Here is a 72,089-nt window from a genome sequence, read left to right on the forward strand (position 1 = left end):
TTAAAAATCCTACAATGTGATTTCCTGGAAAAAAAATGCTCAATTTGTCTGTCATAGTTGACGTGTACCTATGATGAAAATTACAGGCCTCTCTCATCTTTTTAAGTGGGAGAACTTGCACAATTGGTGGCTGACTAAATACTTTTTTTCCCCACTGTACGTACACGTACACACACACACACAGAGAGTAATGAGCAAAGTTATTGATATGTCCAAGCTTCTTCCCAAATTAGCCATTGGTAAACATACATCCTTTATCACTACCATAACAGAAACTCCAGAGGGATGATGCAGAGCAGAACAGTACTGCCCACAATGGCTATGGCCAATTCATAGCATCAGCAATCCAGGGTTTATATATATATATATATATATACACACACATCACTTGTTGGAACTTACTGTACCCAGATGATTTGATTGAGTAATTTGATCCCAGGTAAAGGTAGAGTCATGAACTTCAAAAGTATAAACAACTTTGATGCATGTTGTTTTTCTCTGCTCAGGATTTGTTTACAAAGGTGATGTTTTGGCTCACTATGACTGAAGGCTTGCTGTGCAGACATAACACACATCTCATCTTTGTCTTTTGATCCAAAAGGTTTTCACCAATACGTCTACAGTACATTGCACCTGTGAAAATATCTATTTCAAAAGTAATTTGAGAATGTCAAATCACTGTCAGTTTTGCCTTGGTATTCCTCTCATTCAAATTGTTTTAAAAAATGATGCCACCAATTATATAATATATTCTGCGTGGTGAGTTAAATGATAGAATGAAAATGTCCTTGATTTTGATGTTGACCCATATGTTTTTACAATCGGTAATGGGGGTGGGGGAGTTATGCTTGTTGTGTAGCTGTCGTTAGCAATGGAACATATTTCCTCCTGAAGGTCAGTAAAGATTACCATCATCATCATCATCATCATCATCAGCAACAGCATAAGAGCAGCTATATTGAGCATAGCCTTAGGGCTGCACTCACTCAGAAGCTTTTCTTTGTTTCCAGAAAAAAATACAGTACAAGCACATACACAATCATGACTGAAGCAAAAACCTCCAATATCCCTCTTCTTTGATTTTTCACTTGGAATGACCCTCCCCCTCAGTCCCCCCAAACAAACAAGTGTTACATGGCCTAACTGTTGACAAATAATTGAGGCTATGGATTGTACCTGTAATATTACTGCTTAACTTCGTAACTCCTTCCTCCCCTCAAGGCATACAATATCGACAAGCTGACCTCTGTGTGCATGTCACGGACAGGGCTCCACAACCCACCTGGCAGCACTCTAAAGAAATGATTGGACAAAGCAACAAGTTTTTCGACGGGGCCAATATTTCTCTTAGTATGCTGGTATTCATAATTCTACAATTCAATGGACAAGTACGTACACACTAGCACTATAAATAGTATGCCAAATTCATGACATTAATAATATACATTTACATTTGGATATTGTCGTTTTTAGTTATGTTATGAATGAATGGCATAACATTAATAAAAAAGAAATATTGAAAGGTAAATGTTTATTTTATCATGAATTTGGCATACTAGTTATAGTACGTACACCCATGTGCACACCACAAACACATCAGTACACACTAAAGGCTGTGGCAAGGGGGCTGGTGCTAGAAGGCCAATATGTGACTGTGTGTGGCTCTATCTATTGGCCAAATAGGGAAGCACCTAATTGCCACGACACACCTGGTTCAGCTTGTTATATCTCAGCCAGGTGGCAAGGAGTCAACTTTGGCTGTGTTTAGGCAGGCAGCCTGATATATCTGAGATTTTTTCACTAATAGGTCTTTATTTAATTTTTACTTTACCCCCTTTTTCTGATATCCAATGTTACTTACAAGCCAGAATGTTGAATAAAATTACATTTAAACTTTACCGGTTGTCTGTGCAGTTTGTCCTTCTGCTGCTTGAAATTTTAAACAAAATATCCACAGGACAGTATTGTTTACGTGAGTTTTTAGAGAGCCGGTAGGTATATATGGCGGGCACCGAGGTAAAGTTAGTTTTATATTGGACATTTGGTTCTCTCTCGTCAATAGCTATTGAACCAAGCATGCCATGAAAATTGTATATTCTGAATTCGTAGAGAATGGAGAACATTCCACACTTCTTTTTAAAGACTGAAATCCAATTGTCCAATATCAACTAACTTTACCTCGGTGCCGAACCAAACCATATACCTACCCACTCAATAAAAAGTTTGGTAAAAAAATTTTTCCAGTGGATATTTTGTCTAAAATTTCAAGCAGTAGGACAAACTTCACAAACAACCAGTAGAGTAAGTTTACATGTCATTTTATTCAACAGTCTGGCTTGTAAGGAACCAAGTCTCAGGCTGTATATACACACCAAATCATTGTGTATTACAGCCTGATTAATCAGACTACAGCTAGCCTAGCATGCTGACCAAAAAGGCAGTTTAAAGGCCCAGTGCAGTCAAACGTGATTTCCTTGCGTTTTATATATTTCCACACTGGAGGTTGGAATAATACTGTGAAATTTAAAAAAATGATAATGCCCTTTTAGTGTAAGAGCTGTTTTTGTAAGACTGACTGAAATGTAAGCCTGTTTTGGTGGGGTGGGGTTTGTGTCTGCCAGGTCGGTAAAACTAGTTAATACACCAATAAGAAAGAGTTTTCCCCTCCCCACTCAGACCACTGCCAGTCCTAGCAAAACTCTTGCTTGAGAAATTGCTGTTTGCTAAGAAGCATTTATTTTTAATTGAAAACAAATCGCAGTAAGGTACTTAATTGTTACCAGAAATGATTGGCTATTGAGATAAAAATAGCTGCATTGGACCTTTAATTAAAAACTAGCAGTATTTCAAATTTCTAATTATATCATTAACCCAGCAGCGAACGACACCTTCCATCCCTGGAATGAGGTACGTTTTCAAGCCATATCCCTGGTTCGTCACAGCGGTGCAAATATTACTATTATTACTGGCTGCTTTTCAGCTTGAGAAGGTACTGAACTTCAAGTCGAGTTTTTGAGTTTTGGCGATCTCTGTCGAAACCTGGGGTTTCATGCATTTCAAGCACTAACATTTCATACAAATAAGCCAGGAAACTCAATTGCTTCCTATATTTATTGCAATGATAAGATACAGATATAAAATTAAATTATATTCCCATATTGCAAGAGACAGTCACTCTGATATGGATCCAAATATGGACAACTAAATGAATAAAGACATTTTGACCAGATAGAACATGTATTTTGATGGGGAAAAGCAGCATAGATTAATACTACAATATACAGACTTTGCACGAAGAACACTAAGCACAATGAGATTTTCAAGAAATAGCCTAGTTCTGCCAAAATTCATAATACAGCTACTGGCACCTCGCTCTCCAGAAGACATCAGGAAACAGAAGAGCAATGAAAACAAACATACTTAGAAAAAGACAAAAACCTACAGACGGCAGTGGTTAGTAGTACACGTCCTGTGGAAGAGGTACATGCTGTTGAGAAGAGCTCAGGGAAACACGTCGATGGAGAAACTAGCTGGAGGCCTAAAAATCTGAGGTCAACATGCTCTTAGAATAGGAAAGCAAGACCGAGCTTGTACCCTTTTCACACTACTGAGCCTGAACAGAACTGTACGGCACCTGCCTGGTTCCACATCCAGCATAGTTCCAGGAACCAGCCAGCACTACAGTATGAGTGTCTCGAAAATACTCCTCAGTTCACTACATTGGGTCTATCTGTGTACGGTGTGGGATATCAAAGTCATCAAGTGACTTTTTTCCCCCTTGCTCTCACAAGTTGTGCTCTACCGTTCCACTGTGGGGAGAACTTCCCACCCAGAACATTTTGGGTGGAACAGCTATATAAATATTATGCAAGCCACTGCCAACGAGTTTCTCAACCACTAGTTAATCATTCACTGTTTTTACGTGAAGAAACAAAAGTGATTATGGGGCTTGCAGTAAGTTGCCACATGGACAAACTAGCTACATACATTACTCTTCACACATTCAAAGAAATGACGGTGTAAAATCAATCAATATAAAATAAAACAAAATTAGGTAGCCCATCTGATCATATTATATATCCACACATAACATAATCCACATTTCTGGTGTTTGAAGTCCCCAATAATGAGTACAGTACACTCTTGACAATATGCCTATTGGAGGTCAAAATTATAGTTTAAAAAGGTGTAATAATAAAAAAATACATTATGATGAAAAGATACCAGAAACCTAAAAACTAAAAAAGAGTTCGGTTCAGGTTGAACAAAGTGGGTTCATAATTTCTCAGACGAAGTTTGTATATGTATGTATGTATATGATATATCGATAGTATACATATAAATTATACATTTATCTATTTTATCCTCACTATGAGTAAAAAATGTGACCTTACAAATGGACAGTCTTGGACCACAGCCCACATAATGCAACAATAGAGGAGAATTGGGACCATGCCCCCATTTGGTTTCAAATGGAGTCTCCATGCATTCACAGGGGTCTTCATCGTTGTCTGTTAGCTTGACTAGAATACCAATGAAGGCACCAACAAAAGCTATCATGAAAGGATGGGCATCCGAGTTGAACTGACAACAAGCCTACCATACGTATTATACGATAGCTTGTAATAGTATTAAGGACACGGTCTGCTTTGCATGGCTTGGATAGAAACTGAAGGGAGAATGGGATCAAAGTCTACAAACCAATGCCCTAGCTCCTATACTGCACTGCATTTAAAAGGTTTGGAATTTGACACTACCATTACAAAAATGAATAAATGCACCAAAATCCCTTGCTGACACTTTTGACATGTCTTCTCGTATGAAAACAGAATGCATTGCAACAACAATTCACGTGTTTGGCACTATTTCATTTTGACGTCTCATTCTAAAATGGTGAATACAAACCTCAAACTGTTTTTCCATTCTAGCTTTGCTGTCTGCATGTGTGTGGCCCAAATAAATTAAGTTATTCTAGTAAGGAATATCTTAGATGATCAGTTTTACACTTAAAATAAGTCCCACTGCTCATTATGGATACTACTCTTACGTAATGGAGATGACTCTTGCGAACCTCTGTGGTTTTATGTGTGTGTGTACATTGCTGCACGATGATCATCAACCATACAAACAAACAAGCATTTCTCATTGAAAATAGGAAGTACAGCAAAGAACCACACGGCTGGGGGGAGAAACTACGGCTTCTGGTCCATCCAGATTAGTTATAGTGGCGCAGCCAACGGTTGCTCAATTGTAACGTTTGATGGCTGCCTAGGAGAGATCAGACTCTGGCTTTAGTCCAAAAACAAGAGATGAATCGTGTACAGAGGGCCAGCTGCCGCTGCTAGTACAGGTCCCTTGGCCCAGTTGTGTGACAATGGCCCAAAGGAAATGGTTGGTTTGAGTAGGGAAAACGCGTCTACTGGACATGACCCTGGGCTTAACTTTACCTTGATTGTACCAATCACACATCTTTCATAAGACCACAGTCAGGATTTGACAGACAGGTAGACAAGATGGCAGTACTTCTCCTGGCAAAACAAGGATTCCATAGCTCTATAATTCCCTTATCTGTGGAGATGACAAGAGACTTTGCCTCACGTACAAAAACGAGACATACAAGGGACCATTGTAGCTATAGTGAACATAACATGTAGAGCGGATGTGTCTTTCTGAACTAGGATGATATGGGAGAAAGTCATACCGTAAGTACCGAAAAATTGGGAGAACGTCGGGAGAACTACCGTGACAACTTCCTCAGACAAACACGTCTCTTAAGTTAGTTTGCATTTCTCAGTTTAAATAACATTGGGGATTTCAGAACCACAATAAGGCGTTTTTTTTCTCTTCTCTCTTTTCCATTGTCATAGCCGTTTGCTTCGTTTCACCGGTGTCAATACCAAGACAGACGTGGTACAGTATAGTTAGTGGAAGATCGGAGCAGACAAGATGGGGAGGTGTCTCCTCAGCGAGGTTGAGAGAAGACCTGGAGGAGGTCCTTCGGAGGTGGAGAAGGAGGAGGTGGTAGTGATAATGTTTATGTTTGAACAGACAAGGGCTTTGTCTCACCGTCTCCTTTCTCCTCCACTCCTCTTTCCCGTTCCTCTTCCTCTTCCGTGTGCTGCTCCAGCTCTTCGCGGGTGATCATCTCAAAGTCGTTTCCGTTGCTGTGCTGCGAGCCCTCATCCTCCCGCCGGTCGCTGTCCGTGTCTGAGTGGCGCTCAGTCGCCTCGCCTTCTTCCGTCCCTTTCGGCGCTGTGCCCTCAGCCTCTTCTCCTTCCACCTCTCCTTCACCTTCTGCTTCCTCCTCTTCCTCCCCACCGTCAACCTTCTCCTCGCTGTCTGACTTCTGGGCATTGGCCGCGTCTGCATCGGGGGTCTTGTCCGGGCTCTTCTTGCTGTAGTCCCGTGGGCCCTTGTACTCGTGCGTGTAGAGCGGGCGGAAGGAGTCGATGAAGCCCACGTCGGCAGTCAGGTTGGGCAGGAACCAGAAGTGGTGGCGTCCGCCCGTCACCAGCCAGATGATCAGGAACAGGATGCAGCGAGCTGATGGGAGACAAACAAAAACAAGGTGACATCATCAACTTATGTGCTTTGTTACCAGTTTTGACTAAAGACTAGGGTAAACAAGTGGTAAACATACCAGAGCTGGGTTTCCCAAAAGCATCTTAAGGCTAAGTTCATCCCAAGAACCTTCATAGGTGCTTCATCCCAAGAACCTTCATAGGTGCATCGTTAAATCTCTGAGCTGTTTCCCATCATTGTTACTCAAGTTGCACTAAAACTCTCGTTATTTACCGACTGCCTCAGACCACTCGTACAACAGCTAAGGGAGTCGTTAGATAATTTGCCTACATTCACAGAAGCCCTCCGCTAAACAGAATCAAGATGTTTATCTGTCTTTTTGTGACCGCCGATAACTTTAGAACGATATACAGTACCAGTCAAAACTTTGGACACACCTTCTCATTCCAGGGTTTTTCTTTATTTTTACTATTTTCTACATTGTAGAATAATAGTGAAGACATCAAAACTATGAAATAACATATGGAATCATGTAGTAACCAAAAAAAGTGTTAAACAAATCAAAATTTATTTTAGATTTGAGATTCTTCAAAGTAGCCACCCTTTGCCTTGATGACAGCTTTGCACACTCTTGGCATTCTCTCAACCAGCTTCATGAGGTAGTCACCTGGAATGCATTTCAATTAACAGGTGTGCCTTGTTAAAAGTTAATTTGTGGAATTTCTTTCCTTCTTAATGCATTTGAGCCAATCAGTTGTGTTGTGACAAGGTAGGGGTGGTATACCGAAGATAGCCCTATTTGGTAAAATACCAAGTCTATATTATGGCAAGAACAGCTCAAATAAGCAAAGAGAAACAACAGTCCATCATTATTTTAAGACATGAAGGTAAGTCAATCCGGAACATTTCAAGAACTTTGAAAGTTTCTTCAAGTGCAGTCGCAAAAACCATCAAGCACTATGATGAAACTGGCTCTCATGAGGACCGCCACAGGAAAGGAAGACCCAGAGTTACCTAATCTGCAGAGGATAAGTTCATTAGAGTTACCAGCCTCAGAAATCGGCAATTAACTTCAACTCAGATTGCAGCCAAAATAAATGCTTCACAGAGTTCAAGTAACAGACATCTCAACATCAACTGTTCAGAGGAGACTGTAAAATCAGGCCTTCATGGTCGAATTGCTGCAAAGAAACCACTACTAAAGGACACCAATAATAAGAAGACTTGCTTGGGCCAAGAAACACGAGCAATAGACATTAGACCAGTGGAAATCTGTCCTTTGGTCTGATGAGTCCAAATTTGAGATTTTTGGTTCTAACCGCTGTTTCTTTGTGAGACGCAGAGTAGGTGAACGGATGATCTCTGCATGTGTGGTTCCCACCGTGAAGCATGGAGGTGGTGGTGTGATGGTGCTTTGCTGGTGACACTGTCTGTGATTTATTTAGAATTCAAGGCACACTTAACCAGCATGGCTACCACAGCGATACACCATCCCATCCGGTTTGCGCTTAGTGAGACTATCATTTGTTTTTCCACAGGACAATGACTCAAAACACACCTCCAGGCGGTGTAAGGGCTATTTGACCAAGAAGGAGAGTGATGAGTGCTACATTAGATGACCTGGCCTCCACAATCACCGACTCTCAACCCAATTGAGATGGTTTGGGATGAGTTGGACCGCAGAGTGAAGGAAAAGCAGCCAACAAGTGCTCAGCATACGTGGAAACTCCTTCAAGACTGTTGGAAAAGCATTCCAGGTGGCTACTTTGAAGAATAAAATAAAATATATTTTGATTTGTTTAACACTTTTTTCGTTACTATATGATTCCATGTGTTCTTTCATAGTTGATGTCTTCACTATTATTCAGAGGAGTTTGACTTTAAACCGTTTTTATAGTTTCATTATGTCCAAATTGTGTGTTTAAAAAAGATCCTAATTGAACATTGTGTGAATATTGTATGTATATTACTGTAAATATTGATTGCATTCCTTGTATATGATCATATATTTTGATACATTGAATGTTAATATTGTGAACCTATGTTATAAATTTTTTACCTCCTGTTTCAGGAAGTAATGTCACTGAGTACTGCCCATATATATGACCTTCCACCCCCACCTGGGATATGGCTGCCTGATGATGACCTAGGGGTCGAAATGTTGTTATAAATAGATATCACCTGGGAGCGTGAGCAGCAGTGTGCTGCGTTTTCTTTTCTGTTTTTCATGAATTTGCCTACAACTCCAGCACCGGCGGACAGTACCTGGATGTGTTCTTCAGCTTTTGATCACTATTATTCTACAATGTAGAAAATACTAAAAATAAAGAAAAACCCTTGAATGAGTAAGTGTGTCCAAACTTTTGACTGGTACTGTATATCTATATATATCACGTGTAACGTGCACAATGATGTGCCAAATCTTTATTATAGGGTAAGCATTAGAATAAGCAGCCTCAAAATTAGTAGATAAAAAAAAAACAGTAGATACACTATATGACCAAAAGTATGTGGACACCTGCTTGTCAAACAACTAATTCCAAATTCATGGGCATTAATATGGAGTTGGTCCCCCTTTTGCTGCTATAACAGCCTCCACTCTTCTGGGAAGGCTTTCCACATGTTGGAACATTGCTGCGGGGACTTGCTTCCATTCAGTCACAAGCATTAGTGAGGTCGGGCACTGATGTTGGGCAATTAGGCCTGGCTTGCAGTCAGCGTTCCAAATCATCCCAAAGGTGTTCGATGGGGTTGAGGTCAGGGCCCTGTGCAAGCCAGTCAAGTTCTTCCACACTGATCAACAAACCATTTCTGTGTGGACCTCGCTTTGTGCACGGGGGCATTGTCATGCTGAAACAGGAAAGGGCTTTCCCCAAACTGTTGCCACAAAGTCGGAAGCACAGAATCGTTTAGAATGTCATTGTATGCTATAGTGTTAAGATCTCCCTTCACTGGAACTAAGGGCCCTTGGCACTATGTATTGAGGCAGGTGGCATTCTCCTGGTATCCGCCAAACCCAGATTCGTCCGTCAGACTGCCAGATGGTGAAGCGTGATTCATCCCTCTAGAGAACGCATTTCCACTGCTCCAGAGTCCAATGGTGGCGAGCTTTACACCACTCTAGCCGATGCTTGGCATTGCGTATAGTGATCTTAGGCTTATGTGCGGCTGGGCTGCTCGGCCATGGAAACACATTTCATGAAGCTCCCGACGAACAGTTATTGTGCCGACGTTGCTTCGAGGCATTTTGGAACTCGGTAGTGAGTGTTGCAACGGAGGACAAATTATCTTTACACGCTACAGCACTCGCCGGTCCCTTTCTGTGAGCTTGTGTGGCATTCTATGACGGTGCCACGTTGAAAGTCACTGGGCCCTTCAGTAAGGCCATTCTACTGCCAATGTTTGTCTATGGAGATTGCATGGATGTGTGCTCGATTTTACACCTGTCAGCAACAGGTATGGCTAAAATAGCTGAATCCACTAATTTGAAGGGGTGTCCACATACTTTTGTTTATGTACTGTAAATACAGTGCCTTCAGAAAGTATACACTCTTTGACGTGTTCCACATTGTTGTTACAGTTGTTACAGCCTGAATTTAAAATTGATTAAATAGCGATTTTTTATCATTGGCCTACACACTACCCCATAATGTCAAAGTGAAATTAATAAAACATTTAAAAATGTATGCACTCACTAACTGTAAGTCGCTCTGGATAAGAACGTCTGCTAAATGACTAAAATGTAAATGTAAAGCTGAAATGTCTTGAGTATAAGTATTCATCACCTTTGTTATGGCAAGCCTAAATAACTTTAGGAGTAGAAATATGCTTAACAAAACACATAATAACTTGCATGGACTCCCTGTGTGCAATAACAGGGTTTAACACATTTTTTTAATGACTACCTCATCTCTGTACAATTATCTGTAAGGTCCCTCAGTCGAGCAGAGAATTTCAAACACAGATTCAACCACAAAGACCAGGGAGGTTTTTTAATGCCTCGCAAAGAAGGGCACCTATTGGTAAAAATAAAAAAGCAAACATTGAATGTCCCTTTGAGCATGGTGAAGTTATTAATTACACTTTGGATGGTATATCAATACCCCCAGTCACTACAAAGATACAGGCGTCATCCTAACTCAGTTGCCGAAGAGGAAGGAAACAGGGGATTTCACCATGAGGCCAATGGTGACTTTAAAACAGTTAGAGTGTAATGGCTGTGATAGGAGAAAACTGAGGATGGATCAACAACATTCTAGTTACTCCACAATACTAACCTAATTGACAGTGAAAAGAAGGAAGCCTGTACAGAATACAAATATTCCAAAACATGCATCCTGTTTGCAACAAGGCACTAAAGTAATACTGCAAAAAATGTGGCAAGGCAATTAACTTTTTGTCCTGAATACGAAGTGTTCTGTTTGGGGCAAATCCAATACAACATATTACCAAGCACCACTCTCCATATTTTCAAGCATAGTGGTGGCTGCATCATGTTATGGGTATGCTTGTAATCGTTACGGACTGGGGAGTTTTTCAGGATAAAAAAGAAACGGAATGGAGCCAAGCACAGGCAAAATCCTAGAGAAAAACCTGGTTCAGTCTGCTTTCCACCAGACACTGGGAGACGAATTCACCTTTCAGCAGGACAATAACCTATAACACAAGGCCAAATCTACACTGGAGTTGCTTACCAAGAAGACAGTGAATGTGGCCGAGATACAGTTTTGACTTAAATCTATGGCAAAACCTGAAAATGGTTGTCTAGCAACAACCAATTTGACAGAGCTTGAAGAATTTTGAAAATAATAAAATGGGCAAATATTGTACAATCCAGGTCTGCAAAGCTCTTCGAGACTTACACAGAAAGACTCACAGCTGTAATCGCTGCCAAAGGTGATTCTAACATGTATTGACTCGGGGGTGTGAACACTTATGTAAATAAGGCATTTCATTTTCAATACATTTGCAAAACAATTCTAAAGACATGTTTTCACTTTGCCATTATGGGGTATTGTGTGTAGATGGGTGAGAAATCAATTTGTAACAACAAAATGTGGAATAAGTCAAGGGGTATGAATACTTTCTGAAGGCACTGTAGATAAGCTATAGCCTTACTGCATATGACTGTGTTGAGATTCCAATCACTGCCCTTTTCGTCCGTTTTTAACTAAGAAATTTGGTGAAACAGTTCATCCCCTGAATGACTTAAGGCAGCAGACAATAGACTAGCTGTGATTTACAACCTGATAGCAATATTTATTAGATTACTTAACTATGTATTGGTGAATTTTATTACTCATGCATCGACTGCATCCATTTAATTGTGGCAACAGTGCCTTACTGTACGTAATGGAATGTTGAGTCAAGTAGATATATATATATATATATATATATATATATATATATATATATATTTTTTTACCTCTTGGTTGAGTTTGAAACATTAACTGTGAATGATAATTTAGACCGATATGATTATCTCTCTTTCATTTCTGCAAAGTAGTTAAACCGGTGTCAGTTTCACTAAGTTCCATTGTGCCCAGATCAACTATTAAAAAGGGTAAAGAACAGAACTTCAACTTTTTATTGGAATTTAATTTAAGAGTTGGATAGATGTATTAGCAATATGGTGATTTATTCTACCTAGCATATTAGGAGGACAAGTTGGAAGCACCATATTGATTTAAAACTATCCAATCTCTTCACAAGTGTCTATGGCAGGGATAGGCAACTTTGATGGGGTGGGGGCTCATTGTCTCGCGGGTTTGCTTACGCACATTCATACCCACACATGCAGTCAGAGTCGGCCCTAGCCTTTTGGGGGCCCTAAGCGGAATGGTGTTCAATAAAGGCTGGAACGAAAACCCGCAGACACTCGGCCCTCCGTGGAATGAGTTTGACACATTTGCCTTAGGTAGCCTCCTCACAATGTTACTAATCCTGGCACTCATTCTGAATGCAAGTTGCAGGTGATTTTTTTGTTCAACTGTTGGATATCCTAACTCCGGCTGGATTCCAATAGGAATTGCACATCACTTTGCAAGCCAGCATAATGTGACTTGCAGGTAGGGTTCCAAAATTGGGGTTTCTTTCCCAAAATTCCCAGGTTCTCCAGAAATTCTGTGTGGAAGTTTCCTTGAAAATCTTGGAATTTTGGGAAGGTCACTGGAATTTTGCAACCCTGATGTGGCTTGAGGTATGAACTGGGGTACGTACAATTATGCACTTATAACTAAAAAAGGTACAAAGGATGACCTTACAGGGTACCACAGGTGATAAGTGTTTGTACCCCTTTAGGAACAAATATAATCCTGAAACTCATGGTTTACAGGCCACATCAGGCCTGCAAGTTATGTAGGTGATGTGTAATTCCTATTGGAGTGTGGAGATATCCAACTTTTGTCATTTTTTAAATCACCCGCAACCAGTATTCAGAATGAATGCCAGGGCGGCAGGTAGCTTAGTGGGTAAGAGCGTTGTGCCAGTAACCGAAAGGTCGCTGGTTCTAATCCCCGAGCCGACTAGGTGAAAAATCTGCCGATGTGCCCTTAAGCAAGGCACTTAACCCTAATTGCTCCTGTAAGTCGCTCTGGATAAGAGCGTCTGCTAAATGACTAAAATGTAAAAAATGTAAATGGTTGGGAAGACTAAGCTATGAGACAACCTAAAGCATCTAAACTGGAACAACCATTTCAGTAAAGGGTGCAATAAGTCCAAGTAACATATTGGAATAGTTTCAAAAATGTTTGCAATTTATATTTGAGTGGCATAAAATTAATTAATCAATCAACAAACAGATAATGAAACCATTTTTAAAAACCTACCTGCAATAGAGCTTTCTGGGAAATATGATAATGATGGGTGTGGTTTTGGTTCAAAGTGAAGTATGATAATATGTAAGAAAAAAATAATAATGTATGATAACATATTCGCTTAGGATCTCACTTGGTGACGTCCATAGGACACAATAAATTGATGAATGCAACAACCATGTCTGTGTCACCAACAAGGCAGGTAGCTTAGTGGTTAAGAGCGTTGTGCCAGTAACCGAAAGGTCGCTGGTTCTAATCCCCGAGCCGACTAGGTGAAAAATCTGTCGATGTGCCCTTGAGCAAGGCACTTAACCCTAATTGCTCCTGTAAGTCGCTCTGGATAAGAGCGTCTGCTAAATGTAATAAATAATAAATAATAATAAAATAATAAATAAATACAGTCATGGGTGGTAGCTCTACAATTTACTCGAAAGGCAAGGCACTCTGGTAAATATTTGAATAAGGCTTTACACTAATCAGTGTATTAATTTAACACTCTTCCAGTGTCTATATGGGTCCACATACTCATCACTTTCAATGTTGATTTAACACTTCATTGTTTTTTGTGGGGTAATTGAGTGACTGACATAACAAGAGAAACTGCTGATGCAGACGGCGTGCTTTCTTTCAGCCACTTACCAACAGCTAACAGCAGTATACTGGCCACGAAACAGCCTGCTGCCACGCTCAAATAGTACACACCCACACGCATCTCAGCCGGCCACAGTGGGAAAAGAGTGGCCGCTATCACTGCAATTACTGTAAACACAGAAACAGACACGCCTTAGTACAGCGGAAAATAATCAGTCTTATTCTCTTCTTTACCAAATCAGTTGTAGTTCAGTCATTTGTGTTGAAAATGTCATATTCTAGGTAATTATCACAATGCCACTCACCCAGAATCAGTCCCATGGCAAATGATTTAAAATGGACTGGATCATAGATCCAAACAAACACCTGGAAAGTGGAGTAAATGTCAATTTTACAATTTCACCTTAAATCTTTTTTTATTTGGCTAAATCAGTCAATTGCTGAATTCACAGCGATTCACTGTTTTCCCATATAACATGGTGAAGTCAGTGCAACTCACATTGAACCGTCTGCCATCATATGAAAAAAGGCTAGCCTAGCAAACTGACGCAACAAAGAATTTGGGTCTCGTCATGACACGTCATGGAGGATTTGTCTCGTAAAGTGCACCCTCAGTTATTTTGTGAAATAACCTTTTCTTGGAATTCTCTCAAATGCCACAGGGAAACACGAACACCAAGGTGCTGAATTCATGTACATACGAAAAAGCTCAAACTGTACACTTTCTTTCAAAGCGGATATTACAAATCCCTCTGACTAAAGAGGTACTCATCTACATGTCAACTGAAACATGCTCACTTTTCCAGAAATTCCTGCTTTCATATTTCCCTATCCTAATCTTTGGAGAGTTGGAGCCTGTTTTCCCAGGTTTCCCTGTGTTCCAACTCACCTCATTCCCATCCAGGAAGAGCTGGTCCTCATGAGGCTCCAGTTTAAACTTCTTCTTTGCGTCTTTTTTCTTCTTTGGCATTTCGGGGCTATCGTCCTGAACAAAAAGACACAGCATGATCAGACCCATGGCCTTTATAGAAATATGATTGATCTATGTCTATGACGAGACTGCTTCAGTGGTCTAAGATGTATCAACTACAACATGCTTATGGCCTACATATTCACCCAATTGACTTACACTCCTCTCCTTCTTTGCGTCTGAAGCCTCGGCATCCTTGGAATCCTTCTTCTTCCCCTTCTTCTCCTCCTCCTTGCCGCTGTCGCCCTTAGCCTTTTCTTTCTCTTTCTTGATGTCCTTCTCGGGCTTCTTCTTCATGACTTTCAGAGCGCGGTGGAAGAACTGCTTCTTCAGCAGCCTGAACAAGGAGAGGAGAAACAGTGTGGTAGATAGTTACTCTAGTGTGTAGGGTGGTAGTTAGTCTAGTGCAGTGTTAGGGAAGTCAGTGAAGGGTGGTAGTTAACAGTAAATAGTCTAGTGTATAGGCATACTGTGGTGTAGCGTGGTAGTGATATTAGTTAGTCTAGTGTGGTATGTTGTTGAAGGTAAGTGGGTCCCACCTATTGCAGTAGTCCACCACAGAGTCTCTTGTGGTGAATACAGCCTCCTCTCCCTTCTTGGCCTTGGCCCACTTGGAGTCCAGCAGACAGTCCACTGCCTTGGAGGCTGACATGGGGAAACCGGCAACATGTTCAAAGATACAGACAAGACCAGGAGATACTGTGTGTTGAAACTCAATGGCTATCATACTATGTCAACAGCTGATGTGTGGGGCCAGTTCTCAGAAGGCTCAATCCAGATCAAAATGATCCTTTGTTGTCTCAATTCTGTTTTTAAAGAAACTGTGATGAAATATTCCAAACAATTGTTATGGTCTCATAGCCACTATCTTGGTTGTAGCATGTGATGTGGTATATAGAGCTTTGGTATAGTTTTGTCTTCAAGTCTCATCCAAAAGCAAGGGGGACATAGGCTCACTTAAAACAATTATTTTGTTCTGGGTGAACATTCTGAAATCCTGGCCCCTGAGGATATGATGTGTACAAAAGCTACTCTCCAACAGACACAGAAGCACACACAACAGACATTTAACCCATGACTGTGCAAACAACATTTACTGACACTGTTGAGAGAGCAGCTCTGCTATGGTGCTAACATTGAAAAGGAACAAAAAACGTGATAGGATATCAGTCCTTGCCCGAAACAGGTAACCCTCTTTGAGTCTGGTATTGATCCACATCGTCATTCAAGACAGACCAAATGGCACAGTTCTAAGCAATCTTGTATCTATACCATTTCAAGCCAATCCCATGGCTATTTTCATATACACTGAGTGTACAAAACATTAGGAACACCTTCCTAATATTGAGTTGCACCCCCTTTTGCCCTCAGAACAGCCTCAATTCATTGGGGCATGGACTACAAGGTGTCGAAAGTGTTCCACAGGGATGCTGGCCCATGTTGATGCCAATGCTTGCCACAGTTGCGTCAAGTTGGCTGGATGTCCTTTGGGTGGTGGACCATTTGTGATAAACAGGAGAAACTTTTGAGGGTGAAAAGCCCAGCAGCGGTGCAGTTCTTGACTCTTTGTACTGAGCTAAATTAACTCAACTGATAACTAAACCAACCCGCCCCAACTTAAAACACCCTGAAAAATCTACTATTTTGGATATCATTCTGACAAACGCCCCTTATAAGTATACAGCCAACGGAATCTTTGCTAACAAGATCAGTGACCATTGTCCCATTGCCTGAATTAGAGATACTAAGCTATCTAAATCGTGTCCATGCATTATTACAAAGACTTTTCAATGAGCAACATTTCCTGTATGACCTGGTTGGGAGGGTGTGTCGTCCTCTATCTCCGATTCGGATCAGGCCCTTAAATGTTTTACCTCTCTGTTTAACTCTGTTGCAGATAAGCATGCCCCATATAAGAGATTAAGGGTAAAAGACGGATATAACCCTTGGTTCACGCATGAATGGTCGGAAAGATTTCATGAAAGAAACCTAGCTTGGGCTAAGACTAGATTGACTGATTCTACCTCCTTCAGACATTCGAGAAATGTGTCTTACTCTGGTTAGAAAAGAAAAGTCAACATACTTCTTAAATTCTGGAAAGTAGTAAAATCTTTTTGGGGGAAACCTGCCCCCTCCCCACAGCAGGTTATGACAGCCTCTGGTCCCATAACAGACAAAAATGATATTTGTGGTGCTTTAAATAACAATTTTACCTCAGCTGGCCATCTATTTGAAAGAATGGTTTCTGAAAATATCTCAAGTTCCACTAGAAGGAGTCCTTTATTAATCTCTAAACAGATAGCTGAGACAATGCACTCTATTTCATTTGAACCATTTTATGTCAATGATGTATTAAGTGCCTTGAAATAAATGTATCTAAGAAAAATCCACTGGAGCTGATTCGCTTGACACTTTCTACTGCAGCTTTCTGACCCCCTCACTGTAGAACCTTTGACCCACATTTTTTTATTTAACAATTGCTTCTGGTGATATCCCTAAGATCAGGAAGGGGACACATGTCCACCCCCTTTACAAAAGCCTTTTGACCTAGATAACTACCACCCAATTTCTAAAATATCTTGCAAAAATATTGGAATCCCTTGCAAACTCTCAGTTAAGAACTTTAACTTCAAATTATATTCTTAATGTCTGATTTTAGACCTGGACATAGCACTGTTTCAGTCTTAAATGACATTAAATTGCTTAGATCATAGGAATCACTATGTTGCCATATTTGTAGACCTATCCAATGCCTTCGATACTGTCGACCATCCCCTACTCATTAAAAGGTTGTCTGAAATGGGACTCAACCAGGTGTCTTGCAAGTGGTTTGGGAACTATCTGTCAGACAACACACGATATTACTAAAGGTGTCCCGCAGGGGTCGATTCTACTATTTACTATTTATATACTGCTCAAAAAAACCAAGGGAACACTAAAATAACACATCCTAGATCTGAATGAATGAAATAATCTTATTAAATACTTTTTTCTTTACATAGTTGAATGTGCGGACAACAAAATCACACAAAAATTAATCAATGGAAATCAAATGTATCAACCCATGGAGGTCTGGATTTGGAGTCACCCTCAAAATAAATTAAAGTGGAAAACCACACTACAGGCTGAGCCAACTTTGATGTAATGTCCTTAAAACAAGTCAAAATGAGGCTCAGTAGTGTGTGTGGCCTCCACGTGCCTGTATGACCTCCCTACAACGCCTGGGCATGCTCCTGATGAGGTGGCGGATGGTCTCCTGAGGGATCTCCTCCCAGACCTGGACTAAAGCATCCGCCAACTCCTGGACAGTCTGTGGTGCAATGTGACGTTGGTGGATGGAGCGAGACATGATGTCCCAGATGTGCTCAATTGGATTCAGGTCTGGGGAACGGGCGGGCCAGTCCATAGCATCAATGCCTTCCTCTTGCAGGAACTACTGACACACTCCAGCCACATGAGGTCTAGCATTGTCTTGCATTAGGAGGAGCCCAGGGCCAACCGCACCAGCATATGGTCTCACAAGGGGTCTGAGGATCTCATCTCGGTACCTAATGGCAGTCAGGCTACCTCTGGCGAGCACATGGAGGGCTGTGCGGCCCCCCCAAAGAAATGCACCCACACCATGACTGACCCACCGCCAAACCGGTCATGCTGGAGGATGTTGCAGGCAGCAGAACGTTCTCCACGGCGTCTCCAGACTCTGTCACATGTGCTCAGTGTGAACCTGCTTTCATCTGTGAAGAGCACAGGGCGCCAGTGGCGAATTTGCCAATCTTGGTGTTCTCTGGAAAATGCCAAACGTCCTGCACGGTGTTGGGCTGTAAGCACAACCCCCACCTGTGGACGTCGGGCCCTCATACCACCCTCATGGAGTCTGTTTCTGACCGTTTGAGCAGACACATGCACATTTGTGGCCTGCTGGAGCTCCTCCTGCTCCTCCTTGCACAAAAGCGGAGGTAGCAGTCCTGCTGCTGGGTTGTTGCCCTCCTACGGCCTCCTCCACGTCTCCTGATGTACTGGCCTGTCTCCTGGTAGCGCCTCCATGCTCTGGACACTACGCTGACAGACACAGCAAACCTTCTTGCCACAGCTCGCATTGATGTGCCATCCTGGATGAGCTGCACTACCTGAGCCACTTGTGTGGGTTGTAGACTCCGTCTCATGCTACCACTAGAGTGAAAGCACCGCCAGCATTCAAAAGTGACCAAAACATCAGCCAGGAAGCATAGGAACTGAGAAGTGGTCTGTGGTCACCACCTGCAAAACCAGTCCTTTATTGGGGGTGTCTTGCTAATTGCCTATCATTTCCACCTGTTGTCTATTCCATTTGCACAACAGCATGTGACATTTATTGTCAATCAGTGTTGCTTCCTAAGCGGACAGTTTGATTTCACAGAAGTGTGATTGACTTGGAGTTACATTGTGTTGTTTAAGTGTTCCCTTTATTTTTTTGAGCAGTGTATAAATAATATTGGTCTATCTGCAAAAATGTGTAACATTCATCTGTATGCAGATGACGTGTATGTACGCTATTGCCCCTACGGCTGACCAGGCTATGTTGGAGCTGCAATCTGATTTTGTCGCCTTGCAGAAAGCCCTTGTTGATTTAAAATTGGTACTTAATGCGGGAAAAAATTTAAGTATGCGGTTTTCTAATTCTCTTATAAATATTTTAGATGGCTTATCCATTTATGCATTGGATGGTTCTTTCATCGAGCAGGTTCCGCCTATAAATATCTGGGCTTTTGAATTAACAATAATTTGACGTTTAAAAAAACATGAATGAACTAGTTAAGATGAGATTTAAAAGTAGGCTTCTTTTATAGAAATAGATCATGCCTCTCCCTAAATAGGAGGAACCAGATTGACCAAAATTATGTGGACCCCTGCTCGTCGAACATCTCATTCCAAAATCATGGGCATTAATATGGAGTTGGTCCCCCTTTTGCTGCTATTACAGCCTCCACTCGTCTGGGAAGGCTTTCCACTAGACGTTGGAACATTGCTTCAGGGACTTGCTTCCATTCAGCCATGAGCATTAGTGAGGTTGGGCACTGATGTTTGGCGATTAGGCATGGCTCGCAATCGGCGTTCCAATTCATCCCAAAGGCGTTTGATGGGGTTGAGGTCAGGGCTCTGTGCAGGCCAGTCAAGTTCTTCCACACCGATCGACAAACCATTTCTGTATGGACCTCACTTTGTGCACATTGCAGCTTCTGTGTGGCTGCTCAGCCAAGGAAACCCATTTCATGAAGCTCCCAACGAACAGTTCTTGTGCTGACGTTGCTTCCAGAGGCAGCTTGGAACTCTGTAGTGAGTGTTGCATTGTCATGCTGGAACAGGAAAGGGCCTTACCCAAACGGTTGCCACAAAGTTGGAAGCACAGAATCATCTAGAATGTAATTGTCTGCTGTAGCGTTAAGATTTCCCTTAATTGGAACTAAGGGCCCTAGCCCGAACCATGAAAAACAGCCCCAGACCATTATTCCTCCTCCACCAAACTTTACAGTTAGCACTATGCATTGGGGAAGGTAGCATTCTCCTGGCATCCGCCAAACCCAGATTAGTACGTCGGACTGCCAGATGGTGAAGTGTGATTCATCACTCCAGAGAACGTGTTTCCACTACTCCAGAGTCCAATGGTGGCGAGCTTTACACCACTCCAGCCGACACTCGGCATTGCGCAGGGTGATCTTAGGCTTCTGTGCGGCTGCTCAGCCAAGGAAACCCATTTCATGAAGCTCCCGACGAACAGTTCTTGTGCTAACGTTGCTTCCAGAGGCAGCTTGGAACTCAGTAGTGAGTGTTGCAACCGAGGACAGGCGATTTTTACACGCTATGCTCTAGCTCCGTCACCTTTCACCGCAATGAGGTTCTCATAGGCAGATGTGGTGGATTAGGGACGCATCCAATGCAAAAAAGCAGATCTTTATCTTTAAACTGACAGATTTTTTAACCTCTTAAGGATCGGAACCTTTTTTTTAAATTTCCGCCTAAAATGACATACCCAAATCTAACTGCCTGTAGCTCAGGACCTGAAGCAAGGATATGCATATTCTTGATACCATTTGAAAGGAAACACTTTGAAGTTTGTAGAAATGTGAAATTCATGTAGGACAATATAACACATTAGATCTGGTAAGAGATAATGCAAACAAAAAAACATGTGTTTTCTATTTATTAATTTTTTCATCTTTGAAATGCAAGAGAAAGGCCACAATATAAAAATTGCAGTTTAAGCGCAATTTAGATTTTGGCTACTAGATGGCAGCAGTGTGTGTGCAAAGTTTCAGATTGTTCCAGTGAAGCATTGCAATACGGGACTATTTTCTATCAAGTCTGCCCAAATGTGCCGAATTGGTCAATTGATACATTTTCAAGTACATACAAAACTGATATGATAATACAAAATTTAAGTTTACACACTCCCATGTCATACATGATGGATCATTAGCTTATACACTAACTTTCACACATCTAGATGGCCGGGCTGGGTGGGTGTGGAGCCAGAGACAGCAGGGGTTCAAACTGTAGAACCCAGTTCCTACATTTGAATATAAAAATTGATTTTATCAAACAAAACTAAGCTACATTTTATCTCTGGGACTCTTAGGATGACAAATTAGAGCAAGATTACTGAATGTAAGTACATTATTTACCTTCAGAGGTGAATGTATCAAACCAGTTGCCGTGATAAGTATTTTGTTGTTGTGCACTCTCAAACAATAGCATGATATTTTTTCACTGTAATAGCTACTGTAAATTGGACAGTGCAGTTAGATTAACAAGAATTTAAGCTTTCTGCACATATAAGACATGTCTATGTCCTGGAAAGTTTTCTGTTACTTACAACAGTCATGCTAATCACATTAGCGCACGTTAGCTCAACCATCCCGTATACGGGACACCGATCCCTTAGAGGTTAATGGGGATTTTTATTAGGCTAATTAGATTTCCATGGGGGCGCAGTCATCGACCTTAGGGGGTTAAGTTTAATTTATTTCCTTGTATGCCTTCAGAATGAGGTTCTTATTCTCAATAAACCCATAAACTGAAGGGCTGTTTCGCCTGCACACTGTCGTCCCCATAGTGACAGTACGTACATATCCCAACCAGAAGCCATGGATTACAGGCAAAATCCGCACTGAGCTAAAGGCTAGAACTGGCGCTTTCAAGGAGTGGGACACTAATCCGGACGCTTTTAAGAAGTCCCGCTAAGACATCCAACATTTTCAACCTCTCCCCTGAACCTCTCTGTAATACCTAAATGTTTTAAGCATACCACATAGTCCCTGTTCCCAAGAACGCCAAGGTAACCTTATGGCAAATATTAGTCTATTGTATTCTATACATGCTGGTTTTCGCAGGCTATACCTGAGACACGAAACAGATAGGTGGGAGGGCATACAAGCTGTCGCCAAATTTATTTATGCGCAATTTGTCTAAATGGGTAACGGAAACACTTCAACCACTACTTTTTTATTCAACGCTAGGTTTTCGCGACACTAGGTTTTCAGTTGTGACGGCATTACGTCCAGCTGTTTTTATCGACACAAGATCGTTAAATGGAAACGCACCCTAGCAGGCAATTGTCGCATCTATTTTCTATGCAAACGTTGTAAATGTCGATCAAAAAAAGTTTATGTAAACATATTTACTGACCGATGAAGTAGTCCACCCGATGGCCCATCATGTTGGTGGACTTGGTGGGGCAGTTGAAACGGAGGTACTTGGCCACTGCCTTCTCCTCCTTGGTGGGCTCACTCACCTCCTACACATGCGCGCGCACACACACACACACACACACACAATTGAGGAAGGCACAAAATAAAGTAGGGCTAAATGTTGTGCTTTTTTTATTTATTTTTTACTTCTACAGAGCATAGTAAATCATCGCTACAGACAGACTAGATATCAGACCAGTGAAGCAGCAGATCAGACAGTCAACCCAGGGCAGGGGTGGGCTTTAGTACCTCCCATGGTGAAGTCAAGTTGTAGAAAATTCCCGCTCACTTCGTCACGCGCCACCCAGTACCAGTCACATACATTTCCAGGTTCCTGCAGGGGCGGGACTTCCTCCCCCAGCACACCTTAACTGCACTCACCTGCACCCTAATCAGTTGATTCCTTATTTATATTATCAAAGAGGAAGAGGTGAAGCGAGAGGTTTTACTCATCCCAAAATCTGTCCACGAAAATAACTAAAATAATGGTTGAATTTGGTAAACACATTTTTTTATCGCTAATTTGCTACGTGAGGCTTATTTGATCTAATAGAAGTTTCGCAATGGTTAGGTTGTTACGAATGCAGTGATATAAGTAAACGCACGTGGCATTTCTGCAATTTTTTGGGGAAAAAGGACTTCATATCGGAGTTGTGTCTGTTGTCGTAGAGATGGATATAACCTGTTTTAGCATGGACATTGCTATTTAGGGCATCCACCATTTTAAAGTGTGGGTATTCTTATGAGTTGGGAGCAATCAGCCAATGAAGAAGAAAATGTACTACTTTGAAATGGAGATAGCCTCAATGGCGCTGCCAGTGCTGTCACAGACGCTATAAAGGCACAGATACAAAGATGAGTCAGTGTAAACAGTGTAAACTAAAGATGTGATACCGGGCCAAGCATAATTTAACTACTGAGTAGTATCGTGATCCCACAGGTGATATCCAGCTATTGACACACTTGTTGAATTATGCAACAGAACGTGACAACAGTAATTAATGAGGCAGTCTAGACAGCGCAGGTGAGAGCAGGTAGGCCTACACTGAGGAAGTTTGTGGTTGCAGCCCTGTTCCACCACTTTATGTTAATGTTTTCATATATGCAAATACACCCAGTGTATAACAAACCTAGGCTTGCTTACAGGCGAAATGAAAAGATACGCATCCATTTCGCTCTCGCTGCGAGCCGCTCCAATAATTAAACGAATGTAACAACAGAAACCTGTCTGTACACCCCAGCTCACCATCACAGCTGGAGATACGCAGAAAGAACAGACGGAGAGAAGCTGCCGGGTGGATAATGGCTGGTTAGGGGATGCGGCTGGCTGCTTACAGCCTGCATGAAGCACACATTCTGACATGACATTTCTAACATCACGCTCTGAACTCTTTGATATTCTATTTTTAGAACGCGTAGGAATACATTCTGTGCTCAGTCATTAAATTCAATATGAGAAACATACACCATTATTCATAGGCGGGTGGTAATGTTACATTGCCAACTTAGATGCTAGCTAACATTAATTTTGTGCGTAATAATTTGCGCTATTGAAACATACATGCAACTATAATTAACTTCTTAACAATAAACCGCAGCATTATTTCAAACACAGGATGCTTACCTTGAGTTGCATTCCACATTTCCTAGTCAGGAACAAAGTTTGCTAAGTGGAGTGCATTATGACACAGCCACCATGGAAGGTAACGTTAGCGATCACACAGCGGGAGAATCTCTCTCCTTCTCAAAAACTATTGGATGAGAAAGCGTAGAGGTTCCTCCCCTCTGACCTTCTCCTCCAATGGGTTTTGAGAAGGAGGCGAAAAGAGGAGTATGCAATTGAGATTCTCCCAGGGGATCTACACGATTCACGTGGATGACCTATTTTGAGATCAAAACTGAGAATATCGGTGACGTGACAAGTTTGTATTCCGGTATATTTATTCTCTATTGTTTAATACTAGAAACCATCTACATCCATACCATCTATCATCATCATTTGAAGCATGCAAAAGACCAACAAAGGCTACCCTCCTCTCACCTTGTGTTACCTCCCACCCATCCCTTACCAGGTTCTTTGAGATATTTTTCATGGTGCCGAAACCTGGGATGGTAATGCTAATGGGGGGAGGGTAGCCGGACAACTGGCTTCCCAAGGCGGCCTACCAACCAGCCACCCAGGCCTCAACCCGAACCAAAGCCACCCAGGCCTCAACCCAGGCCAACCAAGCAATCAACCCAGCCCCTACCAGTGGCCAACCCTTCCCCCAGGCCCACTACGTGATTCAGGCTGCCAGTTACCATCACTAGGCTACAGCCTGCCAACCGGCTCAGCCCTACCAGTCCCCGGCCCAGCCCTACCAGTTTCCCCATACAGCAACTGGCTGAGCACTACCAGTATCCGGCCCAGCCAAACAAGGCCCCAATGCATTATCCTGCCCAGCCCTACCAGTCTGCAGCTCAGCCTTACCAGGCCCCGGCTCAGCTACCAGTCCAGTCTTACTAGGCCCCGGTTCAACTACCAGTCCAGTCTTACCAGGCCCCGGCTCAGCTACCAGTCCAGCATTACCAGGCCACGGCTCAGCTACCAGTCCAGCATTACCAGGCCCCGGCTCAGCTACCAGTCCAGCCTTACCAGGCCATGGCTCAGCTACCAGTCCAGTCTTACCAGGCCATGGCTCAGCTACCAGTCCAGCCTTACCAGGCCATGGCTCAGCTACCAGTCCAGTCTTACCAGGCCCCAGCTCACATGAGCCCCATCCTGCCACCAGAAGTGCCACCCCCCTGGAATGTTCCCCCACCAGTGGTCAAAGTTACAGCATTGTTGAGTTAGGTAGGCCTATTTGTAAAAAAATAAATAATAATAATCACATTTGACGTTGAAGAGAGATCTCACTAGACATATTTTGCTAATGTAAATCCACCCTTACCGCCAACACATAGCAGCTCCTGGATGAGCTTCCCCTCCCCAATCGTAACATTAACCATTAGTGGGGGGAAATGTAAAACTGACCCGGGATCAGCTTCTCGGGGCAACCTCTGAGAAGATCTCAAGTCAAAATATACACACACCCCCCCCCCCCCCCATCATCATCATCAGTCAGAAATATGAGATACATGAGATCCCACTAAATGGAAAAACTACCTGAGTTGATCCTACGACTATGAGGAAATGGACTGGGCCCCCTCTTCACCTTGGAAAGACTGGGTTCTGTTTGCAATGGTAGACTAAAATCTGTGTTCTTATTGGACAAGATCAGGTAGTATCTACTCGTTTTTACAACATTGTCTCACTAGTCTCTACTAAACATAACTCAATACAGGAGAACACTTAGTCCCCACTAAGCTGCCCACGTTAAGGCTGGGGCAATATACCGTTCATACCTCACGCGGCCTGCGGGGGTGTGTGTTACACCACTGCTTATAACTATAAATTAAGTATAACTATAAGAAATCTCTAAGATGTGAAATTATATCCAGCTATGCATTTGGTTTGCTAACTTGCTAGCTAAGTGGCTAGACGTCAAGATCAAGCTTCTTGGTTACAGCAGAGACATTCAATCCCTTCCTGGATCAAGATCCCTGTTGCCTAAATTGTTTTGTGCGCCGCCCCCCTATATATATATAGTTATTTTGTATTAATTTTTGTATATATATAGCTCCCCTTGTGTGCATATTCTGTAATACTACATACGGTACATATGGTACAGAAACGGTATGACGATATGAAAATCTGGATACCGCCCAACCCTAGGCCAGGGCCCAGTAATCTGCCTGCTAGCTAGCCAAACAAAAGTCTATCAGACCACATACATAAAGGTCCAAATCTGAACAATCAGGTGAGGATAATCAGGTAGAAGCCACATTAGCCTAGCCATTAGCCCAAACAAAGAAAACCATGTTTCAAAGTTGATAAGTTGATACAAGTGCATCCAGGCATACTTTTGTGGCTGAGTCAATTTATTTCAATAACATTATTTCATATGATTTAATACATGTTATTAAAGCCCCCATGCAGTCTTTGTTCACTGTATGTCTAATAAATCACTGTGTGTTTGTTCAGGCTATGCTCGCCAAAAGTTAACTTCATTCATCATGGTAAAGCAACATTCTAAGCAGTTATTCCTAACAATTATTACCATACCATGAGTGAGAGAGCGCACAAACAGGAGGTAAAGGAATATATAGAATTCTAGCTGTTGCATAATAACAAATTGTCCTGTTCTTTCAGAAGAAAACAGTGCCATAAATGAGATAGAGGGCTGCAATTTTATGACGACATTTTACGACTATCGGCCAAGCTGTCTGTATCAGCTGTTGTTGATGCATGGCAACCTGTTTCATTATTGGACAATGACCACCAGAAGGCCTAATTGTGTGTAATCTTAGCACTACAGTGAGGTGTTTTCATCGTCATCATCAGGTTTGTCGCGTTGTATCAAGTGTGTGGGTATGAGTTTGTCTCAAACAAAATCGATAGGGACTCACACCCAGCAGTAAACGAGTCAAGCCTTGCTGGTAAAAATATTGCAATTTGAGCAATGACCAATACATCTCAAAAGAAATCCTGATACAATCTACGTGTAGTTAAGTTACGTCATCGATTGGAAAATGAGAAAGTGACTTTTTCGTGCAGCCATCAAACATCAATGAATGAGGATGTGCTGGCACATCGGTGACATTTGGCTTGCTAAACAGTATTTATGCATACAAAAACACTCAAACGCGCCTGCACATTTGGTTACAACCGCAACTATGCCTGCTTTATGTTAACTAGCTACTGTCATTGGTGATGGTAGCTAGTAAGCTACCGAGTTTCGCTAAAAGCTGTTAGTACGTAGGCTCGTGTTTTGCGCTAGCGTTCACTGCATGGGGTGTATTCATTAGTCGGTTTCCGTTGCAAAACAGAAGCATACAGAGCAAACGAAACGGGGAGGGACCTACCTGAGTTGGTCCAATAAACTCGTTTTTGTTAGGAGTAAACTGTTCCCGTTCCGTTCAAAACGTTTTGCAACGGAATCCGACTAATACACCCCTGGTTTCTGTGATACCCTGACTCAGTGAAATATTCGTGTTACAGATAAGTCTACATGCAAAATTACTTCCTGCAAAATAAAATATTTCAGAGGCTAGCAAGCTAACGCTAGCTTGCTACCTGCTACTGGCAGCTTTTCGCCAATCAACTGCATCGATTCACCAACAAGATTCCGTTCATATAAAACTAGCCTGTTGCTGAAACTTAGAAATATTGCAGTGTCCAAAATGAGAACAGTTTTCAACTCTGTAATATATCAAAGCAAATATTATCTTCTTCCAGTTAGAATTAAAATTATTTTACCTGGATCCGTTTCTTATGCCTTCTGCGCTCCGCCATGATCCTCCAACACAGCTCGTGTGTTCACGTACGGGTAGTATCGCGAGAGCAAAAATGGATCTTCTTCTTCGTTAGGATTTTACGGCGGACTACATCCAAAGGTTGTATTGCCGCTGCCTACTGTGCAGGATGAAAATAAAAGATCACAAAAGACAACAAATATGTGGATAAAAATACTCATACTGACTACCAGAAAGTCACTCAATATGCTCCTTGCCGCTACTGTTAAAATTAATAATACATGTCTGATCCCTACACAGGCTCAGGAGCCTGGGAGGGTGGCACATCTTCCATTGCATATAACCCTTGCAACTCTTCCGCTGTGAATTCCTGAAGCCCCAGATACTTTCCTGCTGCAGCCACAATGATGTCCAATTTCTTTGACTTCCTTGCTACTTGAGCCGTGAAGTTTCACAGTTGCAAATGAACGCCACAAAATCCACTTTCTTTACATAAAGCATGTCTGGTTCTCTTAGTTGACAAACATTCACCATAGGCTGTGGTGCATCCACAACCATCTCTTCAACACTAGTGTCACTTTCTCTCTCAATTCTTTTGATTGCCTTCGCATAAAAGATCAGATGGACCGCCCTAACTTTAGCCACCTCAACCTCCTTCATCCTTACCGGGCACTCCACGAACTCTGGGTCATGATCCCCACCTCAATTGCAACATGGTCATTCTGTAAAGGATTTGGTCACTCCGATCTTCCGTATACTCCTTCCATCTTCGCACATTCGAAACATGACCAAATCCTTTACAGTTACATTGTAGTGGTTTTGGGACAAAAGCTCTTACTCCATACCTCATATATCCTAGCTTTACATGCGTCTGGAGGTATTCATGATAAAAAACAATAGCAACGACAAACTTTCTTCCATTCCTCCATTCACCATGCGGGTCAGGCGAAGGGCCCTAACCATACCTGGGATTCTCGTCGCAAGGATTTCCTCCTTTATTTCCATCAACACCCCAGAGATGACTCCTTTAACAGGTGTTCGAAGCATGCCACTTCAGATGGCCCTTGTCCGACATACACTTATCATCCCCTTCAGTTTTCAACACTTTCTCCTTTTTAATTCTATTCTTCGATACTACCGTTCTCCATTCCTCTTCTCCAACTCATTTTTACATTTACATTTTAGTCATTTAGCAGATGCTCTTATCCAGAGCGACTTACAGTTAGTGAGTGCATTTTCAACTCCACTCGACTCGCTTCTCGTTTCACTCTCGACATCCACTTCCGCCATGATCCTCCTTGACTGAGCAAAATGGATCAAAACACTACATTCCCAAATAGTTTTTTCAACAACAGACCATTCTTCAAAAAATTTAATCGAATTAACCACCTTGTAATAATAATGTTATCTTATGGTAATTCAGTTTTAATTTAATATATGGCTACTGTTATTTGTTTTAAAATAGCCTTACCACTTTATCTCAAATGGATAAAGAGTTTTCATTCTAATCTAGATAAACTGGAGGCTTAGTGATTCATTTTAGATAATGTGTAGCTATCTAGAAATTATTTATATTATTGATGTTCAGTGTCCATTGCTACCTCAAAATGTAGTAACAACTGTCCCTATAGTGACCAGGAATGTTCCTTATTTTTTGTGTGCAAAAACTGTAATTTGATAGGCTATGTTATGAAATTAAAATCAATCATTCATATTCAATCATAAAAAGTGGTAGGATCACACATATTCATTGGAAATAATTATTTTAATAAAACAAAATGCATTAGCATTTACATAATACTGTTTAGTCTTTCTCAAACAGGTTCTACATTTCATTGGCTGCGTTTAGACAGGCAGCCCAATTCAGATCTTTTTTTCACTAGTTGGTCTTTTGACAAATCAGATCAGAAAAAGATCTAATGTGAAAAGATCTGATGTGATTGGTCAAAAGACCAATTAGTGGAAAAAATATCAGAATTTATCTGCCTGTGTGAACGCCGCCGTCGGAAGTAGAGTCACCACCTGCATCGGCAAAATGGCTGCAACTTGCACAGCGCTGTAGTTGGTAGTGATGTTACGTTTAATACCGGACCTCCGGGGCATGTGTCAAAATCGCTAAGAAGTTTACTTCGAAGCAGTGTGCCGAAGCAGTGTGCTTGTATCACTTTATCAGAAGAACGTGATCAATGACATCCGAAGCTTTGTTTCTTCAAACAACCACCTGATTGGGTTGGTATTGGTTTCAGTAGAAGACAAAAAGGCTACTCTGTGCACGCGCTACAACGTGTGGGACGTCATCTATAATAATTTGGCTGCTCTAAATTATTTTGTCCAGCAGGTGCCACTAGTGTACACTATGTTGATCAAAGCCTTGAGTAATGAACCTATTTTCGACACAATTTGCTGGAAAGCTCAATGCTTCAGGAAGCTTAGTTTCCCCATCACTACTAGTTGGTCTTCACTGCAATGCTGCTCAATGAGCTAAGGAATGTTTGAATGGAAAGAGGGGCAGAGCTCTGAGAGTTATGCTAATTTCACAATCTATATGGGAGGTGTGAATTGCAGGCTGTTACCACTTTCTAAGTGGTCAGGTAGAAGCCACATTAGCCTAGCCATTAGCCCAAACAAAGAAAACCATGTTTCAAAGTTGATACATGTGCATCCAGGTATACTTTTGTGGCCGAGTCAACTTATTTTAATAACATTATTTCATAGATTTAATACATGTTATTAAAGCCCCCATGCAGTCTTTGTTCACTGTACTGTATGTCTAATAAATCACTGTGTGTGTTTATTTAATGATAAATGATATTTTGTATCATTTATTTAGCTGAGCCTCCTTTGGCCCTTGAAATGCTCAGTCTGATCTTGTGGGCTTTAGGAAACAAATGTGAAGATATTTACATACATAGCTCTGATTGGCTGATAGGATGATCTAGAGCCCACCCCCTTAACCATATGAACAGTCATTAGCGTATTATAATCAGATCACATTGTGACATCATGATGTGGGCCAAAAGTTCCATCCCATCTGAACAGGCTGAAATTCCAGGCATTTTTTTCAAACAGCTCTTATACAAAAGGGTCATTATCATAATTTTCACAATTTCAGAGCGTTATTTCGACCTCGCTAGCTAGGTTTCCATCCAATTGGCGACAGATTTTCATGCAAATATTCTAAAATCCACATGAAAACAATATGTGCATTTTCCCACCAGCGATGTGTTTCCATCAAATTGACTTGATGGGGATAAAAGGCTGTGTGTATGATGACGTAGTGTACATAAAAATACCTTTTGCGGTTAAATTCACATGTACCGAATAAAAAATACAAGTTACAAGTTAAATGGGTTTCCATTGCATTTTCAACTATACTGATGGTTTTCTCACATTTTTTTTTGCATTACAGTATATTTAGAGTATGCCCACTCTGGGATTGGCATGTGCCCTCTAGCCGACAGCTCACAGATACAGTGCGGGTATAGCCTACATGATGAGATTATTATGGACAAAAGAGCGAGATTATTTTTATTTGTCAAACGGCAGCCAAGCATTGATGATCATGTCACCAGAACAAGACCCTCGATATTTATTGGAAAGGAGCATCAAGCTCATCATCTTGCACTTTCACCACCCTGTAAAGTTCATCATAATTAATTTAATCTGTATCCTAATAAACTGCATGCTTTCCTGACGAGTCGTAGTGGGAGGACCACACATGTCATTGCGTGACTCCAAGTGTACTTCGATATGATGATTATTATATCCATATTTGCCCATAAAAGCGTTTCCACCTACATTTCTCACATAATTAATTTTACAGACACAAAAAGATCCCACCTTGTCTAGAGTATTTAGTTTTGTCGACATTTGGAAAGTTTACCGACAAATGTTCTGTTTCATCAGGCCTGTCATGACATTATTTATCCGACATGTACTTTACTGGCATAGAAAGGTTGGATGGAAACCTGGTTATAGTGTGGAAATATCATAATCACGTTTTTAACTGCACTGCCCCTTGTGTGCTTTGTAAACTTTATCACATGAAACAAACATTGAATCATTTTGAGACTATAGGAAATAAGTTGACTGCTATGTTAAACAACTGTAGTAATGGTTGCTTTGGTTGTCAACAGCCTTGTGGCTATTGTAGTCTTTTTACTGTAGAAAAACAAGAATCGCTAAAGTTGTCCCAGGTGAGGCAGGCAGCATGCGAAGGAGGGCCAACTGCGCAGGCGCCTTACCAAGTCAGTCTGGAACTCACCCATGGGTTGTATTCCCCTGCTCAGACGTTGCTGATGCATGTCAGATCTTATAACGCCTGGATAGGTATTTTACGTATCAGCTAATCACATCATATGTTATAGCAATCTGGTGCCCGACGGCACAGTCGATGACGTGGCCCGCAACCATTGGTTGATGCATGCAACGTCTGAGCAACCATGGTCTCTTGAATCTGAAACATGGTAAAAAGAAGTACCAAACATTTGAACTAGAACTAAATACTGTACATACAATACAATTCCATCATATCCTTAGCAGTTTAAACACTGTAGGACACACACTAGAAAACTGAACACAATAGCCTGATGGAAATGGTAAGCAGCTTAAAAACAGCTCTTAGGGCTGAAACACTTGCTGAATTCCAAATCGACCCCTACTTCCTACTACCTATGCACTTCTGAAGGTCTGCAAGGATTGGACAGATGCATTCAACACAGCGAAAATTCCACCTAGCCAATCAGAGGGCAGGATGCAGCCATTACTATATCACTTACGTATACCCATCCAATGCTTAAAGATCTACATGAAGTCCTTAGGGGTTTGTGTCTATATGTACAGTATGTGGTAGGAGCTAGGGGTCGACTTGGAACTGAGCCACTGGCCGACGACTCGTATCCCCCTCACTGATGCCTCAGGCAGTTTCACTGCTGGCCGAGGGGGGAGAGGGGTTGTCAGTCTCTGGGAGGGGGTCTGTGGGTTTGCAGCCCTCTGGGTCTCTGGTGCAGGGGCTGTCCATCATCTCCACACTGTCACAGTATACAGGGGAGCTGATCTCTGACGATCTGTCTCCTCCTGCCTTCTCAGGGGTGGCCTGCAGGGCGGCGGCAGCGGAGAGCGGGAGGCTCATCATGTAGAACATGCTACCTAGCCGGCAAGATACCTGGTGAGTGGGAAAGAGAGAGCGATACCATGAGGTATTATAATAAGCAATGTGCTGATTTCATAATTACTCTTTTCCGAAATTGGTTGCGTGCTGGGTCCTGGTAAATATAATCCATTGGAAATTAAATAGATAGCACTCCAAAATCTTTTGGTCTGCTGTCCGAATTTGTGAGGCCAACTGTTTTTGATGGTTTGTATACCTGTGATCGTATCTTGAGTGCCGGGCCCAGCTTCAGTCCCATTGTGTCCAGTAGATGGTGTTCGGTCAGGAGTGGCAACGTCTCCCCGTCTATCATGTGATCCTTGAACGTCTGCAGGGAATAATCAGGTATGATGAGGAGGAGTAGTATAGTAATGTTTATCCATAGAACAATTTCCTTAAAGGCAGACACAGCAGTATGACACAGCAATGCAACTTCCTGTTTACATAAATGATCAACAACAGAATTCAAACCTGCCAAGATGGCCACTATTTGCTCTCTTTCCAAAATTGGAAAGAGCCAATAGTGGCAGTCCTGGCCGATTTGAATTATGTTGCTGATTTACACTGAGTGTACAAAACATTAGGAACACCTTCCTAATATTGAGTTGCCCTCAGAACAGCCTCTATTCGGTGTATGGACTACAAGGTGTTGAAAGCGTTCCACAGGGATGCTGGCCCATGTTGACTCCAATACTTACCACAGTTGTGTCAAGTTGGCTGGATGTCCTTTTGGTGGTGGACCATTCTTGGTACACACAGGAAACTGTTGAGCAGCGTTGCAGTTCTTGACACACTCAAACCGGTGTGCCTGGCACCTACTACCATACCCGTTCAAAGGCACTTAAATATTTTGTCTTGCCCATTCACCCTCTGAATGGCACACATACACAATCCATGTCTCAATTGTCTCTTCAAGGATAAAAAATCCTTCTTTAACCTGTCTCCTCCACTTCATCTACACTGATTTAAGTGGATTTAACAGATGGGATCATAGCTTTCACCTGGATTCAACCGGTCAGTCTATGTCATGGAAAGATCATAATGTTTTGTACACTCAGTGTATATTTGTAAGCACGAAATCACTTGTGTTTGGTCATTATTAGGAAATGACACCAACCTGAGCATATTCAGAGCAGCTGGGTATGTTTTTGATGAAGATGTACACGTCATCCACTGTCCACTTCCTAAGGTCTTCAACAGAGGACATATCTTGTCCATTAAGAAAGAGATTGGGTGGCCCTGATCAAAACAAAAGACAAAATGTGTTAGCACACATATGGCTCACATCTGTCACATCTGTCCTTGTTCAAATAAATGATAGAAATCAAATCAAAGACAGCAGCACAACCCCTGAATATTTTGATCAAAACAAGACTGTAGAAAGTAGACACTCACCAGGAGGGAATATGTAAGGCATACCTGGGATAGGTCCACTGGCGGAGGGATACTGGAACGCAGAGCATTGACTGGACCTGTCTTTGTCGCTGGCGCCACTGTTGCAGTTGGTGACGTCAGGGCAGCCATCTTGACTGTTTATGCAGGCTTTGCGTAGGCCCTGCGCCGCCTCCTTGTAGCTCTTTCTGCCGTCCACCGAGAGCTCTGTGTCCATTATGGTTTGATGTTGTTTGCTGGCTGCTTCCCCTCCCATGTCCATTTTCCCCTCCGCCTCTTTCTCTTCTCCAGAGGCACCCCCGGGACTCTGCTCCACACTCTTGTCTTCCAATTGGCTCTTGGGGCCAGACGCATGGCTCTCTGCGCTCTTGTGATTAGTTGCCCTGCGACCAGCCCTGCGGCCCCTCTCCCTCTGCAGCGTGCTGATTGGTGGATAGGGGCTGGAGGACATCAGGAGTTTGTTGGCCTGCATTTCCTCCAGGGTGGTACGGTGGATGAAGAAGTCGTGGCCTTCTGGGAGGCGCTGGCGCCCTCGGATAGCCATAGTGTTGGACTGGTACATCATGGGCGCATCCATACCCATCAGACCCTTCTGATGGGCGTTCTCCATCTCCTTCTGGTGGAGGATGGCATTAATCTCAATCCTGAAAAACAACCAATACACACCAATCAGACAAAACAATACACACCATCAAGATCAGAATAAACCAGTTAGATATAACAACACACCAATAGGACATAACAATAAACTTTTCTAGGTCACATGGGCTCTGAATATGGGCTCTGTATATATTCAAATCATATTTGTCAACTGTTCTGTAATATAGTGCATAGAACAGACCCTTGGTATCAGGTTGAAGGGGGCCATAAAAGGAAGGCTGGGATTTCCAAAGCCCTGTAGTCCATGACGTGTACTTTAACAAGCCCTGTGACAAGCAGCTGCAGGTCAATGTCAGACAATACCTGGCGATGTTCTGCTTGTGGATGAGTTCTTGTCGCCGGGCAACTGTCTCCATGGGCTCTGAGGGCATGAAACTGTAACCAACTCCAGGGAAGCCCCTGCCAGAAATGCCAGGGTGTGGGGGCATGGGCGGACCCAGGTGACCCCCCATGTGCATCTGCCTGGCCTCGGAAGATACCATCTCCGAGGGTGGAACTAGCTCTCTTTCCATGAAGCGAGGCTCAAACTGGGTGGGCACCCCCTGTAGCCTCTGCTGTCCTTGGGCCAGGATCTGAGGAGCCATGGCTATCTGGTTCCTCATCATCATCTCCTGCCTCTGACATAGCTCTGTAACGCAACACAGTAAACACGATGTTAGATGTGTTACAAGTCTATAGAACTAGGGCCGTACTGACCACTGAGTTTATACTGACTATGTGACCTGACCAAGAAAAGCTCTGGGCCCCAGTAATTACCTAGGTTATGGAAAAGTTCCTGACTCTAAGATAGTAAAGCATAAAAATGTAGAGTGAATTTTCTAGGCAAGGCTAAGGATTTACGAGCTAATACCTAGGGCTTTAACTCAGCAGGCTAACAAAGTCTTGAGGTATACAGATTCAAAACAGGTGGGTCAGCCTTACCTCCAGCAGACATGCCGTTGACCAGGCGATACCAGTGTTTCTCGTCCAGAGCCCCCTGCTCCCCCATCGCTGACATCTTCCTCAGCTGCTCCCTCGGGGTCATGGCCCGACCTTTGACCTGTAGGAAACTGCCTTTCTGTGGAACCGAGATGAGGAGATTAGTGTATAGATTAGTATATAAAACCAGTGTTTCTCAATCTGTGGCCCGTGGACCGGCACCGGTCCCTGGGATGTTGCTGACTGGATCTCGGATTGGTTAGCTGACAGCGATTTAATCTGTTTTCAAGTACTAGTTTTATTCAGTCTGATTACATATCCCTGGTATAGGAAAGATCATATATGCCTGGTACAAAAAAGGTTGAGTGGTGGTGAGCAGATTAGTGTTTGCTGGGAGAGGGCAACCCTCTTTAAATTACTTGTCATTTTCATCTTTCACCACTAGGAGTCACCCACAACCTATAAATTCAAAGGCCCTCTATGACAATGATGATGCTACACAGTTAATACTGTATGCACGAATGTAGCCTCTTCGAGAACCAGGCTTCCCTAATCGGAAAGCCTGGTGAAGTCAAATGCCTTGCTTGGGCAGTGCTCAAAATGTGTGCGAGAGTGCGAGAGGATGGACGGGAAATCGCTGATTAAAACCCCATGAAAATACGTTGATGTATGCCATGTTTGTGGTGACTTTCAATTTCAATACATTGCAGACTGTCGGCCACACTTGCTACACTAAACTTTTACCATAGCCTGTAGGTAGACACTCCATAACGTCTCTTTTCTGTTCAAGCAGAGGAGTAGTAATGCATTCATCAACTCGGAAAACAGTGACGAACATAACACGCAGCACCCCTTCCACGGGCATGTGGGAGGAGAGTTCTTAAAAATGTAACAGCCAATGAAAATGGAGCCACTGGAATCCAGCGGACCATTCTAGACGTTTCGGCTAATACAACGTTCTCCAGACCTCCAAAGGAGGCATGACAACAACGTGATTTGGAGGTATGGCTACGCGAGACTAGCGCTAATGTAACTGAACAGATAGATATCAAACCTGGGTTGTTGGTCTCTACTGAGCAAAGTTATAGACAATGAGGGATGCAGCATAAGTCCACAGGTCTCAGAAAGATTAGGCTACTCATCAGTAATCACATGAGCGTTTGCCTGTTCGACAAACCCCTCCACTACACTATAACTATATAACTATACTGATTAATAGGTTGAGCATGTAAAGACTGCTAGGCATTGCTAAGCATGTGCTCATCAATGGTATTTCAGGGAGAGAGAGACAGATGACATTGAAGTGTTCCTATAGAGATTAAAAAACCTGTTGGCTGAATTTGTCAAAGGTGACAATTAAGTTTTGGCGGAGGGACCAAACCTATATCAAGGAATATTGTCTAGACTCAACATTCACCTCAGAACAGAACTCTACAAACTGAAAATACTGTCTCACATACCTCCGTCTCTCTTCCACAGTCTTTGTAAACAAACAGACCTTGTCATTATATTACAGACGTGCACATACAGGCAGTGCATATCATTGGCAGTCGCTGCAGATTGTCATAACTTAGACACCTCAGATTAGCCTCTTATGAATAAATCCCATTATTAAATATTAGACAGGCAGTGCTTTAATCCAGGGATAATAATCCTGGGCCAGTATGGGCTGTAGATTTACCCAACATTAGAGACATACTGTAGATTACAACACTAACTCCACTGAAAATGAAGGGAAATAGCAGAGGGCACTTAGAAATACATGTGGTCACGGGGAACTGGAATGACTAGGCCTCTCTTACTTTGTGTGTGGTATGTGTGCATGTCTCTATGTCTAGATACATATATAGGGTACCCTCCAACCATACACCCTGAGCTTATTACCCCCTCTCCCCTTCCCTCCTCCCTCTCATCTGCGGCCATAAGATCCAGCCTAACCTTAACCGTTAGCAGCCCTTAGCCCCAGTCAGTCGTGTACCGTATTCCCCCACAGTCCCCTAAAGTTCCCTCAGACCCATCTAATCTGGGCTCCAGTAATCCTCCTGTTAGTCCCACCCAGTCTGCCAGGCCTGAGAACATCTGCTGACCCGCGTGTCTTCCAACCTGGCCTGGGGGCGTTGGCGGGGCCAGCAGGCTCCAACACCTTATCCTTCCCCTCTCTCCCCCACTATCCGATTAGCCTAAATCCTGGCTATACAGCACTTTAAAGGGATGTGTTGAGGTAATCCAGGCGTTTAGGAGTTTTACCCTCAGAAAACCTTGCCTGTAAGCACACTGGACAAAACACCCTGAGTGATAAGCCTAATACCCTCCATCAGCCCCTTGAGATGTCCTGAAAACACCTTAGGGGATAGATCTGGTGGAGGGAAAACGGTTATGGGGGAAATATCTGGCACACGCATGCATAGTCACCCTGGTCCCTGCCACCAATGGCACTCTACACACAACCTTTTATCTTTCCTCTACTACACTCTGCAAATATACACAGGGACAGATAGAGGTAAGAAGAGAGAACATTTTAAAATATGAGATAAACCATACTGGATTACTGTAAAAGATGTGGTTCAAGGTTTATATGTCCTCCTCAAGTAGCCTGCCACTACATTTGCATAAGTCTTTACTTTGTGTACTAGGAGTTTGTGTGTCAAATGTCTCTATACAACCAAATGTGAGTGTGAGAAAATCTGTTGCTTCATAGTATCATTTTGCCTGTGTGAATGTCAGTGTATGTATGTCTATGTGTGTATAAATAAATGAAAACTCACCCAGTTAGTGACCAAACCAATGCTTCAAAACAACAAACAGACTAATGTACATTCAAGCCTATCAATACTATCATTACTGCACTACCAGTCAGAAGAGGAACGGAATACTAGTCTTTGAGGTATAGCTGGAAAAACAACTTGTACTCAGTAATTAATTTTATACAGGAAGAGTAGAGCTTGCATGAACTTGAACCAAAAGGAGTTCAGGGTAAGTCCGAGAGGCCTGGCCCCTATTGCAGCACAGACAGTAAGAATAGCCTAATATCAAAGCAACTACTACTGTACAACCTTTTGATTCAGTAAAATGCCTGTTTAATTGTGTTTCCAATGGCTCAGTGTGTTAGAGCTTGGTGCCAGCGGCAACACCAGGGTTGTGGGTTTGATTCCTGCACAGTAGTAGATTACCCGATAGCTTGAGTCCTAAACGGGTAACTTTAGACTAATGATACAATTAATCATCCTCACTTACTAACTAACTGACAGGGGTGGAAGTAATTAATCATAAATACTCTAATGTAATTGAGTAGCTTTTCCGAGTACTTGTACTTTTTCAGAGTATCTTTCAAAGTCAGTAATTTTACTTAAATATGTTTTGAATTAAGTATTGTACTTCGCTACCATTTTAAAACCATCCACTACAGAGTACAATTTAGTAAGCTATCCATAATTGTAGTCTAGACCACGATACCTCGGAGCCAGAAAAAACTGCTCATTGTTGTATAGTCAGTGACCAATCAAATCAAATTTCACACATCACTCGCAAACAGGCCAATCAAATCAAGCTGTCCACCCAAACTGAACGATGATGGTCGGCAGATTAAAAAAAATAACTTAGTGAGAGAGATGTGTCAGGAAAGAGAGGAATGTTTGTTTTTATCAAAGCGGTGTGTGTGAAAAACAATGGAGACGGAGGAGACTGAAGAGTCAGGCACAGACCCAGGCCTTTTCTCAATTAGATACGCTCAACTCCTGCGTCATCTCTACTCCGTCCTCTCTGGCCTTCTTTTAAAAAAGGTCAAAGGTAATCGAGGAGAGGTGGTGAGGAGAGGGAAAGTTGATGAAAATGCGCATGTATGAAATGAGACTCTCCTTCTCTAATTGCGCGTTTTCAGGCAAATTACGTTTAGAGGATGGAATCTCAAAATAAATGTATAAAGTGATTTTAAAAAATAGCTAGTTGTGCAAGAAATATTAGAGATAAAAAGGATAATTAGCATATTGTTTTTCAATGTTGGCTTTTCTCCTTCCAGAAAACAATAGCTGATTCAAAGGGGGTGTGGCAGATTTCAAAACTCTTCTGCGAAGGACTCAGGTAAGATACACTTGTGCTTCCTCACCAAAAGGAGGCTTTCGAGGAGGGGAGGACCGTCTTCCATGTGATACAAGACACCCTTCCAACTAACCATACACTCATTAAAAACCCATTACCCCATTCCACTACTTTGACCCTATCTGCTCCTGCACCAAGCCAATGGCCTGGGACGATGGGACACCACCACTCAACACACCCTGTAACTCTTCTGAAGTCAAATCTTGTACACCCAAGTACTTCTCTGCAGCTGCCACCACAACATATATATTCTGTGATTTACATTCCATTTATGCAGTACACTTGATAACCATTGCTATGAACGCTATGAAGCCAACTGTACTGAAGCATTTATCACTCGTTGGCCTATCCCTCTGTGCTGACACAGATCTACTACTTACAGGGATCCTCTCAGGATCCCTCACCCTTGACCCATCCTCCTTTACTTTCTTCACTGCATCAGCATATGACACCTTCTGCACTACTCTGATTCTGGCCACCACAACCTGCCTCTCTCACACCGGACACTCCCGATCCCCAGCAACATGGGCACACCTACAGTTGACACACATAACTTTTTCCACCGAAACTACACAATTCTCTGTCCCATGCCCTCCTGCACACTTCCCACATCTTGGAATCTCTCTCCTACACACTGCTGGACATGACCATAAATGTGACACTTGAAACACTGCAGTGGATTGGGCACAAAAGCTCTAACAGGATAACAGATATGTCCTAACATGACTTTATCGGGTAAAGATTCTGATTCAAAACTCAAAAGGACAGACTGTGACACCTCTGTTTCACCACGCCCCCCACTGGGTCTGCGTTGCACCAAACGACGGGCGTCACAAACACCAGGAATCTTCATCTTCAATTGCTCCACCTCCACACTTAACTCAACCCCAGAAATCACTCCTTTTAAGAGCAAAAGAAGAAACAGATCTTGACCCGAGTCCCTCAGGGCAGAAGAAACACAAACAAACATCACAAGTCCACTTCGGGTTACCTTCACCAATTTAACAGTACTCAACATCTTTTCCACCCAACCTGATACCACATATGGATCAGCCAAAAGGCCTGGATCCACTTTCTCCAAGAATCTCTCTCTCAGTTGACCAAACTCATCTTTATCATAACCATGTCCATCGATGCAAGGCTCGGGCTCGAAGCTCCTCACTACAACTTCCACCTCACTTAAATCTCCCTCATTCACTTCCATTTCACCTCCAACGCTCAGTCTGGCGGACATCTCACTCTGTTTGTACTTGGCCCCAGTCTGCTTCGACACACCATCTCCCTTTTAATCTTCATCAAATTCAGATTCAACCTCTGCTTTCCTCATTCTCTTCTTCCTCTTTTTCCTCCTCCTTTCCTCCTCCGAAATCCACCTTTCCGTCCCAACATTCCTCTTCTCCCGTCCTTGCTAGCGGCCCGGTGGCATCCTGGCATCACTCCAGCATGAGAGCATAAGCAGTGGTACAACTCTCGTCTCGACTTCTTGTCAATTGACACACTCAACCACTTATTGGTTTCCAGGTCACGGAGGAAAAAGGATGGAGGAGAGAGGATGGAGGACGTTGCCCAAACGAGAAAATCCTCCAGTGTCTGCGTCTTCTGAAGAAGACGAGGAGGAGAATCCCTGGTAGTGTTGCCAATTTAGCGACTTGTCGTTCTATTTAGCAAGTTTTCAGACCCCTCCACCGACTTTTATTGGTAAAAGCGGCTAGCCACAAATTCAGCTATTTTTCAGGCTGCATTTGGGGAGTTTTGCCACCAAGAGTTTCTACAGTTCTGATAGCATTTAGCGACTTTTCCAACTCAATTCCGCTGCAAACAAGAGTGGGAGAAGCTATCTGTGCAACAGAAGTCACAGCAACGGCGCACACACAGACAGAGAAGCACAAGGGAAGGGGGTGTGTGGTGGGAGAGGGGAGAGGGGGCAAAATCGCTTCGTTGGGGACCGTAGTTATGCCGCAGCAAGGCAAATTGGTGCTGTGACGTCGTCGCGGCAACAACAAAACTTAATTTAGTGACTTCTAGCGACAAATCAAGGAGCCAATAGCTATTCTCACTGAAAAATTGTTGGCAACATTTATCCCTGGCCGCATTTCAGTGACCGGTTCTCCTTCAAGCACAGGAGAGGCGAAAGTGTAATCATGCAATGCAAGCTGCTTAGGGACAGTTTGAAATTAAAGATGAATATCACATAAAAAATACTGTACTGTAAAAAATAAATAACACACCCTCCACCCTCATAGAATTAACTTAAAATAATGTTTACAACCACAAATAACAATAACTGTAGTGACCCTGTGTTTAGAAACGTGGAAATGAACTTTGCCACTTCAGCATGCTTTTGTGGTACAGTCGATGCCACGCAGGGCTATGGGCCAGAAGGTTGATGGTTCGCCGACCAACATGGACGAGCTCACTCTCCTTGCTTGTTTCATTAGGCCTACAGTGCTTTGCAAAAGTATTCATCCCCCTTGGCGTTTTTTCCTATTTTGTTGCATTACAACCTGTAATTTAAATTGATTTTTATTTGGATTTCATGTAATGGACATATACAAAATAGTCCAAATTGGTGAAGTGAAATAAAAATAAATACTTTTTTCAAAACATTCTAAGAAATAAATAACGGAAAAGTGGTGCGTGCATGTCTTCACCCCCTTTGCTATGAAGCCCCTAAATAAGATCTGGTGCAACCAATTACCTTCAGAATTCACATAATTAGTTCAATAAAGTCCACCTGTGTGCAATCTAAGTGTCACATGATCTGTCACATGATCTCAGTATATATACACATGTTCTGAAAGGCCCCAGAGTCTGCAACACCACTAAGCAAGGGGTACCACCAAGCAAGCGGCACCATGAAGACCAAGGAGCTCTCCAAACAGGTCAGGGACAAAGTTGTGGAGAAGTACAGATCAGGGTTGGGTTATAAAAAAATATCAGAAACTTTGAACATCTCACGTAGCACCATTAAATCCATTACTACATGCTACTCAAATTTCCCTGTACCCATCATGAGGTTGCAACAACCTAGCCTATGAATTAAAGTTTACGACGTACTGTAGGTGCACAGGTCGAGAGAATTTTGAGTAATCAAGGTGACAGACAGTGACACATTCAATACCGCCTTGCACTCTTGCCTGTATCTAGCTGATCTAGGGTGAAATCATTAGTCCAACAGTTGTTTACAGACAGATTATTTCACTTATAATTCACTGTATCACAATTCCAGTGGGTCAGAAGGTTACATACACTAAGTTGACTGTGCCTTTAAACAGCTTGGAAAATTCCAGAAAATTATGTCATGGCTTTAGAAGCTTCTGATAGGCTAATTGACATCATTTGAGTCAATTGCAGGTGTACCTGTGGATGTATTTCAAGGCCTACCTTCAATCTCAGTGCCTCTTTGCTTGACATCATGGGAAAATCAAAAGAAATCAGCCAATACCTCAGAAAAAAAATTGTAGACCTCCACAAGTCTGGTTCATCATTGGGAGCAATTTCCAAATGCCTGAAGGTACCACGTTCATCTGTACAAACAATAGTACGCCAGTATAAACACCATGGGACCACGCAGCCGTCATACCGCTCAGGAAGGAGATGCGTTCTGTCTCCTAGAGATGAATGTACTTTGGTGCGAAAAGTGCAAATCAATCCCAGAACAACAGCAAAGGACCTTGTGAAGATGCTGGAGGAAACAGGTACAAAAGTATCTATATCCACAGTAAAACAAGTCCTATATCGATATAACCTGAAAGGCCACTCAGCAAGGAAGAAGCCACTGCTCCAAAACCGCCATTAAAAAACTACGGTTTACAACTGCACATGGGGACAAAGATTGTACTTTTTGGAGAAATGTCCTCTGGTCTGATGAAATGAAACAAAAATAGAACTGTTTGGCCATAATGACCATTGTTATGTTTGGAGGTAAAGGGGGGATGCTTGCAAGCTGAAGAACACCATCCCAATCGTGAAGCACGGGGGTGGAAGCATCATGCTGTGGGGGTGCTTTGCTGCAAGAGGGACTGGTGCACTTCACAAAATAGATGGTATCATGAGGAAGGAAAATTATGTGGATATATTGAAGCAACATCTCAAGACAACAGTCAGGAAGTTAAAGCTTGGTCGCAAATGGGTCTTCCAAATGGACAATGACCCCAAGCATACTTCCAAAGTTGTGGTAAAATGGCTTAAGGACAACAAAGTCAAGGTATTGGAGTGGCCATCACAAAGCCCTGACCTCAATCCTATAGAACATTTGTGGGCAGAACTGAAAAAGCTTGTGCGAGCTAGGAGGCCTACAAACCTGACTCAGTTACACCAGCTCTGTCAGGAGGAATGGGCCAAAATTCACCCAACTTATTGTGGGAAGCTTGTGGAAGGCTACCCGAAACATTTGACCCAAGTTAAACAATTTAAAGGCAATGCTACCAAATACTAATTGAGTGTATGTAAACTTCTGACCCACTGGGAATGTGATGAAAGAAATAAAAGCTGAAATAAATCATTCTCTCTACTATTATTCTGACATTTCACATTCTTAAAATAAAGTGGTGATCCTAACTGACCTAAGACAGGGAATTATTACTAGGATTAAATGTCAGGAATTGTGAAAAACAGAGTTTAAATGTATTTGGCTAAGGTGTATGTAAACTTCAGACTTCAACTGTAGCTGATTCTATGGTACATTCAAAATCAGGCCACTTTACCCAATAACCAGTCACAGTAATGACGTTCAATTCGATGAACACGCCCCTTCTTAAAACCTTAGAAATCTTGAGGTTTCAAACAGTGACATTTTGGAGTCTCCCCAGCCAATCTGGCATGTTTCCACACAACAAGTGGAATTTTGGCCTGCACATTACAAGTGGAAGTCATACTGCATCTAAGCATAGAGCTCTGGGTGCCTGAACTTGCGGCTGCCTGGGCTAATCTCATTACAAGAATGAACTAAGGGAAAATTGATGACGACTTACATGAAGCCTTGCATTTGGTGAGGTCATATCAGACAAGACAGAAGAATTGTCTGAAACATTTGAATCACTCTAAGTGACAAACAAATGCTAGACATACTTTTTCTGAGACTGTAAATACCTTGTAAGAATGTTTGAATGAATCTGAGCCATTTTGATATTAATTAGCTTTAGATTTTAATTCGATTTTAATTTTAATTCAGATTTAACACGTGAGAGTATTGGGCAGGTTTGAGAAATAAAGTTTAAAATATTCAGGAAATTTTTGAAAGTGCCCGAGCTACAGACAGGTGTATAGTTCAAAGCATCATACCTAAATATTTTATAGAAATCAAATAAATGAACTAAACAGGCAAAAAAGTAAAGGGATCGATCAGCGAATTTGACATATTTTAAAATGTATTTGCTTACCTTGAAAGCAGTAGACAAGGAGTGACTGCAATCCACACTTTTTTTTGTTATCCACACTTAGATTAAAGTTAGCATTTTTGGATGTATTTGGATAAATCGCTGAACTATCCTTTCAAGGAAAACATTTTGTGAATACAAAGTTGATGTAAAATGCATTTCACAATGTGTATTTTCTTAAACGCATACAATTTAAAATATGTAGTCGACATAGATAGAAACAATATACTGTATATATATATATATATATATATATATATATATATATATATATATATATGCATTTTACGTACATGTGGTTTTAACATACATTCGTTCAATATCTTACATGAAGGGCGAGATTGTGGATGAGCAAATGGCAGTGAGCGAAATAACCATAATATTTAAAATAGATGGGAAAGCACATTATCCAATGTATGTTTCCAAATACTGCAACTTGCACTTCTATCATGTGCTTCACATACATTGTGCAGTTTACTAAATGCAAATTGTTGAAACTTTTAAAATAAAGCTTTCTGCAAATGATAAGGCAGGTAGCTTAGTGGTTAAGAGTGTTGTACCAGTAACCGAAAGGTCGCTGGTTCTAATCCCCAAGCCGACTAGGTGAAAAATCTTTCGATGTGCCCTTGAGCAAGGCACTTAACCCTAATTGCTCCTGTAAGTCGCTCTGGATAAGAGCGTCTGCTAAATGACCAATTTATTTATAAGGAGTTTTACGGTATTTTCTGCACAGATCTGTGCTCTTTACATGACGAAATGCTTTAACATCTTATTTCAAAGTGTTTAGCTTTTGCAACACATCAGAATGAATGAATGAGAGAGTAGAATAGAGAGAAGGATTTCAGAGTAACAGAGAGAAAGGGGACACAGAGGGAGGTTCAATTGACTTACCTTCAAGTTCCTGCCAATGAGAATAGCTTGTGACTGGCTTGTCCCAATGGAGTAGACAGAACGAGAAGCTAATCTGAATAAAATGTAAATAAAAAGCAGTAGAAAACCTTAAAGCTACACTCTGTCTTCAGGTCAGGAGTTCAAGATTTCTGGTGCTGACTGACTCCTCCGGGCCTTTCTATAGTAGCCTAGCTAGACACCTCTGATAAGTTAAGTGACAACTCAAACTGATCAGCCAATCAGCCACACCCTTGTCCTATGTCAGCAGCTAACGGCTAACTAAAGGCCTTAACCAAAAAACTAACTTTAAATACCGCTTCGCCTCATCTCCATTAGTCTGGCTTTATCTCCCGAATTAAGCCCCCCCCTTTCCTGAAATCGGGGTGATCTTCTCGTCCAACTACGCACCAGCTGGACCAGGTGCTACACAGTAATTACTCCCAGGAGTCCTGCCTTAAGCGTTGGGCGGCTAAACCTCTTTTAACATTTACCTCACTAAGCCCTTGTTAGCACTTTAGGCCGCGGTTAAGACACCTAAATGCTTTACCTCCCTTTTTTCCGATGGCAGAAAAAAGCGAGGCCTTATAAGTAACCACTACCACTCGTGGCCACTAACAGTACAGGGAAGGTTGCCCGTGTGGAGTGTGTTATGTGGGAAGAACAACCATGTTTTTTGTTTTGATGAGGTGTCTGGGTTTGGCACGACTGTTAAGACTCCCTGTAGTTCAATACGGTGACACTGGCCAAACATGCAAGCTGGTCATTTGGTAGGAAATAAAATCCTGCTAAATGTGTGACCGGGATCATCCTCTTAGACTTGTTAATCTGACAGTTTGTGCTCACCACCCGCTTACAGCAGAGGCCCTTGATGCAGTTCCTCTAATTATGTTTTTTTTTTTTTTATGATGGAGGGATAAAGTGGGATTAGTCTACAGCAAGGTGTGCAGTATTGCGGGCCAGGGTGGGAGTGTTTTTGCTAACTAGTGGTGTTATTGCGTCCCTCTCCCTCCCTCTCTCCCTCCCTCTCTCTCTCCCTCTCTCCCTCCCGTCTAGGAGTGAGCATGAGGCTCCCACAGGGCTAAGTAGACTCGGGGTCTTTACGCTGTTGCCATGCTCACACACACAGACAGGCAGGCACACACAAAAGCATATAAATAAGTCATATTCCTCAAGATATGCAAAACACAAATGCACAGAAATGCTGACATTTACCACAAATATACTAGTAGTATTTGAACATTTGTCATGTATTTGACAAACACAAAAAAACTTTTACAGTATGTATTTTACTATATGAAAAAAAAGAGAAGAAAATTGGGTTTGAATCCAAAAATGTAGTTTTGAACATCAGGTCTGTCTGTCTCAATGATGTGTATATCATTGGTCTGTCTGTCTGGGGGGCGGGGTGTTAAACCAGACAGCCATATTGTGAGGGGAATGCTCACTTCATCCCCCAAAAACGAAGAGGAACTCACTAATAAAGGACTTAGGAATTAGGTAAACAGAGTATTAAGACAGTTAGCTAAACTGCTAATTTAAGAATCTCCGTGTGTAAGCCAGGATTTCTGTTCTGCTTGTTTGAACCCTGTATTATGGAGTCACTGTGAGGCAAAGGGGTTAAAAGCGGGTTTTACCTTAAAAACAACAGGACAGGGCTGTCCAAAGGTAAACAATAATCAATTCAAATTTTGCTGTAAATTCTATTTTTTTTTGTTTTACAACAGAATAAAAAAAGCACACACAATCACTTATTTTGAAGCCTAATCCTGGAGTAACAAGCATCCCTGTGGTTTTGGGACACATGACAGTATGTGTCACGCCCTGACTCAGGGGACTCGTATATGTTGAGTCAGGGTGTATATGTTCTATGTTGTGTATTTCTATGTTGGTTTTCTAGTATGTGTATTTCTATGTTGGCCGGTGTGGTTCCCAATCAGAGGCAGCTGTCGCTCGTTGTCTCTGATTGGGGACCATACTTAGGCAGCCTATTGGCACTAGTGGGTTGTGGGATCTTGTTCCGGTTAAGCTGTGCTGTGCTGTGCTGTGCTGTGCTGTGCTGTGCTGTGCTGTGCTGTGCTGTGCTGTGCTGTGCTGTGCTGTGCTGTGCTGTGCTGTGCTGTGCTGTGCTGTGCTGTGCTGTGCTGTGCTGTGCTGCGCTTCACGTTTGTTTGTTGTTTTGTCGGTTGTTTATTCATTTAAATAAACATGTATGCATATCACGCTGCGCCTTGGTCTGACCCATCAATCAACGAACGTGACAGTATGTAACTAGTCATATTACCGTACATAACATATGGCCCCTAATATTACAATAAAATAAATATAAAATAAATGACTGTAATAGAAGAAAAAATGGACCCCAGAAAATGTTTATCTACTTGTGATAAATACATATATAAATAATACTTAAGTGATCATGCCAGAGAAGCCGGTGTTTGGATGATATATTGGCACGGGTGTTGTTAGGCCCGAGACAAAGTCGAGGGCCGGCAAACCGTGCCAATATATCCTCCAAACACCAGCTTCAAGGGCATTATCACTTTTATACAACGGGTTACGTACATATTAAAATAATGATTGACATATTTTCATTAAAAACTATTATTTTATGAATGTATTAATACTATTTCATCCTTCCACAAGATATAGTCCCGACACAAATCTAGGGTTACTACCCAAGCCAGCTGGTCATTCGTTTGGTTGCCAGAGACACGACGCAGTCGTTCAGTCTTTTTGTTCTGTATCTATGGACGCGACCCAGTCGTTCGTTCTCAATGTTTCATTGCCATACTGGCTGGTAACATTCTTATCCCTTGCTTGCTAGCTAGCCAACTACGGCTAATTTTACAGTCACGTCAAAAAGTGCAGCCAGAATAACAGCAAAGTAGCTTCATTTGCATTTGTTTAAGCTGTTTTCTAGTTACATTTATTTGGATACATCCATAACAATGAGCTAATGAGGTGCGATGTTGCCTGGCATAGAAAATGTGCTCACTCGTCAGGATACTGTTGTTCAGAGGAGCTAGCCAACAACACAGCTAACACAATCACTTCAAACTGAAGCTGGAAGACTGCAAACTAGCTGCACTTCATTTAAATTAACCTTTTTTTAATTGACATTTCTTTGTATATTTCCATAAAAATGATGCCAGCTGATTCATGATTTCAACTGGCTGTGAAACGCTGCCTGTCTGTCCGTCTCGTCCTGACTCCCGACACATTCATTACTATGGGACAGCTGGAGATCGAATTTGAATATTGAAACAATGTTTTTGCATGCGTTTACTGTACATCCATAGGGGGGAGTGAGAAGGGTGCAGAGTCTGAATGCCACCCCAGTCATAGTGCCATCTAGTGTTGCACTGACAATCAGTGTTGAAATAAAATATATACTGTACTGAGCATGTGGATTCACAGTAGGACACTCAGAACTAAACACCTCTATTTACTTCTAAGACAACATGGAATGTGTTAGGATTGGATATGGTAACAATATGTTCATACAGTCAGGTCAGACATGATTGCCACCCTTGATAAAGATGAGCAAAAAATACTGTATATAATTAATTAAAATACTGAGCTATATTGTATGCTCCAAAAAAATTGACAATTATATTATTTTATACTAATACAATATCTAACAGAAATATTTTGTAATAAAAATAAACTCAAAAAAGATATGTCAAAATTATTGTCCACCCTTAAAGATTCTAATAAATAAAATCTGCATTAACATTCTACTTTTTAAAGGTAATCTCAGTTTAAGGAACTGTATTGTGGCCTTCCATGGCTTCCTGTTTCACTGGGGTATAAAAAGCTCCATCACCAAAGAGCTCACAAACAAAAAGAGACAAGTGGTTGTTGACCTTCATGAATCAGGCAATGGGTATAAAATATACCACTTACCACTATTAGGGCAACAGTTAAGAAGTTAAAAGAACTGGAAACTTGCCTGGTATTGGACACAAGTGTACAGTGCATTCGGAAAGTATTCAGACCCCTTTACTTTTTCCACATTTTGTTACGTTACAGCCTTATTCTAAAATTGATTAAATAGTTTTTGTCCCTCATCAATCTACACACAATACCCCATAATGACAAGGCAAAAACAGTTTTTTTGAAATATAATATTCAGACCCTTTACTCAGTACTTTGTTGAAGCACCTTTGGCAGCGATTACAGCCTCTAGTCTTCTTGTATATGACGCTACAAGCTTGGCACACCTGTATTTGGGGAGTTTCTCCCATTCTTCTCTGCAGATCCTCTCAAGCTCTGTCAGGTTGGATGAGGAGCATCGCTGCACAGCTATTTTCAGGTCTCTCCAGAGATATTTGATCGGTTTCAAGTCCAGACTCTGGCTGGGACACTCAAGGACATTCAGAGACTTGTCCCGAAGCCACTCCTGCATTGTCTTGGCTGTGTGCTTAGGTTCGTTGTCCTGTTGGAAGTTGAACCTTCGCCCCAGTCTGAGGTCCTGAGCGCTCTGGAGCAGGTGGGTGAATGTAGCAGCACAAGGGGATGTGTGAAACGTACTCCTCAGTCTGAAGTGACCCAACTTGCGCCAGAGAATAGCTAGATGGTAAGATGCTGCTAAGACACTTCAGGAGGGCGTTCCTGGGTCCGAGCCTCAGTATGAGCCACATCAGGAGAAAGTGGTACCTGCTAAGCAAGCAGCATGACGTCCTTTACACGTATCCACGCCAGTGTAGTACAGTCAGCTTGGGTTAGCTCAGTAGTGTGAATAGGGTACTAAGGTAGAGCAGGGGTGCCTTTAGTCCTCAAGGGCTACAGTCTATTCCGGTTTTAGGACATTCCTTTATTTTACCAGGGTCGTGATGGACTGGACGCTGGCAGCTCATCAGTAGAGTTCACTCACCACAGTTCTGATGGGAGAGGTTGTTTTTCAAAGTCAGGAGATGTCATGAGTTAGACCTGTTTGTTTGACCACATTATACAGAACAGTGCTAAAGAAGAACCAAAGGCCATCTCATCCCACTTCGTTTATTTTGACATCATTTGAAGGGGATAATTCCATTTTGGGCAGTTTGAAGCAGTCATCACGACTGCCAATCATGTTATAATCAGTGGAATTAACTTAATGTGATCCTGTGGTTTTGTGTGTGTGTCTTGCCTTTGTGTGTGTGTGTAGGTGTGTGTCTTTGTGCATATGTGTACATATCTTTTCTCTGTGTGTCTTTCTATGAATGTCTTACCTTCATCAAATCAAATCAATCAAATCAAATTTTATTGGTCACATGCGCCGAATACAACAGGTGCAGACATTACAGTGAAATGCTTACTTACAGCCCTTAACCAACAGTGCATTTATTTTAAAAAATAAAACAACAACAAAAAAAGTGTTGAGAAAAAAAGAGCAGAAGTAAAATATAATAACAGTAGGGAGGCTATATATACGTGGGGGGTACCGGTGCAGAGTCAATGTGCGGGGGCACCGGCTAGTTGAGATAGTTGAAGTAATATGTACATGTGGGTAGAGTTAAAGTGACTATGCATAAATAATTAACAGAGTAGCAGCAGCGTAAAAAGGATGGGGTGGGGGGGGACAGTGCAAATAGTCTGGGTAGCCATGATTAGCTGTCCAGGAGTCTTATGGCTTGGGGGTAGAAGCTGTGTGTCTCTGCTCTGTCTATAAAAGTCCTACTCGCCTTACTGGGTCATCTCCACCGACTACGAGGACTCAGCTCTAGTCTACTCCTGCACCGATGTCCTGCGTCTGTTCCACATGGACTTTGCCTGGATCCTTGGGCGCCACCGTCGAAAAAGCCAGGGAGATCTTCACAAGCAGCAACATTGATGTTAGCCGGATGGTCGCTAGCAGGCAGCAGGGCTGTAAAAAGACCCTCTGAGAGATGGAATAGAGTTTGATAGAGTAGATGGGAACTTAATATAATTTTCCCAGAGGGAAATTTGGTTTGCAACAACATAGTATTCAGAAGGGGGGGGGGGGGGGGGGGATAATAAGATGTAAAAATATATATACCATACTTTCCCCTTCATCTATGTAATACGTTAGCTTGATAAACTAGAAATAATACATTAATGGAAAATAATGTACAGTCATATTTTGTGTTAGTTTTGTAATGCTTTTTCTGTCATAAGAAATGTTTATTTTTTTCCAGTTACATTACATTATTTGTTATCATATGACTGGAAATTGGTGTTGTGACCTTATTTAAATGTTTATGTCAAACTGAAAACATGCGTACTGTTATTAGAGTCAATAAAGTACAAGGAAATCAATATCATGTGAGCTTGATTGATCTTGGACAGATGTCTACTGCCACCATGTGGTTTATTGTCAAAAGAGAATGGCTGATAAATGCAGTTTTAAAGGCCCAGTGCTGTCAAAAACCCGATTTTCATGTTTTATACAGTTGTGACCAAATATATTGGCACCCTTGCACTTTTCTTAAATAATTCGCCATTTCTTCTCAAATAAGTGGACATTTAGGAAAGCAAAATGTCTCCACACATTGCTTTTGGGTTTTCAACATTGCAGAACCAATTTTATTTTTGTAAACTTTATTTTACAATTTTAATTTAGCAAATAAAGACAAATGGCATGGACAAAAGCTAGTACTTGGTAGCATAGCCTTTGGCCAAGATAACTGCCAACAAATGCTTCTTGTAGCCATCAATGAGCTTGCTTCACCTTTCTACTGGCAAATTGGCCCACTCTTCAGCAGCAAACTGCTCTAATTCTTTAATGTTTGAGGGGTGCCCTTCACCAACTGCTGTTTTCAGCTCTCGCCATAGGTTATGGATGTGATTCAGATCTGGACTCTTCACTGGCCACTACAGAACAGCCCAACATTTCTTGAACCATTCCGGGGTGCTTTGTGTGTTTGTGGCTGTTGTCCCATAACCTTCAACAGAACGACAGTTTTAGGACACTGGGTTAAATGCGGAATCGGTCAGGAAATCTAGTTTTTCTTCTTCTTTGGGAATGGTTTGGCGGATCGCATCCAACTTACACTGCCACCTACTGTACTAAAGTGTGAGGCCAGTCATGGCCTACCTACATTAAATCCTCTTCATTATTCCTGTTCCTAGAAGGAAAAAATTGCACAACCAACTAACCCTACACCTATATACCACTATTTCATAAACATTTAAATCACCACCCCATTAACTCTTCTGCAGTAAAATCTCGTACACCCAGGTACTTCCCTGCAGCTGCCACCTACACTCATTACAAACACACTGATTGATTGATTGCTTCTGTGGACAGGTGTCTTTTATACAGGTAACAAACTGAGATTAGGAGCACTCCCTTTAAGAGTGTGCTCCTAATCTCAGCTCGTTACCTGTATAAAAGACATCTGGGAGCCAGAAATCTTTCTGATTGAGAAGGGGTCAAATACTTATTTCCCTCATTAAAATGCAAATCAATTTATAACATTTTTGACATGGGTTTTTCTGGATTGTTTTGTTGTTATTCTGTCTCTCACTGTTCAAATAAACCTACCAGTAAAATTATAGACTGATCATTTCTTTGTCAGTGGGCAAACGTACAAAATCAGCAGGTGAGGGAAAAAGGTATTTGATCCCCTGCTGATTTTGTACGTTTGCCCACTGACAAAGACATGATCAGTCTATAATTTTTATGGCAAACGTACAAAATCAGCAGGGGATCAAATACTTTTTTCCCTCACTGTATTTTGCTTGAAAAATAAAATAAAGAAATACACTACCATCTAACACTACACTCACAAATTCAAAAATATTATTAATAATTAACACCACCCTACTCCACTATTTAAATACATTAATTCCTCCTTCATGCCCTCAACCTGAAATGATGGGACATCACCACTTAACACTCCCTGTAACTCTTCTGATGTCAAGTCTCGCACACCTAAACACCTCTCTGCAGCTGCCACCACAACCTCAATTTTCTTTGACTTACATTCCATCCCTGCAGTACAATTAATAACCATTGCTATAAATGCTAAAAATCCAATCTTACTGAAACATATATCACTTGCTTGCCTATCCCACTGTACTGGTACATATCTACTACTCTCACCACTCCTCCCCCTTGACACATCTTCCTCTACTTTCTTCACTGCCTCAGCATATGACAACTTCTTCACTACTCTTACCCTGGAAACCTCAACCTGCCTCTCTCGCACGGGACATTTCTGATTCCCAGCCCCATGGGCACCCTTACAATTAACACATACCACTACTTTCCCCAATGCTACACATTCCTTTGTCTCATGCCCTTCTGCACATTTCTCACACCTTGGAACCTCCCTCCTACACACTGCTGCCACATGCCCATAAGTTTGACACCTGTAACATCGTAATGTATTCGGCACATAAGCTCATACAGGATAACTTATATATCCTAACTTCACTTTGTCAGGCAAAGACTCAACTTCAAAACTCAAAAGAACAGAAAATGACTCTTCTGTTTCCCCACTCTCGCCACCCTGTTTGCATCGCACCAAACGATGAGCATCACAAACACCGGGAATCTTCCCCTTCAGTTTGTCAACTTTTACATTTACTGCTACCCCAGTAATCACTCCTTTCAATGGCGCCCTTTTCTTGAGAGTGAAACAATTCACAATTCTTTCCCCCATTTGTTTAACTCTGAGCGCCTTCTCCCTCTGACCAACAGAAACACAAACAATTATCACTAGACCACTTCTGGTTACCCTCACCGATTGCACTATACCCAACGCTTTTTTCACCCATCCTGAAAACACAAATGGATCAACCAAAAGGCAAGGGTCCACTTTTTCCAGAAACATAACTCCTACTGTCACAGACTCATCTTTATCCTGACCCTCTGTGCAAGCCTCGGGCTCCGAGTACTTCACCACACCTACCACCTCCGATACTTCACCCTCATTCACTTCCATTTCTCCTCCTGTCTTCAGCTCACTCCTACCATTCTTCTTTAACAAACCTTCTCCCTTTTTTCCACCATTTTTTACCGACTCAAGCTCACAATCTTCCTCCCTCTCTCTCTTAGACCTCCTCTGCCTCTCTTTTTCCCCCCATTCCTCCTCCGTCATCCAAGTAAACATCTCCTTATGATAATACTGCACTTGCTTTCTCAAGGGACTCCATTTACGACGCTCTCCCCCTTCACGCCCATCGGCCAGCTTCTCCGTGCCGTCTACGCTAAAGTAAACTGCATCTTCCTAGTGAACAGCTAAAGATAGTTTAATTGCTAGCTTTGTCCATGTATTCTGTGCATTTTCTGATTTGTTTCAACAACTTTCTTCTACGTAATCAATATACCAGACCGAGACACTGCTAGCGTCAGCTGACTCTCTTCTCCTAATCCCGGAACCGACTCGTTGCAAACAGTTACAAATCGAAAACGAGTTTCTATTGGACAAATTCAGGTAGGTCCCTCCCATTTTCGTACGTTCTGTTTGCGTCCGTTTGGTTTCTAGTGAATACACCCCAGGGGTAGGCCTATACTATTTAAATATCCTATACAAGTACTGCTGGTCTGTTCTAACAGATAATGAATTGCTCCCACGTTGTGTCTTACGTCTAAATCAGTTCTAGATCGAAGGGGAATAATTAAAACCAGCAGTGGAACTGACTTCTAGGTCCACATTTTAGTGATTTGTTTGATACCGGAGCTCCGGGGCAGTTTACTTCGAAACAGTGTGCCGATGCCTGCATCACTTTATCAGAAGCACGTGATCAATGATGTTCGAAGCTTATTTTTGTCTAAAAACCACCTGATTGATTTTGTATTGATTTTGGTAGAAGACAAAAAGGCTGTGGGATGCGTGTGGGACGCCATCTACAATAATTCATAGAGGTACACTACATAGCCTACATGCCAGTGAGCAAAACTGTTTGCAATGATGTCTTTGAGGCGTCTTTTGTGTGACGTCATGGACAAGTTGTGTACTGATTATAAAAGTATGTTTTCCAGACGTCTTTTTAGTGATCAGAAAAAGGTATTAAATGACCAGTTAACAACCAAAATATGACGTCAGAGAAAGGTGTAACTGAAGAAGTTAACAACCAAATTGTGCATGTTCTCCCACTTAAAAAGATGAGAGAGGCCTGTAATTTTCATCATAGGTACACTTCAACTATGACAGACAAATTGAGATTTTTTCTCCAGAAAATCACATTTTAGGATTTTTTATGAATTTATTTGCGAATTATGGTGGAAAATAAGTATTTGGTCACCTACAAACAAGCAAGAATTCTGGCTCTCACAGACCTGTAACTTCTTCTTTAAGAGGCTCCTCTGTCCTCCACTCGTTACCTGTATTAATGGCACCTGTTTGACCTTGTTATCAGTATAAAAGACACCTGTCCACAACCTCAAATAGTCACACTCCAAACGCCACAATGGCCAAGACCAAAGAGCTGTCAAAGGACACCAGAAACAAAATTGTAGACCTGCACCAGGCTAGGAAGACTGAATCTGCAATAGGTAAGCAGCTTGGTTTGAAGAAATCAACTGTGGGAGCAATTATTAGGAAATGGAAGACATACAAGACCACTGATAACCTCCCTCGATCTGGGGCTCCACGCAAGATCTCACCCCGTGGGGTCAAAATGATCACAAGAACGGTGAGCAAAAATCCTAGAACCACACGGGGGGACCTAGTGAATGACCTGCAGAGAGCTGGGACCAAAGTAACAAAGCCTACCATCAGTAACACACTACGCCGCCAGGGACTCAAATCCTGCAGTGCCAGACGTGTCCCCCTGCTTAAGCCAGTACATGTCCAGGCCCATCTGAAGTTTGCTAGAGTGCATTTGGATGATCCAGAAGAGGATTGGGAGAATGTCATATGGACAGATGAAACCAAAATATAACTTTTTGGTAAAAACTCAACTCGTCGTGTTTGGAGGACAAAGAATGCTGAGTTGCATCCAAAGAACACCATACCTACTGTGAAGCATAGGGGTGGAAACATCATGCTTTGGGGCTGTTTTTCTGCAAAGGGACCAGGACGACTGATCCGTGTAAAGGAAAGAATGAATGGGGCCATGTATCGTGAGATTTTGAGTGAAAACCTCCTTCCATCAGCAAGGGCATTGAAGATGAAACGTGGCTGGGTCTTTCAGCATGACAATGATCCCAAACACACCGCCCGGGCAACGAAGGAGTGGCTTCGTAAGAAGCATTTCAAGGTCCTGGAGTGGCCTAGCCAGTCTCCAGATCTCAACCCCATAGAAAATCTTTGGAGGGAGTTGAAAGTCTGTGTTGCCCAGCGACAGCCCCAAAACATCACTGCTCTAGAGGAGATCTGCATGGAGGAATGGGCCAAAATACCAGCAACAGTGTGTGAAAACCTTGTGAAGACTTACAGAAAACGTTTGACCTGTGTCATTGCCAACAAAGTATATAACAAAGTATTGAGAAACTTCTGTTCTTGACCAAATACTTATTTTCCACCATAATTTGCAAATAAATTCATTAAAATTCCTACAATGTGATTTTCTCGATTTTTTTTCCTCATTTTGTCTGTCATAGTTGACGTGTACCTATGATGAAAATTACAGGCCTCTCTCATCTTTTTAAGTGGGAGAACTTGCACAATTGGTGGCTGACTAAATACTTTTTTTCCCCACTATATAGTATTTGACTATATACCAGTATTGATGCACGGACTGGTTTGGGTTTTTACTTTACCTTGCAGGGGTTTTTCTCGATTATCAAGGGGTTTAGTTGGTGGGCCAGGCAATAAGCGCGGTCGTCCCGTCAGGCCCCCATCTTGGCAGTGTAGAAACATTTTAGCATTTAAGCCAATTTCCAATTCTACAATTTTCTCCATGCAGCTGAGAAAAAATGTTAGTTTTAAAGCACATTTCCTGCTATTCTACATATTCTGCCATGGCACTGAGAGAACTTTGCGTTTTTTAAGCTGATATCCTGCAATTCTATGCATTTTGCCATGACTTATGCTCTGTTCTTTTGCTCAAACATAATAACAAAATGAATACTGCTAAATTCATTGTTTTTGGAATTTTCTATTCTCCCTGACTGTCTAGCTTTTATTTTGGTGATTGTCAGTTCTCAAAGACTATATTATAAAAAAGTATATATGTCCTTTATCTTTTCTACATACTTTATATCTGGTTTAAGTTTACAGTGAAAGCGTTTTTTTCATCGCGAAAATGTATTATAAAAACACTGTTTGGACATAGGCGACCTGAAAAAAATGCTTAGGCGGACTAGTAACGGCCCAGTGCATTACCTTTGTGAAAACACGTTTTTTTCAGGGGGTACAGCAGCACCCCTACTTCCCAAGGGTATGACTCCGCAGTGCGTAATAATGTCAGTTTTTATAGTTTACTCATTTGCTACTTGAGTCGTCGCTCTCCCTCTCTCCTTCCACACACACCAAGCCCCGCCCCCAGTCACTCAAGGAGAGCAGTTTTTGCGCTACCCTGAGTCACTACAACCACTTGCAGTGACAGTCTGCATGGTCAATGCTGCAGATTTGGGTGACAACGATGCTGATTTCCACTTTGCTTCTTAATATAAATCTGTTCTATAATTACACTATTAGTTTGTGTATCTTACTGTGTGCAAACAGCAAATTGTGCTTAAAATAAATAATTTCAGCCGCTAATCGCCAGTTAACTGGCTAACTCGCATAACGGGAACCATGTTGTCCAAAAGGTTGACTGAAGTTTGCCAAAAAGCATCTGGATGATCATCATGACTCCTGGAAGAATGGTATATGGACAGATGAGTCAAAAGTTGAACTTTTTGGATGACATGGGTCCCATTATGCCTGGCGAAAACCAAACACTGCATTCCACAGTAAGAACCTCATACCGACGGTCAAGCATGGTGGTGGTAGTGTGATGGTTTGGGGATGCTTTGCTGCCTCAGGACCTGGATGACTTGCCATCATTGAAGGAACCATGAATTCTGCTCTGTATCAGATCATTCTACAAGAGAATGTCAGCCCATTTGTCCCTGAGCTGAAGCACAGCTGGGTCATGCAGCAAGACAATGATCCAAAACACATATGCAAGTCTACATCAGAATAGCTGAAAAGCAACAAATGTAAAGTTTTTGGAATGGCCTAGTCATAAACCTGATTTGTGATGTTGTGGCAGGACCTGAAACGAGCAGTTCGTGCTCGAAAACCCACATGCTTCTGAGTTAAACAGTGGCGATTTTAGCATGTAAATCTTGGGGGGCAAACAAAACAAAAATGTGGGATGCATGCCAGCAAAGCCACTACACAACACAACACTAAACAATACATTAATTGCACTATAACGGTGACAAATGGTGCCCACAAACCATTAGGGCCCACATAAAGCTGTCCCAACAGCAGAGTCCCAACAGCAGTCCCAACACCTTACCACTGCTACACCTGGCTATCAGCGGAGCCTTGTCTGGCAGCAAAACAGCTCATTCAGCCTCATTTACTGCCTTTAAAAAAAACATAGTTGATATGGCTGACTGGCTTAACCAAATGTGGTTTCTAATGACAATTGAGATGTTCAAATCAAATTGTATTTGTCACATGCGCCGAATACAACAGGTGTAGACCTTAGAGTGAAATGCTTACTTACAAGCCCTTAACCAACAATGCAGTTTTAAGAAAAAGAAGTGTTAAGTAAAAAATAGATAAGTAAAAAAAAAAAATTGACAAATAATTAAAGAGCAGCAGTAAAATAACAGTAGCGAGGCTATATACAGGGGGTACCGGTACAGAGTCAATGTGCGGGGGCACAGGTTAGTCGAGGTAATTGAGGTAATATGTACATGTGGGTAGAGGTAAAGTGACTATGCATAGATAATAAACAGAGAGTAGCCTTTCAAAACACTTCATGGCTACAGACGTGAGTGCTATGGGTCGGTAGTCATTTAGGCAGGTTACCTTAGTGTTCTTGTGCACAGGGACTATGGTGGTCTGCTTGAAATATGTTGGTATTACAGACTCAGTTATGGACAGGTTGAAAATGTCAGTGAAGACACTTGCCAGTTGGTGAGCGCATGCTTGGAGTACACGTCCTGGTAATCCGTCTGGCCCTGCAGCCTTGTGAATGTGGACCTGTTTAACTATGGCATAAGGGGATAATAGGCAATACGTAATTTCGACTAAGACATTAATGAGCGAGGTAGGACGGACGTAGTCAATATAACTATTTGTTTAACACTTTGAAATGTACAGTGACAGAATTCAGAACATGGGCCATTCTTACAGTATTCTCCCTGTATACCAAGTCAGAACCGTAGGATAAATAAAGAGGGCATATAAGCAGACAATGAAAGCTCTTACAATATTCAATGATTACATTTCTCTAAAACAGGCTATAGGCTACATGTGCACCACCAAGTCAGAACAGTAGGCAAAATTAAGAGGGGAAAATAGATCAAATTATTAGGGTGAGCCACACAGTGTTACTTTCTTAGCTACAGTATACATATCTCCCTGGCATATTACATCATTTATGCAGCAGCATACAATACATTTTTGGACTCACCTTGTTGTGCTGTGCTCACTTGAACAGGAAGGTGGCGCGGCGGTCCTTCGTGGGCAAATTTTGTCATCAAAGTCTGGCATTCTCTGGATTTATGGTGCTTTCAAGACAACTAGGAACTCAGAAAAAAACAAGGTTGAATCATGATGACGTCATTGATCTTCAGGTCGTAGCTCTAGAAAGAGGCCCGAGTTCCGGATTTCTGAGTTGGATGACCGTTCAATACGTATTTTCCCAGTCGGAGCTAGTTTTTTCCCCGAGTTCCCAAGTTGTCTTGAACTCACTTAAGTCAAGTTTTCGCAGTTCCGAGTTAACAGTTGTTTTGAGCGCGGCACAATTCATGCTTCATTGACAGCATGGCCAATGTTGAATGTTTTACATTTTACATTTTAATCATTTAGCAGACGCTCTTATCCAGAGCGACTTACAGTTAGTGAGTGCATACCTTTTTCATACTGGCCCCCCGTGGGAAACGAACCCACAACCCTGGCGTTGCAAGCGCCATGCTCTACCAATTGAGCTACAGGGGACTATATTTTCCATTTTAAACTAGGGAAAGCTCACTAACTGTAAGTCGCTCTGGATAAGAGCATCTGCTTAATGACTAAAATGTAAATGTAAATGAAAAGAGACCCTTAATCCCAGATTTGGGACCACACAGCCACTCCACTGAATAGCAGGCTAGTGATTGCTTTGCAATGCTTGCAGTTAGCCACTGATTCCTTCCAAACCACTCATTGTTGAATTTGCGATTTCAACTTGTTGTGTAATGTTTATGGCCGATGAACGTATGGGCTGAAACATTTTATTTGTAATTTCTCTTTATTATTTCTCTTTATATGACAAGGATTAAAAAAGGATTTGCCAGTAGATTGTCGACTTGATTCATGATGTTGACTGCTAGCTAAGATTTTGAAAGTATGATGTTGACATGTTCAGTCCAATCAAAGCTACTGTAGATATACACGTATTAATGCCAAAATAACATGCAAAACAGGCAAGCCCCACCTGCCCTGAATGACGGGGTCGCCACTGGAGTTAAAGCAGTTCTGCATGGAAGAGTGTGCCAAAATTCCTCCACAGCGATGTGAGAGACTGATCAACAACTACAGGAAGCGTTTGCTTGCAGTCATTGCAGCTAAAAGTGGCACAACCAGTTATTGAGTTAAAGGAAAGGTTCACCCATTTTGAATGTTATATTGTTTTTGGTGCATCTCTAAGTGATTTCTATCGATTCCCTGGGTAATTTCATGTTTTCATGTGTATCTGAGTTATTGGCGTTCAAGCAGGCAGAAATCCAGCCGTTATAACGTAGCACTGTGATAGTCTCTCTCACTACACTGGAAGTTAATACAATTACGACTTTTAGATCACAAAAACGTCTTTCATACATGTCAGAATTCAATACTGGCTGATGTCATAACTTAGGAGGATGTCTTCTCTCGAATGTGTAATTTAACTGAGGGTCTAGCACATTTTTCCTATTTGTCTGCGTCTTTAGCCCAGGGTGCATTGCATGGTGCCGTTACCATAGATATTATAGAAAGGAGATAGGAATCCAATGAATGAAGGAACGTATAACGCCCCACCCAGCAGACTGTCGACCAATCGCGTTCACATTGTCATGCTGCGTCACACGTTTATATATATATATATATATATATATATATATATATATATATATATATATATATATATTAGGGGGTAGATCAGATATTGCAGATAGATTGTAACTTCCATCAATGTAATTGTCTGCATCACTTCCAATATGTTTTTTTTTCTCTCGCAATATATATATATATATATATATATATATATATATATATATATATATATATATATATATATATATGTATATATATATATATATATATATATAAATAAATAAATATATATACATACATATCATTTAAAAAATATATATTTACCTTTATTACTTTCCAACCCCAGCACCCCTTCCCTAATTGGAGTAAACTAGTGAACAACAATGCTTAGGCCTCTACTTCGAGCTTATACATACTACAGTGGGGAGAACAAGTATTTGATACACTGCCGATTTTGCAGGTTTTCCTACTTACAAAGCATGTAGAGTAAATAAAAAGTAAATAAAATGCAAATTAATTACTTCAAAATCATACAATGTGATTTTCTGGATTTTTGTTTTAGATTCCGTCTCTCACAGTTGAAGTGTACCTATGATAAAAATTACAGACCTCTACATGCTTTGTAAGTAGGAAAACCTGCACAATCGGCAGTGTATCAAATACTTGTTCTCCCCACTGTATATACATTTTATGGACACAATTTTACAATAATTCTATTTTGTTTGTTTTTACTCCTGAACTTCCTCTACCCTAAACCTCTCCGATCATTTTCATGATGTCCATCCGGTTTGCTTCTTTATGCCATATCTTTCTAACTGTGCTCTTTCACAAAAGCTCTCAACCTATAACCTATATACTTATTATGGACACAGTATGCTTACATTATTAGTTATCTTGTTGTTATTAGTTGTTGTTAGTTGTTATTAGTCCCATCCTTCAACTCCATTCAACACCACTCATCTATCTCTTAACACCATCCATATTGGATTTATATTTGCCATATATTTTTCAACTGTACTGTGATGTTTTACAAAAGTTCTGAACCTATCTATTCTCATTGTTTCTACAGATTGTAAATTGAAAATAAACATTTTTGCTAAAAGTATTATTATATTATTGATCGATTGACTATGACTTTTCAGATCACCCAGTAATGCTATCTGCAGGGTTAGCTCCAGGTAAATATTGCAATCCTTCAGCCATTCCTCGACCTGTATCCAAAAACAAGCTACAAATGGACAGTACCAAAACAAATGATCTAATGATTCTGTCTCTTCGCAGCAAAATCTGCAGAGCTGGGAAGATTGTATCACCCATATAAATAACATTCTATTCAGTTTTGAATCCGGCGTCGTTTTGCGTGTCAGTTCATAAACACTATGCCATGGAATCGGTACGTCAATCTCTTCCCAACTATTTTGCAATCTATATGGGACGGCTGTCAATTCTTTGGTCCTTAAATGAAACTGGTATACTTTTATATTTATCACAGTTTTCTTTAACCAATTATGTTTGTTAATGCAAGGGCGACAGACAAGTTCAAGGGCGACAGACAAGTTCCTTACTTTTCCCCCTTCCACTTTCCTCTTCCATTTTTGCGGTAATGCTGCAGTTATTTGGTTGTAATTTTGGGTAAGCAGACATTTCCATATGTTTTTGTTAGCTGCAGGTGCGACATAACTCCACCAGTCCTACCGATGATATCATTTACGAAGATTATACCTTTTTTAAACATTTTGTCAAAAACAAATGTTTTTTTTATCAATTAGTATATTTGAGTTTAACCACAATATATTTGTTGCATTATTTGTTCTGTCGTTTCTGGAGGATTAAATTGAAATTGCAACCAACTTTCTATGGCTTGTTTTAGAAATAGTGATATTTGGGAGATGATTTCCTTTTCAAATAACTGAAAGTGATAGGTTGTAATCTGAATAAAGGGGAAAAGGCCATTCTTGAACATTGTGTGAGACAATCTTACTAATTTGCTAGAGAACCAGTTCGGATTTAAGTATAACTTTTGTATGATGGGTCTAATGCTTTAATATTGAATAATTTCTGTCCTCTGAATTCATATTCATTATATAAATAGGCCCGTTTAATTTGGTCTGGCTTGCTGTTCCAAATAAAATAGAATATTTTTTTCTCATATAATTTAAAAAACTGTTCGCTAGGTATAGGCAAGACCATAAGCAAATAGGTAAACTGGGATAATACTAAAGAGTTAATCAGGGTGATTTTTCCGCAAATTGACAGGTATTTACCTTTCCATGGTAGCAAGATCTTATCTATTTTTGCTAACTTTCTATAAAAATGTATTGGAGTGAGATCATTTATTTCATTTGGGATATGTATTCCGAGTATATCCACATCACCATCAGACCATTTTATTGGTAAACTACATGGTAATGTAAAAATTGTATTTTTCAGTGATCCAATATGTAATATAGTACATTTATCATAATTTGGTTGTAATCCAGAGAGGTTAGAAAATGTATCTAGATCCTCTATGAGGCTGTGGAGGGATTCAAGTTGTGGATTTAAAAGAAAACATGAATCAACACCTTTGTTTTTAAGCCCTGGATTTCTAATCCCTTGATATTATTGTTGGATCTGATTTTAATAGCTAACATCTCGATGGCCATAATAAATAGATATGCCGATAGTGGACAACCTTGTTTCAATCCTCTTGACAGTTTAAAACTTTCTGAGAAATAGCCATTATTTACTATTTTACACCTAGGGTTACTATACATGATTTTAACCGAATTTATAAGAGATTCTCCAAAATTGAAATGCTCCAGGCATTTATATATAAACCCCAGTCGTACTTTATCAAATGCCTTTTCGAAGTCTTCTATGAATAGCAGGCCTGGTTTCCCAGATTGTTCATAGTGTTCTATTGTTTTCAGTACTTGCCTTATATTATCTCCAATGTATCGTCCATGTAAAAAACCTGTCTGATTAGAATGAATAATGTCCGACAATACCTTTTTAATTCTATGCGCTATACATTTTGCTAGAATTTTTGCATCACAACACTGAAGTGTAAGGGGCCTCCAATTTTTTTTATGAACTGGATCATTATATTTTCCACTTGTATCCTGTTTCAGTAATAATGAAATCAGACCTTCTTCTTGAGCGTCTGATAATCTACCATTTACATAGGAGTGGTTAAAACATGCTAATAACGGTCCTCTGAGTATATCAAAAAAGGATTGGTATACCTCGACTGGTATGCCATCCAACCCTGGAGTTTTCCTGGACATAAAGTCTTTAATTGCATCCAGAAGTTCCTCCTCTGTAATTTCACCTTCACATGAGTCTTTCTGTATGGCTGTTAATTTTACATTATCAATAGAAAAAAATCTCTACAATTAGCTTCAGTTAGAGGAGATGGAGGTGACTGAAATGACAACATATGCTTAAAGTACTTTGTTTCCTCCTTCAAAATATCATTGGGTGAATCATGGGTGACTCCGTCATTTGTAACCAGTTTCAGTAAATTATTTTTGGTAGCATTCCTATGTTAAAGATTAAAAAAGTATTTGGTGCATTTTTCCCCACATTCCATCCAGTTTGCTTTATTTAAATAATATATTACACTTGATCTTTCTTGAAAAAGTTTCTCCATTTCCAATTTATTCTGAGCCTCTATGTTAGTTTTTGTTGCTATCTATCTGTTCTGTTAGACCTTCTATTTACTTGGTTAGTGTGGACTCTTTTGACCTAAATTGCTTTTTTTTTCGAGATGAGAACCTAATTGCATGGCCTCTAAAGGCCCATTTAAAGGTGTCCCATACAATAAGGGGATTTGCTGTACCTATGTTATGTCGGAAAAAATAAGTTATAAATTCCTCTGTCCTAGTTAAAAACAAGTTATCATCCAATAGGCTTTGATTAAATTTCCAATATCCTCGCCCACATGGAAATTCAGTAAGAGTAATTTATATGCCAATTATATGATGGTTCGACTGCATTCTGTCCCCTATCAACACTTTTTAAACTTTTGGTGCCAACGAGAATGACATAAGAAAGAAGTCAAGACGACTAGCTTGATTGAGTGTCCGCCATGTATATCTCACTAGATCAGGATATTTAAGCCTCCATATATCTACTAGTTCTAATGTATCCATGACATTCACGATGTCCTTAAGAGCATGAGGGTGATTGTTTTTAGTGTGATTTCTTTTACGGTCCATTTAGCTATTTAAAACGGTATTATAATCTCCCACCATAATAATAGAGTCTTGAATTGCTTGCAGGGTTGATAATTTATTATATATATATTGTCAAAGAAGTGTGGATCATCATTATTTGGTCCGTAAAGGTTAATGAGCCATATCTGTTTATGGTCCAATAACATATTTAAAATAGTACATCTACCTTGCGTATCTGTTTGGACAATTTGCACATTCGGATCGAAATTACTGTTGATTAATATCATCACCCCTTTTGAGTTTCTTTGCCCATGGGAGAAGTATATTTTGCCCCCCCATTCCTTTTTCCACGCAACTTCAACTAGAATTGTTGAATGAGTTTCCTGTAAACAATAGATATTATATTCCTTCTCTTTGAGCCATGTAAATATTGTTCTTCTTTTGTTATTATCTGCTAAGCCATTACAATTATAACTGGCTATACTTATTTCACCACATACCATAATAAAATACAAGTTTCAAATCTACTTATCATTATATATGTTTGTAAATTTACCAATAACAAATACCATAGTGATTGAGTGTCCATATAGCTGTGCCATGATATTTGCATTGCTACTAAGTAACCCTCCAATTGTTCTCCACTAATTCCCCCCCGCTAAAGCCCCTCCCCATCCCAAGTTGGGCCGTCATCCTAGTGATCGCCATACCACCCCCGTCCCCCCGGATCCCTAGGCCCCGAGAGGCCAGGCCCCATCCATCAAAAACAGCACACAGTGCCACCCACAAAACAGAAGCAGGTCAACCGCCAAAAGCATTTCCAATGCTCTCACCTCAATATATATATATATAGCTATTTAAAAATATATATCTATTCAAATATCTTGCATATCTTATTTTCCATCATTATCAATTAATATGCGTAATAATGTCTGCAGTTCATGCGTAGGATTTTAACCTATAACCCGGATTGCCATTGTATTACATTACATTTTTGACAAGCGATTATTATTTTAGCAAACAATTATTGTGGTTAATCCTATATTCTCCCTAACATCCTTACCCCTTTGCAACAGATGTGGGATAAACACACACGCACATACTCTAACGCACTCAACCCCTTTCCTCCACAATCAACCATAAGATCAGATGCTCAACGGTTGTTACATCCCAGAGCCCAACTCAAGAAAGGACCTGATTTACGAATGCATATACAGTTACAGCTGTTTGATAAAGCATGCAAGATCTAGCAAAAATTGACAACAATGTAAGATTTGATTAATCTATTTAATCTATGTCAAGTCCTAAGTGATGGAGATCAGATCCACCCTCTTCACCTGAGACACAAACACTCTGGTCCCCCGTTGTAATCATTTTCCCCAAGCATCTCCGTGCAGTCAGACCTTTGATTATTTTGTGCCACCTGGGCCACAATAATAAGCCCCCTCTCTGATTGTACGAGTGTGACCCCCTCCCCATTGGTGACTGCAGCCAGTGTTGCCAGCACTGCCACTACCTGGGTGTGGGTACCTCACCGGAATCCCCACCGGCTAGGTACAAGGTCGTCAAGGTTCTCATTAGCAGCTTTGAGAATTTCCTTGTATTTTATGCTCTCCCATCAGGGGGCTCTGGCTTTGTAGGACCAACCCTGCCAGGCAGGCTCAGAATCTTGAGGGGGCGGTGCTGCTCAAGTAGGTCTCTGACCGCATTTATTTCTCTGTTTTGGCTGCATATAGGCAACTCACAGCAGGTCTATAAAACAGATGGGGACTTCTCTTTGGTGTATGGGTCGCTCAGGTGGGTGTCTAGGATATAGGGTTGGGGATCGTTCCATCATGACAGGACAATAAAAAAATTGATTAGATGTATACTATATTTTAAAATATATATCCCTCATCTGCACAAAATTGAAAGCTCTCTCTCACAACCCCTGCTCACAGACACACGTTGGTTCTGGGGATATGCAACCATTTCCTTTCTCACTCACTTAACGCCACACTTTTTCAAACACAAAAACAAACACCACACCTTCCATCACAATACATCCACACATACCCACATACTGTGCCTTCTATGTCTTCTGTTTGCTATGTTTTTATCTCCACTATGTTGATTGAGTACTTGTGTTCTAATTTAGAAGTATTTGAAGATGTATTATTTTGCTTGTTATCTTTTCTTGTAATACCGTCTTATCCCTTTATAAAATACTATACATGCTATAAATGTGCTTTATTATTACAATCCCTACCATGACTAGTATTGGGTGTTCCATTATTTGACTCCTCTATTAGAACTTTCAGAATAGCCATGGAGTAGTCTTTGTGTCGCGGAACATTTGGTTGTCAATATACAGTTTATCGACAACGAGAGCAACACGCTTCCCTTTTAATCTATTTTCCTTGAAGATTGGGTACAGAACTTTGCTGTCACGCCCTGGCTCTGGGGACTCTAATATGTTGAGCCAGGGTGTGTAAAGTATATGTGTTTTGTTCTAGGTTTCACATTCTAGTATTGTTAGTCTATGTTGGCCAGTGTGGTTCTCAATCAGAGGCAACGTGATTCAGCTGTTGCTTGTTGTCTCTGATTGAGAACCATACTTTAGCGGCCTGTTTCCCCACAGAGTTTGTGGGATCTTGTTTCTAGTCTGTTGTGTTAGACCGTGAACTGTCACGTTATCGTTTTGTTGTTTTTTGATCGTGTCTCTAATAAAGAGTATGTTTGCCTGCAACGCTGCGCCTTGGTCCTCATCTCTGTTAGACGATCGGGACAGAAGATCCCACCAGAACTGGACCAAGCAGCCTAGTGAGGAGCAGAGAGGGTGGACTTGGGAACAGTGGAGGAAGAGCTTCGACTGGGTCAAGCCGAATGAGGAGCTGAATGGCGGGAATTGGAAGCAGAAGAGCGAGAGTTGGGCGAGAACCATAGAGGCCTGGCCCACGGGGAAGAGAGACTCCCAGAAATTTTTTAGGGGGGGGCTCGCGACGTCGGGGCAGCAGGAGGCCGCGATAGAGCGGCCCAGCGGGTTGGCAGAGGAGGCCGCAAGGTTACGGGGGCCACTGGTCGAAGAGGGGATGGAAGGTGTAGAGGCACGGCGAGAGGTACTGGGGTGTGTTGCCAGTCCGGTCCGGCCTGTTCCTGATCCCCACGTAGGGCCAGTGGTGTGTGTTCCCAGTACGGTCCGGCCTGTTCCTGCCACTCGCACCAAGTCTACGGTGCGCGTCGCCAGTTCGGCCCGGCCTGTTCCTGCTCCCCGCACCAAGCCTGTGGTGCGCTTCGTCAGCCCGGTCCGGCCCGCTCCTGCTCCCCGCACCAAGTCAGTGGTGCGCTTCGTCAGCCCGGTCCGGCCCGCTCCTGCTCCCCGCACCAAGTCAGTGGTGCGTTTCGTCAGCCCGACTCGGCCCATTCCTGCTCCCCGCACCAAGTCAGTGGTGCGTTTCGTCAGCCCGGTCCGGCCCGCTCCTGCTCCCCGCACCAAGTCAGTGGTGCGTTTCGTCAGCCCGGCTCGGCCCGTTCCTGCTCCCCGCACCAAGTCAGTGGTGCGTTTCGTCAGCCCGGTCCGGCCCGCTCCTGCTCCCCGCACCAAGTCAGTGGTGCGTTTCGTCAGCCCGGCTCGGCCCGTTCCTGCTCCCCGCACCAAGTCAGTGGTGCGCTTCGTCAGCCCGGCCCGCTCCTGCTCCCCGCACCAAGTCAGTGGTGCGTTTCGTCAGGCCGGCTCGGCCCGCTCCTGCTCCCCACACCAAGCCAGTGGTGTGCGTCGTCAGTCCGGCACGGCCCGTGCCTGTTCCACTGGTGGCTGGTCCGGCACCGGTCAGATGCTTCACGCCGGAGCTAGAGCAATCCGCTCCACCAGTGTGCAGTCCAGCTCCGGCCAGCGGGGCCAGACCGGACCAGGGGTACTTTGGGGGGTTGGAGAGGGAGCGGGGATCAGGCCCGGAGCCGGATCCGCCGCCTAAGCGGAGTGCCCACCCGGTCCCTCCCCTGTGGTATTTGGTGGGCGCGGTCGGAGTCCGCGCCTTTAGGGGGGGGTACTGTCACGCCCTGGCTCTGGGGACTCTAATATGTTGAGCCAGGGTGTGTAAAGTATATGTGTTTTGTTCTAGGTTTCACATTCTAGTATTGTTTGTCTATGTTGGCCAGTGTGGTTCTCAATCAGAGGCAACGTGATTCAGCTGTTGCTTGTTGTCTCTGATTGAGAACCATACTTTAGCAGCCTGTTTCCCCACAGAGTTTGTGGGATCTTGTTTCTAGTCTGTTGTGTTAGACCGTGAACTGTCACGTTATCGTTTTGTTGTTTTTTGATCGTGTCTCTAATAAAGAGTATGTTTGCCTGCAACGCTGCGCCTTGGTCCTCATCTCTGTTAGACGATCGTGACATTTGCGCCGTTCTGCAATCTCCCTCGGGAACTGATCATTCATGCCTATTTTCGTGCCAGCAAGTCTTTTACCTAGGGTTTTAACCATTACTTTATCCTTAAAAAGCAAATTTGGCAATGATTGGACGCTCATATCTCTGTCCTCTTTGTCCGAAACGGTATACATGTTTGAGTTGGATTTTGTCGACAGCATCGAGTGGGATTTGAAAAGCTGTATGAAAGAAGTCCTTCACAATTTTTTCTGTAACCGCTCCTTCTTTTTCCTGGATACCCGTAAGTACTAGATTTCCTCTCATCGATCTAGTTTGTATGTCTAGTAAGGCTTCTCTCAGTAAGTTGTTCTCCTTTTTAAGTTCCTTAACGTCCGTTCCCATCCTAGTGACTGTCCCTTTTAGTTTTTTTGTATCACTCTCCATTATCGCAGCTTTTCCGTCACTCATTTCAAGACTCGCCTTCAACTCTTTTACATCATTACTGACCAACTCTAGTATGCCCAGTTTGTCATTTATCGACTTCAACAGATTGCTTTCCACACTTACCAGTCCCAGTGGTGAAAAGCATAAATCTGTATCAGTCGAGGAGTCGCGTTTTCTCTTTTATCGTTTATCTTCCGTCATGTTTGGGTGTTGCGTGTTGTTGTAATATTTGTAGATACATTTCTCTAGCCTTATAATTTGTTTTGTGTTATTATCCAGATTGAATGTTATTACCCTCGAATATATGAAGTGCTAATATTTAGTCTAACTTACTGATATTGAATATTATGTTTTTATCTTGAGGTGATTTGTACCGCTGGGTATTCAATACGCCATCTTGTATACCGGAAGTATATCTTGCTGCGTCACGTGGTTGCTAAACTAATCATCATCCAATCCCTTCTCAAAGTCAGTGTAGATGTCGAGAAACGTGCCTATTTTCCTCAAGAGTACGTAATGTCACGATTCCAAAGCTATACGATTTTACAGATGGCAAGTTAATTATCTCACATCTCGGAAAATATTTGTAATGTTGTACTTATTGTTGACGAAATCCGTGCTTATG

General features: G+C 41.8%; 2 protein-coding genes across 2 annotated transcripts; both read right to left on the bottom strand.

Annotated features, from left to right (window-relative positions):
* Positions 1–5,855: 5,855 nt before the first annotated feature.
* LOC311099270 (translocation protein SEC62-like) lies at positions 5,856–28,006 on the bottom strand. The gene is made up of 8 exons (XM_084139974.1): positions 27,961–28,006; positions 22,561–22,669; positions 15,438–15,543; positions 15,058–15,235; positions 14,818–14,913; positions 14,234–14,294; positions 13,977–14,096; positions 5,856–6,543 (listed from the first exon to the last, which is right to left on the bottom strand). Exons 1-8 carry the CDS (start codon positions 27,994–27,996, stop codon positions 6,035–6,037), a joined length of 1,215 nt encoding a protein of 404 aa, XP_083996100.1. The 5' UTR covers positions 27,997–28,006; the 3' UTR covers positions 5,856–6,034.
* Positions 28,007–30,634: 2,628 nt separating this feature from the next.
* On the bottom strand, positions 30,635–39,010 carry LOC311098728 (sterile alpha motif domain-containing protein 7-like). The gene is made up of 7 exons (XM_084139266.1): positions 38,841–39,010; positions 36,079–36,214; positions 35,461–35,785; positions 34,525–35,141; positions 34,223–34,344; positions 33,323–33,433; positions 30,635–33,120 (listed from the first exon to the last, which is right to left on the bottom strand). Exons 2-7 carry the CDS (start codon positions 36,179–36,181, stop codon positions 32,872–32,874), a joined length of 1,527 nt encoding a protein of 508 aa, XP_083995392.1. The 5' UTR covers positions 36,182–36,214; positions 38,841–39,010; the 3' UTR covers positions 30,635–32,871.
* Positions 39,011–72,089: the final 33,079 nt, after the last annotated feature.

Source organism: Coregonus lavaretus, assembly GCF_964263955.1.
Source record: "Coregonus lavaretus genome assembly, chromosome: 23".
Lineage (NCBI taxonomy): Eukaryota > Metazoa > Chordata > Actinopteri > Salmoniformes > Salmonidae > Coregonus > Coregonus lavaretus.

Excerpts from the sequence above, each read along its gene's own strand:
- LOC311099270 (XM_084139974.1), bottom strand. The coding sequence starts at position 27,996 with ATGGCGGAGCGCAGAAGGCATAAGAAACGGATCCAG. Across the intron at positions 22,670-27,960 it reads GGCATAAGAAACGGATCCAG|GAGGTGAGTGAGCCCACCAA; the intron begins GTAAAATAATTT and ends GCGCATGTGTAG. Across the intron at positions 6,544-13,976 it reads TATACTGCTGTTAGCTGTTG|CTCGCTGCATCCTGTTCCTG; the intron begins GTAAGTGGCTGA and ends GTCTCCCATCAG.
- LOC311098728 (XM_084139266.1), bottom strand. The coding sequence starts at position 36,181 with ATGACCCCGAGGGAGCAGCTGAGGAAGATGTCAGCGATGGGGGAGCAG. Across the intron at positions 35,786-36,078 it reads CAACGGCATGTCTGCTGGAG|AGCTATGTCAGAGGCAGGAG; the intron begins GTAAGGCTGACC and ends GTTGCGTTACAG. Across the intron at positions 33,434-34,222 it reads GCTGCTCTGAATATGCTCAG|ACGTTCAAGGATCACATGAT; the intron begins GTTGGTGTCATT and ends TATTCCCTGCAG.